This window comes from Ornithodoros turicata, chromosome 1 (assembly GCF_037126465.1).
Source record: "Ornithodoros turicata isolate Travis chromosome 1, ASM3712646v1, whole genome shotgun sequence".
NCBI lineage: Eukaryota > Metazoa > Arthropoda > Arachnida > Ixodida > Argasidae > Ornithodoros > Ornithodoros turicata.
In genome coordinates this window covers 218435196-218507284 of record NC_088201.1, presented here as the reverse complement: position 1 = coordinate 218507284, position 72089 = coordinate 218435196, and the positions used below count along the sequence as shown (strand labels likewise).

Genomic DNA, 72089 nt, shown 5'->3' with positions numbered 1-72089 from the left:
CTACTCACTGGTCAGTGCTGGATCAGATCCCGATGGAAAACAGCTTTTCTGAGCCTCAGTGATAGATTGCCTTGATTGCACTGACTGTGAGGCACATCTCATTGGCTTGGTGGCAAGTGGGCTTGCGTCTGATAGTAAGATTTGGAAGAAAGGGAGCAAGGAACATCTCTCTACGGTCTTAAGAAGGATATCAACGTTACCTGTCAAGGTACAGCATTTCATGTTGCTTTCAGTAAGTGCAACACTCCTCATAGCAGTTACCATTTGTGTTGGGAAAGCGTGCTGAAGTTAGCTCAGGCAGTGCATCCAGAACTGTGAATCGGGTTCATAGAGAGCACCTGGTGAGAGGGACAGCAACAGTGTCCAGTAAAGACTCCCCAGGAATTTTGTGCAGGTTTGGGGGTCACACCTTTTAATAGTGTTGATGGAAAGCAGGGTGTGTGAAACACTGACTTCCGGTAGATGAATTCTTGTTATTTATAACCAGGTACCCATGTTCTAGTAATCTAGAAAAAGCCTTGGCTCTCTTGGAGGAAATTGCTAATGAATCCGAGTGTCTTTTGTGAAAACAGGTTGTAACTGCCTTTCTATCCACCCTTCTTAGTTGCCCTAGCAAAAGCAAATATGTAATGCTGTACACCATATCTGATGCTAGCACACTAATTGCTTTGGGTGTTCTCAGGCTTCTGAAATGGAGCTACCTCGTACATACGCTGTGCCATGTCGGCAAGAACATAAATCAGACTGCCTTTACTTTTTAAATTGGCCCTTCAGTGCTTCATGTGACTGCAAGAATGGCACCCCCAAAACAATAGACAACAAGAATGATTTCTGCAATGTATTGAGCTTTGTAAAACAACAATTTTATTTGAAAATATATTCCAAAAGCCAGGTGACAACCTCATAATGTAGCGTCCTTTACTGCAAACACCGCTCAACACAACGAATAAAAACAGAGCGTAAACGTTTTGTCGCCTATCCGGGTGGCATCATCAGTACAACAGAGGCCAAAGATGAGCACATCAGCCTATCTAAGAGGGAATCTTACACATCCGATAGGGGGCCACGGTATGTATTACAGGCTGAAGCATCACGCCTGATAAAGCAGGATTCTAAGAATTTTCTAGGGCCCCATCGCTAGTCATGAGCAAAGGTTACTGCACCATCAAAATATATGTCCCTTAGGACAGCAGTGGTAGACTGATTCGGTCCTGTTTAGTTAAGCTAAGCATTAGTAGCCCTGGCAACTGGCTCTTTTAGTCTTGTCCCACGTCTTTTGTCTATCTCGCCAATGTAGGTTGCATCACATTCTATGCACTCAACTTGATATGCACAGTCAAAATGCCTGATGGGCACAGTGCCCTCCAAATAGCGTATGAAATACATTGGATGAAAGGAATGCGGACCACCGATTTGACTCCTTTGATGTTGTTTTTGATTGTTCTCTGTTGGAGGGATGATGCCACCTGGATAGGCAATGAAACGTTTACTCTCTTTATTCTTAATTGTTGTGTTAAGCCAGTGTTCTGAGTAAAGCATTTTACATTATGAACTTTGTTTGAATGATGATTAGTGGCGAGCTTCATACCCTGGGCCACTACTCTAACAATTGCTTGTGGTAGTGTGGCGAAATGGAATAACAAGCCTTGTAGACAATTTACTTGGCAATATGTTTATTTATCTCTCATAGGTTGAAGAACCCAGTGTGGTGTTACATAACGGAGGGGCACGTAATTATACAAGACCGATCACCAAAAGGCCTTGCTTTTGACTAGATTAAAACGTGAAGTGATTGTAATATAACAAATGCTGCATGGTGGCGATATGATAGGTTCTCCTCACGAGTTGTCGCCACAGTTACGGTTAGTTGAGAAACTGCATATCCAGGTAGCAGGATCAAATTTTAATTAGGCTACTTTGGCCAACACACGAGCGTAGAGCACAGTGTCAAAAGCCCTTACAAAATAAAAAGAATACTACATCTATGTGGACCCAGAAATCAAGACAGTTTGAAATGCTGTGAACGAATTCCACTACGTTAGTTTTGCCTGAATACCCTTTTCTAAAGCCATGCTGGAATTTAAAAAAAGAAATTGACAGAGTCAACTTGGTTGACAACGTGGTAGTACATGATGTGCTCCATTAGTTTACAGGGAACCCTAAAAAGTGGAGCTGGTTAATAGATAGAAGGAGCATAGTTGTCACCTCTTCTGAAGACAGGAATAAGCTTGGGACCTATGTCCTCGACTCGCACACATACACTCTAAATTCGACACCCGATATGTACCGCATGAAAGAGGACCCGCACCTGGGCTAGGCGGTACACATGAGGTGCAGTCCTCAACCAGCAGGTACAGTCCGCGACCACTGCGAAATTCAAACGGTACAAGGGCTCCGAGACCCATCCGTACCTGCTAGGTACCTTTTAAGCGCGATCTATAGCAGCTGTACCTCATGTGTACCGCGTGTTTCCGGCGCATGAGTACGAACGCCTTCTCACGATATCCATGCGCTGCAAAAATATTTCGTGTGATTCCGAATACCAGTCTATAAATTCCCTTATGCAGCAGTGCCGTAATGGATGAGCACTATCATTCTGTCAAAGAAGTGCAATAACTAGAACCCATGACCGTGAGGGATCGCATGTTTGGGAAGAATTCGTTTCTTGCAACCGCTGCAAATCAGTTTGTTTTGAAACGTCGGGGAGCGAGGACGAGTCTGCTCGGTCTTCGAAGAAATTCGTTCGACGCGTTCAAGATTGAAGTCATTTAAGGTGCGTATTATATCTCTGAAGTAATTATTCGTCTTCACGACGCATTTTCGTTCATCTTCGCTCTGATTCCCAGTGGTCCTGATCACCGGCAGGCTGGACACAACGACTGAGGGACGGAGACAACGAACTTTGTGCTTCATGCACGAACGTTGATGCGTGAATTAGAGGAGCCGAGAGTGCATTTTACACCTGGATTACACAAGCAAGTAGGCATGCTTTTCAGGCAAGCTATTTCGGTTGTAGGAGTCTTTTTACATTGTATTTTCTCCTAGGTTACGTCAAGCGATGTCGTAAATGGGTGAGTCAATCGTCTACTGTGGTTGGTGTTACGTTCTGCGGAAGAAACGGAAGTTGAGGAAGAACAGCTATCCAAAGGTGTGGAAGAGATAAAGAAGCGTGACCACAGAGCAGCTGCAGTGGTGAAGGAGAGACGCAGTGGTCATCGTTCATCCATATACGTTGTGCCCCGTGGGTTCGGCGTTTGTGCATCATGACAATGCACGCTCGCGATGGACAAGCATCAATCCTGAAATGGATATAATTTTCGAATAAAGGTATTTGTTTGTTATATTTATCGTGCAGCGTAGCTTCTTGGGGCTGTTAATATATCGTGGAGGAGGGGAACCACCCCGACGGGTAGGCCTAAATCGCTGCGCGCTATCCGTTACATGTACCGCATGTGAGGGCGCATGTACCTCTTAATTTTAAGAGGTACATTTTTTAAAAAATGTACCTCTTGGCCAAGCGGTACTTAACCGTTACATATGCGTTACCTGATTTAGATTGTACTAAGAACCTTTGACACAGATTAGCGTATCTTCATTCCAGCTCTTTCACTTTCAGATGTTCATCTCTGTTGAGTGGTCTGTCATTCTTGTAATACAGATTGGAATTGAAATGCAGGTGCATAAGGGATGCTCTGAAAGAAAAGTGTTTGGTTTTAGTCCTCTTAATGTTTCTGAAAACGAAAACAAACTTCACGGTGACTATTCTTCTGAAATGAGCAATTCCAGGATGACAGCAAAGAAATATATCTTGCCATATCATTATATCCACCTGGCACTTCAATTGAATAATGGCAGTTGAAGATGACGATGGTTCAATTTAATTGAGAGCACATTGAGTACATTGAGATATAGACAAAAACATGATATGATAAAAATAAGCAATTGAAGAAAAGGCAATTGTTGGCTTTGTGTGACTGATGTCGAGTTTGCCACACTACGTGTTGAATAATAACGTACGCTGATACACTGTAGCATATAAAGTACAATCATACAGACGCTCAATATGTGGTGGATATGTGAAACCAATATACACATACTTACATTTCAAACTTTCTTGAAAAAGGCAGTCCAAGTCTGTCGGATTTGCCAGACTCTATACAAAGCCAGTAAGCACAGTGTGGAATGACTGATTCATCTTTCGAAGGCAGAGGTGCAGCTACCACGACGCTTCGTCATCTCAATGCTTCGGAGCATAGTCATGCATAGCCTAGTAAGAAGCCATCAGAAGGATCTCATAACGATAACTTGGTCGAAAAAGTGGAGGGTTCTGTGGGATATGTAAGAAAGCATACGCGTTACACAACAGCTACGAGAATGATCGCCTGCACCTGCATGGTTTTCAGTACGTAGACTTGGAACTGAAAAATAAATGTGCTAACCTTGTTGATACTACTTTTCCGTGAGGACCACACGAGAGCACATTTGGTTTTTTTAGTTGAAGGTATCATCAGGTCCCCATGCTCCTTTGAGATGCAGCAGACAAAATTTCGCTGAGGCGAGTGACTGCCGTTGCGGTTCGTCGCTTCGCAGCAGATCAAGAACAGTACACCGCAACGATAGGTGAAACGTTCAGAATATGGTGACCAACTCCAACACCAACCCAATGACCCGAACAAAGAGGATGAACCGGGAGTCACACAAGTTCGCAGTTCGCAAGCTCGGCATACGGCATCCATTACAGCTGACCGGATACGGAAGCATATATGCCGTGTACAGATTGAAAAGAAAATCGTAGAAACTGTTGCAGGTGATAAATGCAGGGTATATTTTTCTTTTTGAGGCTCTGTAACAAAAACATATTAACGTAGAAATGCCATTTCATGAAGGAAATTGACAGATATTGCGTGACCACGTGACGCGTTTGAGCCAATTGTGGGTGTTGCGAGTGGCCCCCGTGTTGACGTCATCTTGATGGTGGGCCGGGATGGATATTCTATATAAACGTATGTTTTCTCGGTTTGACGCTAGGCGTGCTGCACTCGGATGAAGTCGAATGTTTAAAATTCCAGTTTGGAGAAACCGTGGGGTTTTAATGCGTGAATTTTCGCATGGAGAGTCCTTGTTGGGTGCTTTATCGACTACAAGTACGAAAGAGCTCCCACAGTTTCTGGTCAGAGTCCCTTTAACTATTTGGAAGAAACTGCATCAAACACGTACAAAATATTATTTTTTCGTTGATACGATGTTGTTTAAACGATTAAAAAGCGTTTCAACTTCTTAACCTGTACGCTTAACGCTCACAAGCAGTTGAAAACAATTTTTGGTGAGCATGTCAAAACCGCAATACGTCGACTTGATTACACATACACATATTTCCAATGTGTATGTTAGTTGCTCCAGACTCACTTCCAAGAGAACGTCGATGAAATGATGACCTCGGCGCAGCAAATTGCTACGTAATGAGAGGAATGTCGTAAAGATGGAGAAGAAATTCAATGGAGAGTGCACAGACGTATAGACCATGTCAAATGAAGTAATCAATTCTGCTATACGTCGTTGCTGAAGACGCCATGATATATTACAACAAACACGAGTGCAAAAGTTGCGACACAAATTATGCATTGTGCTGTCGAGGTGAAGCTTGAGCAGAGCTTCATAATAACCTCGAGACACGACCGTTTTCCCGGAATCGTTAAACATAATACGATTCGCAAATGCTGTTGTACATATTGCCATCTAGTAACAACTTTTTTGTGTTATTTTTCTGCATGTTATGACTATAGCAGAAAGTCAATAACGTAGTACAATAAGTAAAAGTCATGCTTCTATAGTACAAGGTTTCGCAACATGCAACTACTGCAATTCTATGCTCTGTAAATTACAGCACTAGTGCGACATACATCAAAATTTTATCACCGAATTTTCTTAATTTCGCAAGGAGATGTAAGTAAGCATGCAAAGAGATTTAAAGTTTAAACTTTCTTTCAACAAATCAATACAAACGGCTCTTCATTAAACGATAGATACAGGGTGTTCAAAATTAAGCTTTCACGAGGGCTACGCAAACACAGCGGTGACAGGAAACCGGATGATAACTTCACGCTACTTGTGTAACGAACAGGTGCTGCTAATTATGTAGCACCTGTTTCTTACTCAAGGAACAGAAAAAAGTAGCACCAGTTTTCTTGTGTTCGCCTATTTATAAACTGCTAGGGAAAGCTTAATTTTGAACACCCTGTATACCACGTTTTCTCGAGATATATGAATATCACTGTTGGTTCCGAATTAACTGTTTGACGCCTATCTGTCAGATAATGTTGTCGAGGGCTGGCATAACGGCCTTTCGCGACCAGCTACCCAACCAGCACCCACGTCTCGCGGAGGTAATCTCTTTCCTCCAGAAACTACAACACACAGCGAAATACCCCCTGCGACTTCTGCTCTATGATCCAGCAGCAACGCCACGGCCACAGGTACCACGAATTCGCCACAGGAACGCATGCCTCGCTGAGGAGATGGTACTGTTCCGACGGTACTTCATATACAACGCCATACGTTATGACGACGTTGTTCGGTATCTTCGACATATTGTCGGCGTCGGTGTTCTGCCATGTTCCTAACTATATGTACATATATGACGAATAAAGAACTGGATGCTTGAGATACATAAAGCTTACTGAATGCTTCGATATTCTGAGATGTGGGGTTTCAAATCCAGCAACGATCTCGCGATTTACAATAGCTGCCGCAGTTTTGTTGTATGGACACAGCCGGAGACATTTTCCTCGCGACGCCTCAGAGGAGGACACTTTTGCGTGGTAACAATTTGAAGCTTCTTGTGTGACAGAGCTGAAGGTTTTTGCCGCCCAACAAGCATGAGTGTACCTAATTATTTAGGCTCATTAGCTTAACTGAATTCAAAATTTTGCCTAGGAGAGATAACTTTCTTGCGTTAATTAGAAAGTCCGTGGCCGCAACACGCTATCGTGATCGTAATTTAAAGTTTCTTCAACTATTCCCCAATTATTTGCCGTCTCCTCCAGAAAAGCTGTAACGACTTTTCGTTGGCTGCTCTCCTTGCATCCCAACCAGTGGGCTGTCGCTGCCGCTAAACTCGGTTTTCTCCGAGTCTCAGGACTCGTGAACTGCATTTGAGCTGCGTGTGACATTGTTCTTGTGTCTCTTTTCTTCTTTCTTTCAATCCTTTTCCTTCTTTATCTTTTCTATTTGTTTCCCCTTTTTCTTATTTTGAAATAGCCAGCCGGCTCTTTGACTGTCTAACTTTTCCTTCCTTTTCATTTTTCTTAATAAACATATACCCCACCCCACACACTCAGACTAACAGAAATATCCAACGAGTATTTACATGTGGAGGGTGCTGTTAGCGATTCGGCTGCATGCATTCTAGGCATCGAAACGTAATTTCGCATTTGAAATATTGTGTCTACTACTGAGGCAATGTTTTGTCTGTTTCCAATCTAGCGCACATTCGTATAGACCATCTTTGGCAAACATGTCACCGCACACCGCATGGAAGTGCATAAAGCGTACGAAATATAAAATCTCTTTTGTTGATTTCTTGTTGTTTAAAGGGTTAAAAGCGTTTAAAATTCTTAACTTGTATGCTTAACGTTCACAGGAAGTTGAAAACATTTTTTGTCGAACGTGTCAAAACCGCAATACATCGACTTGATTACACATACACTTTGCGCAATGTATATGACACTTGCTCCAGACTCACTTCCAAGAGAAGGTTTATGCAATAATGACCTCGTGGCGGCAAATTGGTACGTAACGATAGGTATGTCGCTAATACACACAAGAAATTCAATTAAGAGTGCACAGACGTGTAGACCATGTGCAATGAAGGAAATCCATTTTGTTGTACGTAATTCCTGAGGGTGTGATGAGAGACTACAGCTTACACTCGAGCAAAAATTATGGCACAAATTGCAGATTGTGTTGTCAAGATTAAGCGCGAGCACGGGTTCGTAATGACCTCGAGACGCGACCAGCTTCCCGGAATCGTTAAACACACAACTGCTGTTACGCACATTGCCATCTAGTAACAGCTTTTTTTTTTTGTATTGCGACTGTAGCAGAAAGTCAGTAACGTAGTTGAGTATGTAAAAGGGATGGCTAAATAATACAAGATTTCACAGCATGCACTACTCTATTTCTATACTTTGTAAAGTATAGCACTAATGCGACAGACATCAAGACGTAATTTTATTAACTTAACAAGGGGATGATGTGGCGTGTCCCTTTAAATGACGTACCCTTGGAAGGCGTTAGGGAGGTGTGTTAGATTATCTCTGTTGGTAGGGCCCTGGAACGTCAATTCAGAAGATGTTGGTTTCGAGTCCGACAGCTGACTAGTCTTTTCAGCGATTTCGATTCTTTTCAGCGGTCTTTCATGATTTTTATGCCCATTCAAGGATTGTAATCTTGCAGTCTGGTTTCACTAATAGCAGCAAACGTAAAAAAAAAAAAAAAAAAAAAAAAAACGCGAATCTTATCTTATTTCTAAATTGTGCACGCTTAAACCACCCATGCAGGTCCGTCACAATTATTAACCGAAATATAATTATGCCTTGCCACCATGTAACTCCTCATCCTCACTTCCTCTTAATTTCCCGTCTGCACTTAGCCACAATGCCTTTTCCCCGGCCACAGAGCGCGACAGAGACCACGTCTCCCATGTCTCGAGGTTAGCTGCCATTTTACCCGTGAAACTCATATCCAGTACTGTCACAGTCATTTCAATGGCGCTCATACTTTCTTTTCGGCTTTTACCCCTTAGACCTTGCGTTGTTTGCATTCAGAGCTGTGACTCTCTCCTTTTTTTGGTTCTCTATATTTGTTGTTTGACTTGCCGCCTTTGACTTTTTACGCTTGGGAATTATTTAGACTTTTCTGCATGTTTGTTCTTGGGCTGGCCGTATTAATATATTCCTATCTGTATGCTATATGTATTATGACTCTATCAATTTTTTAACCTGGTAGACTACAACACGAAAGTCTCGTTGAAATAAATTTCTTTGATGTTTCTAACCGTTCCTTCTAATTCAACACCTCGCTTCACATTGTTTTTATTACTGTTGCAGCTTACAGTATTTAAGTTGCGTATCTTAAAAATTTAATACGTTTAATTTCTGAATAATTTTGCGAGCAACTTGGTATCACGCAGATACTTTCAAAAGTCAGTTTAGTAATCTTACGTAAATAATTTTCAATAACTTCTATGTACTCACCAAGTCACTTTAGTGTTGCATACAGAGGCTATATTATAGTATCGCCGCTACCGTACTCGCCACTTTATTTTCAGTAGCGGAGTAGCAATTGTCCTACATTTTAAATTGGTTACTGGGAAAGTATTTCCGCTACAAATGCCGTTAGCGGCGGGCTCCTTCTCCGCTACCGCTACTTCTCATAACATAAAACACGTGGAACACAGAGAAGAAAAAGCAAGGTAACAGGGAGAATCTTTTTTTTTCTTATTCCTTTTTGTTACGCGCTACTTCGGCAGACTAACGTGACGATCTCCCCCAGTTTCACTAGCCCTTACTTGACTAATGAATCCACTTGTTCATTCAGACGTGAAAGTGAACGTGTGACACTGTGTAAAGGTGCCTCATCATGAATCGACGCAAGAACGGCAAGGACGGACAGAGGACACCCTGTCCGCTGCCCTCACAGCGGAACGCCGTCATCTGTTCCTCAGTGTAGTGCTTACGTTGATTCATCGTGTTAGCAAATCAACACGTTCATCTACGTGTACTGCTGTTGTAAAACTGTGTACGTTGCTGCATACATACAGGTTGTGTAACGAAGTGGCTTTCTCTTACTCCTGATAATAGGCCGCACCATATGAAAATTTGAGACCGCCTTGCTAACAGTGTCCATCTTTTTCTCTTTTTTTCCCCACACATTACGCTCGTTTGCATAATGTCGTGTAACATTTAACTCAAAAGGTGGCCCACCGAAGGCAGTATTTTTTCTTAAAGCTTTCAGTAGCCCCTGATTATAACGCATTATTTTAGCCTAAGAAGCAACGACGTGCGACACGGAGGTACAACACAAGGAGCTCTCACTGACTATGTGCGGACAATGTAAACTCTACAACGTTCCTTAGGGCACGTAAGTTATTAGACAGAAAAACTAGATTTGTTTCTCACTTCCATTTCTACTCTGATTGTATAGCACAGAATGTTGTACCCAAAGGTTTAATGGTTGACGTTCACCCAACATTCAATTTCCACTCACCGCGTAGTTCCAAGAGATGGCGTAACATATTAACGCATGCTTCTATAGAACTGATCAGAATTCTGCGAACAGAAAGTTCTTACATAATCAAAGACATAGACAACCAGCTCCGTCAACTAGCTCACGCTCTAACGCCAGAAGAATTGCTCACACTCAATCGTTTTTCTTCCGATAAGCTCGCCCAATTACAGCGCACGAAGTGTAAGAAAGCTTGTCGCGATAATATCCACCTTACAGACATCACCAGCCTTAATCTTTGTACTGTTTTATTAGACCACCCACAGACTTCTGTAGGTCCACCACTAAGTGTTGTTTTTAACCTATCAGGCGTTACGTTAGGGAAAGCTGAAACCAGCGTTTTATCCAAAGGACTGAGCTTTGTCCCCACTCCCCATGGTGTTGATGAATTTGAAATTCTAAATGATCTCCAAAATTTAGGTAGACGAATGCACTTGCAAACATTTTTTCACGGCAGTGCACGCACTGAAGTAACGCCATTTAAGAAACCTTCCGTCTGGACCCCTGACCCATCAAAAACTAGCCCTATGATCGACAATTATATTAAGGCAGTATCCAATGACATCAAAGGCCTTCTTAACATTTTTGACAACCGGGGATCATTTAATTTATCTAAGCAAGAAAGGATAGCACTACGGAATCTCAAGTCTCGTGATGATATCATAATCAGGCCCGCTGATAAAGGCGGAGGAATTGTCGTGATGAATACTTCAGACTACGTCAGCAAAGCAAATGAGCACCTCAGTGATGCTAGGTTCTACAAGCCTCTTGACTCTGACCCCACCCCACTATTTTGTCGCACAATTAACCAAAAGATCAGCGCGCTAACCGCTAACGATTCTATTCCACGTAACATTGCGGAGTTCATTAGACCCAAAAATGCTACTCCAGGTTCATTTTACCTATTGATTAAGGTACACAAGGAAAATAACCCCGGCAGGCCTATAATATCAGGAATAAACACACCCACCGAAAACATTTCTCTCCTTTTAGACCATTGTATCAAACACGTTCCTCCGCTTCTGCCCTCTTACGTAAAAGACACCAATGACTTTCTCCTCAAAGTCGATTCGATTAATAAGCAGAACAGCGATTTGAGCAACGTCATCTTGGCTACTATGGATGTTACATCCCTTTATACAAACATACCACACGATGAGGGTCTCGATGCGGTGAAAGTTTTTCTTGAATCTTTCCCGTCTGAATTTCTCCAGACATCAGCTGTCCTCTCGCTCCTTGAGCTTGTGCTCATGCACAACAACTTTATATTTAACGAAAAACATTTTGTCCAAATTCAAGGTGCAGCAATGGGGTCACGCGTGTCTCCCAACTATGCGAATCTTTTCATGGGGCAATTCGAAGAAAAAACATTAGCATCCTTCCCGATCAAACCTTTAGTCTTCTTAAGGTACATTGACGACATTTTCATCGTATGGTCGGGTGATGAACCATCCTTAATTGCGTTTTTCGAGCATTTTAACTCCGTACATCAGGCCATCAAGTTCACGTGTAATCTTTCCCACGCATCAGTGAATTTTCTAGACGTGACTGTCTCTATACAGTCTGGTAAGCTGGTCACGAATCTATACAAGAAACCCACTGACAAACGCCAGTACCTTCATTTTAACAGCTACCATCCTAATACTCAGAAGAGGAACATCCCCTTTGGTCAATTTACACGTCTAAAACGCATATGCTCTAACCCAGAAGATTTTGAGGCATGCGCCGAAGAAATGTCCAACGATTTTAGAAAACGAAACTACCCTCCCAACCTTATAAACAATGCTCTCTCCGCGTGCAAATCTCTAGATCGGGATAAATTACTTTCACATGAACCGCGGCAGCAACAAAACCCCTTATCCTTCGTTACCGCCTATAACAAAGCACTGAGTGGCGCAGGGTCCATCTTCACCCGCCATCTCAACATACTTCACAGCGACGAAAAACTTAAAATAATTTTTCCTGCTCCCCCCAATATCACATTCCGTCGATCACGTAACATTCGTAACTTACTAGTCTCATCCCGTCTATCCCGACCAAATCCTGGGTGTTCCCCTTGTGGTAACAAACGCTGCCAAACATGTCATTTCATTAGCCCATGTACATTTATCTCGAGCACCTCAAACTCTTTTATTTTCGAAATCCGACAGGGATTGCACTGCAACTCTTTTAACGTATGTTACCTCATTATGTGCACGAAATGTTGTATTCAGTATATTGGAGAAACCTCGAACACCATGAGGGAAAGGTTTTACGGCCATAAATCCGATATTGTTAATAACCATCCTACACCCGTTTCTACACATTTTAACCTTCCTGGACACGATTTAGGTACAGACCTCAAAATCGTTATCCTTGAATCGGGTTATAACAGTGACATGAAGCGCAAAAATCGCGAATCCTTTTTAATTGCAAAATTCCAGTCTCTGAAGCCTCATGGTTTGAACATCCACGCAGGCCCACTACAATTATTGAACCCGTAAATATAATTTTTCAAATAAAAGAAGATAATGATAAACACACACACACTACTCTCCAACTTCCACATTTTTCTTCGTTTGTCTCTATCCTGAGACCACCTCCGTCTTCACTTTCTCACGGTCCACTGGTCACCTTTGTACTCCGCACCCGTGTCCTCATTCCGTCGCCATAACCCCCCCTTTTTATCCTTAATTCCTCGAACGTCACCAACAAGTGTTCTCGTTTCCTGTGTATAAGCCCTTGGGCTCGCGTTGTTTCGCTTCTGATACCCCTGCTTTTGTATTTATGTTCTTGTGATTTTTATCTGTTGTTTGCATCCTTTCCATCAACCTGTTACCCTCTCATGCCAGAACTCCCCCTTCAACTGTATATATGTGCCTGTACCATGTTTACATTTTTGTAACCTGAAGAAGTGCAGTCTCGTGCACGAAAGTCTTGTTTACCATGTGTAAATAAATAAGTTGTTCCTACCGTTTAATATCACTCTTTGATTTACTCACCACCGGCAACTTGACATCGCCTATTTTTTCTGCCTTCGTATTTTCATTATTTTAGACTAAAATCCAGTATGTGTACACTCTCTAATATATGTAATTAAATTATACTCCATAAGTATCCTCTGGAAGAACGCGTAATCAAGACTGTCGTCATGCGTGGTTCCATAATCTATGTCCACGTACAGATAAAATAAAAAAGAAATGACAGTGAAACCACACATGAACAAAAAAGAAAAACAAACGAACAGACAGTGTGTGTGCGTAGCACCGACAACCGCGTAGCTTACGCCATTTCACGGTAGTTCCCTCCCAAACACCTTTTCTCTTTGGCTCGGCCCATTTCTCCAATAGCATTGCACGGTTCAGATATGCGGCACTTGCGGTCGTTTCTGGGAATCCAATCTGATTCGTGCACACTGGATACATTGTTTCCCCTCGCTTGTAGGTCCTGTCACGATGCCATCACCGTAAGTACAACAGTCAGTCTCTCGTGAGTGTCGTACACGACGTGAGTGGCTGGTAGATCTGGTAAGCATGATTTATTACATTTTCATCTGTTATCACACCATCTCACCTCATCGTGGCTACAGTCTTGACGCAGCCCACATACGTGAGGTCAACAACGGGAAGCCGGTTTCCGTCACCAGCGCCGTCACCACCACTACCACCACCATTATATTTTCATAATATGATATTTTCACATATATATACAAAGGGCGTTTCAGTTAAATCTCTCGGCTAAATAATTCGCCAATAATTCGCTCCAATCGAAGAACTTTATTCTTAAATAGTACCTGTCCGGTGCCACCTAGAAGTTGCGCACTGTGTGAATGAGCTGGAGGCGCTGATTATTTAAACAAAAATTCAAATGAGTTTGGTGAAAAGACATACGTTATTCTAAACTTAACTTCAAGCCTCTAAACTTTTAAAGCTGGGCCCCTTTGGCATTTAAATGAGTTCTAGCCCTTTTGGACGTTCAGTGAGCACCGTTTAGAGAAAAATTTGTGACTGTAGCGCGTCATTTGTTGCAGTAATTAATTGGTTTCCATTTACATATTTCTCTCGCGACTGGTCGCGGCGACGCGCAAGAAAACGTAATTGATTGGTGTAAGGATGTAATTCATTGGTGGCTACGGCAGCGGAAGAGCGTTCTTTTCAGCCGCGACATGAATATGTAAACCGAAACTAACTGATTACTGCAACAAATGACCATGCGGACGTGGCGGCACCTATGATCGAGAGAAATAATTGAACGGGTCGCTGTGGCATTCCGTCCGCTTAACTGCGTTGTTTAACTACTGTGCCATCTTGTTATTTCTTTCTTTCTGCTGTCAAGTCCCTTACGAACGAGGAATAAATCATCCTCCACTGTTAAAGGGTTGGCGACACTTCGTCTCAAGCTATTCCGTATATGAACAAAATGCAATTCCGCAAAATACAATTATTTGCATCGGCGTGAACCTGTATTCCAAGGCTGACAGCAAAGGGGGTAATAGACGAGTAGGGAATCGGCAGCGGGAATGCCAAACTGATGCGGCTCAGATGTCACGGCAGGCGTCTGCGCAGGTGAGGAACAGCGTGAGAGATCACGTGCTTACGACTACCAATGGGAATGGCCGCAGCTCTGATGTCAGAACTTGAGGAATATGTATGTTCAACGGATAAAATCTCGCCAAATACGCGGCACATAGGAAAGGAATTCTTGTTTTCCTCAATACTCTAGTGTGCAATACAATGTGTGTACGATGCAATGAACCACATCTATCAAAGTGTCCAATGAGTTATTTGCCGCAGGGGCACGGTGTGAGTGACAGACCGTATGAAGCGTGCCGTAACACCGAAAACACTGTAGTGATTTTGTGTGAATATTAAGTTTAGCGTGACAACGCCTGTTTGTATAATTCGATAAAATAATCACAACGGATGAATGGTATCACCACATCTCAAGTATTTTCGTTGTATATCATCCTTAAATCGAAAGGAAGAGTGCACGAAATATTGTTCGCGTTGGCTTGGAAGCTGTTGGATGGACAGTGATCTTGCTTTCACAGCCGAAAATGAAAGCTTGGGGTAGTTGGACGACAAACATCGCCTCGCAAGCACAAATCGCAAGCACCGGCGGACTTCAAAACTAACACATCTGAATGAACGCAATAGCGGCGAGGGGGAAATAGGAAATGCCACGTGCACTTGGGTTGCAGGTTTCTTTTGTTCAATGTCGACTTCGACTTTGTTAGGCAACGCAGCTGAAACCGCCGTGTAAATTGTAGTTCCGATCCCTCACAACGCACATTACGTACTAACCGTTTTGCGAACCGGTAACGGCCTAAATTGTTTCGGTTCAATTCAGGTTCGATTTAACGCGAGAAAAAATATTTTCAATCATATATTGGGTTCAGTTCAGTTCTGGTTCAGCGAAAAACACGGGTTTTTCGCGGTTCTCGGTTCGGGTTCAGTTTGGGTTGCGATCCCTAGTTGAGACAACTATAGGCGTGTTATGCCCGATGGGAGCCCTTGGTAGTCGAACATGTGTGTTCTGTCAATTTCCCCTGAATAGCCCCTCACATGTGTTCTGGTTTTCAAACATTACCGGGCGCAGCAGGAGATGGCGCGACGGCCGATGATAATTACCCATTGTTACGAACGGACAAATGTCCAATTCTGCACCCTCGTATTCTTTCAGCCACAGGGACAGATTTCGACGTCAGTAGCTAATGAAGATCTGACCAGACACATTATGAAGCTTACTAATCGCTGATTAAGTCAAAAACAACACCAAAATAAGCACGCACCGAATAATCCGTGCCGTTCATAGACGTGAAAGCGAATATACCTGCTGTTCTCAATAAAAGTCGTCTCCGAACACCTTGCTATGCGATCAGTTCCTTGATGACGTGAGTTCGGCACAAAGTATATTTTTTTCTTTCAGCCGCCGATCCAGACTTCTTTACCTCCTCAGACTAAACCTGTCTTGAAACTTTCGCGCATTGAAAGTCTTAGTCGAGAGACGCGTACGCTTGTTGAATAAATATCTAGCTATCTGATGCCCATGCTCATGAAGATGGAGGCATTGACACTTCCCTAATTCTCTATACGACTACGCTTCCCATACGAATACGTAAAATTACATGAAGTGGTTAATTCCAGACGTCTCAGTGTCAATGGTGCGGCAGCACGCGGAGACTTTTAATGGCATTTGTCTAATGACAGTTTCTCCATAATGAGGTGCCATACCTCATTCGCCGGAGAAATGCTTACTGTCGCTTCCATGGTCTGTGCGGGGTAAGAGTTGTGCTCCTGCATAAAATCACCTTGTACCCTGCAGCACAAGATTTCGTGATTTCAGGTTACACGACAATTGCTCGATGCAACAGATGTAATACTTTTTTTTATTGCGTGGTAGTTGGCAAATAGCATTTACGTGACAACGACATTAAGGTTTAAGCTCATCCACGTATAAATAATTGTTGAATTTCATGATATCACGTGCGTTTGCGACCTGTTTAATAACTTAAACGGGCATAAATTTTAGTCGAATACCGTGCAGGAGGCACCGACATCACGAAGCTTAACATCATTCAAACAACTAATTCAAACAACTGAGGGAAAAGAGTTTGTTCAACTTTTTAAACCTTTTTGAAGAGTTTCTCTTTGTTTAACGTCATTGCAACCTGACGTGGTGCTCGACCATCGCGGATAATGCCAATTGGGACCCGAATGGCGACGATGTCATTTTTTTTTTGATTGGGTGTTAGCGTCGCGAAGCAACTGCGGCTATGAGCGACGGAGAGAGGATAGCAGGAAGGAGTGGGGGACAGGGGGGTTAGTATGCGTCCTGGGCCGACTTTAGGGGGAACTGTGCCGACATGCGTCTGGAAAGTCTTTGGAAAACCCAGGGAAAACCTCAGACAGCACAGCCTGGGTCTCACTGTAGAAACGAACGAAGAGCGAACAGAACGCCCACTGAAAAGCGACTCAAGCCGTACAGTAGCACTTGCTGTTGTTCAACATGCATGTTGTTCAATATGCCGCTTGCGTCGCCACGTCGCATGAATGTGTGCGCCAGTTAGAAAAACATGTAAGCGCGAAAGTGGAATGAGTGAGTGAGTAGATGTGATCGTCCCATCAAAAACGACGCACCCTTGGAAGTCACTGAAGAGGCGTGTTAGCTTACATCGATTGGTAAGAGCCCTGGACCGCAATCCTGAAGATGTGGGTTCGAGTCCTACAGCTGGCTAACCTTTTCCGTGACTTCCATCTTTCTTCTTTCATCCTACTTTCAGCACATTCAAGCCAGTGTAAGATTTTCTGTGCTGCCACCAGGAGTGGAATTCGCCGTATATAACGAACCGTGCACAGAGCTACTGAGCAGATGGTCCGCCTTATCCGATCTTCATACTGCGAATCTCCAGCTCTCCTCTAAAACCTATCTCTTGAACCTCCTTGCAGGAGCTCATCAGTACACTCTACACGCAGTCATGGAGATCGCCTTTCCCATTCTGTTGCTGACTGTCGCATGTGAGTGTCTCTTTCACTGTTTCCATGTAGCTACGGTGGTTATACAGGGTGCTTTTTTTATCCTGTACAAGTGCTTTTGTAAAGCTTTGAGAACGGCAGTGATGGCATTTTTTGCAGGCAGGTTATGCCGGTCGGATATCTTGTAGGAGCGCATAATACTCTAATTAATGGCATAATTATCTAAAATTCACTGATAAACCTTTCAATTAAATGTTTTCGGGAAAATACGAGACAGGAAAATTGGAGGCAATTGTTTTTTGAGTCCACTCTCCTGTTTGAAAATCCTGACATGGGTACGTTCTTTTAGATATATGTCGCCAAATGTGGAAATGCAAATGAGCCGAAACCAGAACTACGCACTTCCTGAGCAACATAAACTACATAAATTTCGGCTTATCTGCGTCGGTAAGCGGTCTATCTGGCAAACACATCAGCGTTTATTCCAGAGACGTAGCCCCTCCGACGCGTACGCCCTTTCCCTCTTCTTGCGCTCGCGTGGTTTCAGTTTCGGATCATTTGCACTGTAACATTTAGCGCTTTAGATTTCAAAATATCTGCTCGTCTAAGAATATAAAAAAGCGGGTGTATTTAAATGATGACTGGCTCCAATTCTGCTCTCTCACATTTTCCCGAAGAGATTTAATTGAATAGTGAATTGATGAATTATAGGTAATTAATCGTCCAGTTGTTACAAACATTTTTCCACAGGGTATCCGCGAGGCCACATAACCCACCAGCGAAAATCGCGTCTAGGTAGCCCGCATATACCTTGTCGCGTTACTCCCAAACCACCTGTTTCCGTGCGCTCCTTAGCCTCGTTCCCAGCGACGGCACAATTGAGGTGGTCTGCAAAAATCGCCCTGCTTCCGTCGGGATGAATGGCGGTGACCCCCGCCTTTAATGAGTATGACTGACGAGACCATCAATATTCCATATGGCCAGTCATCCAGGCAGCGTATGAATGTCTTTAATATCCAGGAAGAAGGACATTGCTTGCTTCCTTTTGCGATATGCACAGTTTTCCATGTGAAGAGTACTGCAATTGCGATGTTGTTTCCATACCGGTTCCCGCGTGGGGGAAAATGAACCAACACGAAATGAACACTAACAACACGAAAATCATCGTGCACACACAATAAAATGAAGGAACTCGGCAGCCAACACGCGCACAGTCCCTGTGACTGCCGCGAGGTGGCAGCACTAATTACGGTGCCATTCCTTGTTTCGTGTTTTTGTGCATGGTAATATTATAAATATTTTGTCTTTAAATAATCAAAAACGTCTTATACAACGTGTACGTCAACAAGTTGCTGTTATATCGTGCAGGTGCACTCCTTGGTGCTTTGGCCTATCCTAAAGTGGCTGAAGGAGGAGGAGGTATGTATACTTACAGAGATATATTTTGCAAGATTTGTTTATGTGCGCATATCTTGCCCGTTGCTTCACTATATGCGCAAGATATACCATAAGAATGTGCGTAAAAGAAGGGCTTTCGCACTTGAAATTTGCATTTTTGCAAGACGTCCTCCGGGTGCATGTGTTTTCGAGCTCACATTGCACGGCAAAACGTGAACAATTACAGCTACTTTCACCAGGCGTAAAGTAATAAGTAAACCTCCACCGTGTATTTTCAGGTACTTCAGGTATTATATATAATTTATTATTATTATTTATTGAAATGAAGTACATATATATGACGTATGAAGACGAGGAGAATTAGGTCGTTGATTGTCCATGCTTTACATGCTTTCATATATCACATATTTCTTTTTATAAGCAAGCCATGCCAGCAGCATGGATGTCGTTTTTGCAGTTGAGTCACACGACTAGGTGGACGTCCTGTAGAAGAGAATGTTACTATTTGGATAATTACCCAAAAACCATTAATGAACAGTTTAATTAAGCGCTTTCGTGCAAACGTGAGACTGCAGAATGGGAGAGGATCATCGTAGAAAGCAATTCTTTTTGTTTATGATCCTGAAAGAGCACGTGCGTTGAAAAGTTTTTCTGAGCGAAATGAACAAAAAAAAAAAAAAAAGGGAGGTCCCCAGGAACCCACGACCTTCGCCACCACCGGCTTATACCCCACTAACTAGGGGTAGAAGGTATCACATTGGTTTTCCGCACGGAAACCGCTGTTCGGTGTCCGCGACTGGGCAGATCGTGTCACGTGGTTTTTCATTCCAACAGCTCTCGGTGTGCGCCGTCCACGTTGAGTCCCCTCAATCCAAAACCGATTACCTGGGTACCAGCTGGCTTGACTGTAGGCTGTTGTTCTCCAGGAGAGAAGGGCGTCGCTTTATTGCTAGGCGTTCCAGCCGCACAGGAATCAAGATGGCTGGCGCGATCGACTTGGCTCAGGGTCGCTGCTCTGCTCCCTATTTAGTAGTTCTAATCTGTGCCAGAAAGCACTTGGTCTGAACCAACAGATCAGCACCCACTCCAATCATCTCCATCGCTCCAAAGCACTTAGCCCTCTGATGCCCTTTTTGCGTAGTTCTGGTTCGGCTCATTTGTATAGCAACATTTTGCAGTTTATATTTTAAACTACGTGCTCGTCAAAAGATGATGGCACTATGGTAATAATGACAGGCTCTAATCCCTCGTTTTCAATTTGCCAGAAAACAACTCATTAATAAGATAAATAATAAATTTTGGCTAATTAGTCGTCCAGTGCTTACATGCGCTTTCCGACAGGACTTCCACTTGGCCGCACAACCCACCTGCATAAACGACATCTTTCATAACTCCTGTATAAAAAACCTATAGAAGATCAGTAAAATTAATGCCCTGCAATAAAAATAAAAATAATTACGTACTTTGGGCAGGACGCAACTGTAATCATGAACTGGGTGAGAAAGTAGACGCGACAAAAATAAGAGGATCCTTCCGATACACCATCTTCGCGGCATTCTTTGAGAGCAGAACACGCTTCCGCAAAACAGGGAAAAATATAAAAAGCACTCCGGCAAATCGCAACGCCGTTTTTGACGACGCATTTTTATCATCCGCCTGAAACATCCCCAAGTTGTTTCAACGCCTCATCGCTTTTGATATGATTACCTGAAATATATTACGTACGACTGGTGCCAGATTAGATGGGTGTTGGAGTTTGTGACGCAATTCCAAAACCCCCGTCAAACAGAACTCCTGGACAGTTGCGTGTTTAGCCGGGATACAACACCCTAGTACCCCACAAAATATCAGGCTGTACCATCATGTCTCCCCTGTTCCCAGCAGTCATAAACACGGGTATTCATAACATTGTACGCAATGCACTTGCATGACACTCTTTCTTGTCTGCAGTACACAAAAGTATAGTCGGAGTAACATTCCCCCACGAAGTCGTTCGATTCCTAGAGAAACACTAACATTCGTGACGGATGAATGCCCGAAAGAAGGAACGAAGAAGGCGACATCACACAAGCTTATCAAACATATCAAACTGTTTTAGTCAAATTCCGAGATTTTTTTCAAGCTCAGTAAACTCAGAACAGAGGCAGTTTCCCCAGTTTTTTGGTGTGATTGAAACATTTTGCTGTGCCTGAGAACGTCTCCGGCGGCGTCGTCTTCTTCAATCCGTGTAGCAGGGTATTCCTCCATAGCCTTGCGTCACCAGTGGAGGGCTGGAAGGCTTCATATGTGTGGAACGCCTTTCCTCTAAAGTGTTTTTTGAGCAGCATGAAGAAATGGTAATCGCTTGGGGCTAAATCTCGGCTGTAAGAGGCGTGGGGCAAAATATTTCATCGCATTTCGGCCAGGGCTGCTACTGTCAAAACCGCCGTGTAAGGCCGGATAATTGTCATCAACAAGAAGGACCTTTCCGGAACAACATTCCAGACTTTTTCTCGCGAATCGCGTTTCGCACGGCATCCTTTATGAACGTGGTGTAGTGCTGCAGATTAGTCATCACGCCTGCCTTCAAGAAGTTCACATGAATGACACCCCCCATGTCCAAGAAGACAGTTCCGATGGACTTCCCAGTCGACAGCTGCATCTTGATTTTCTTTGACGACGGAGAAAGCTTATATCGCCATGCCTTGCTGCTTCTTTTTGTCTCTGCGTTGAAATGATGCATCCAGGTTTCATTACATGATAAGACGATTGATTGCAAAAATTCGTCCCCTTCGGATTGAAACTGGTTCAGCAGCTGCTCAGAGACTGCCATACGTGCTCGCTTCTAGTCACAAGTGAAGTGTCGGGGAACCCTTCTTGCATAGACCTTGCGTAACAGTTTGCGCTTGTGAACGATTGTCTCCATATTGCCGGCAGTATTTTTGCGCAAGGCTGCAATGTCCCGAAGTGTTACTGGCCTGTTCTCGAGGATGACATGCTCAACGCCTGCGATGTTTACTGGCGTGATCGCAGTGCGACGGTCGTGTCCATGCGGTTCATTCGTCACCCTATCTCGTCCTTCGCCAAACTCTCTGCACCATTCATACATTCTTGCGCTTGACATCGTTTGTTCCCCATACTGTACCTGCAAACTTTAGGATATGTCAGCTGGTTTAACCAGGCGCCCACAGCTCCCCATAGAGCCCATAGTTTGAGATAATTCAGGCAACACTGGACATACGACCAATGAAAATGCGTCGTGATGCCTAGCAGCCAACCAATCAGCAACCTCTCAGTTTGGCTCGGCTTTCGGCCGGCCCTGGCTGCCATTGACTTCTACTTGTTTTCATACCTGGCGCCCGTTATTCCAAAATAACTAAGACATTTTTGATAGGCGAAATACATATTTATTGGTGCAACGTATAAACTCAAATGTTTGACTCATATATTCACCGTGCGTACAGGACGTTTCGTTCCTTGAATAGACAGCAACCAAACCAAGTTCTAAGTTGCAAAACACACATACAGTCTACTTCTGGAGGCGAGCGAAGTCCACGACTGCGTGCGTTTCACAGATGAGCATCATCTTCTCATTCTGGCGATGCACCGTAGCTCACACAGTCACGGGAAATACTTTTGTCGTTACGGACACTCTCTTCTTAGTCACTGTATTTGAAAATGCGACAGCGCTCGAAAGTGTTCCTCAGGCGTCAGCTCACCAAGCATTCCAGTTCCGACCCGGCAAGAATGTCGGTAGGTTGACACATTATAGGAGATCAGTACATGGCCAGAGTCACTATAGCTCACGAACAAACCCACGCGTACACTTCCTCTTTGGTCGTTGTGGTCAACCGACATCGGCGAGCCGCGGAGACGCAGCGACCTTGCTTGGAGCTGCCCGCCTGGCCGACTGCCCAGACTGCCCGCGAAAAGTGAGAAGTCAGATATTTCGAAACTTTATCAACCAATCCCGAAGCGCGCATCCTCCTTTGGCCAATGGGCATCCGTCATGATGCCTGACGATGTAATACCACGTGACTGTGACGTGTTTTATTTTTCTACTGCCGCAAATGCTGGGAGCTGTGGAGGCCTGGTTTAACGTTGTCCTTAACAAGGAACTTGATTGTGAATTGCTGTTCCACAGCTACTTACACACTGTTCGCCGCCATGATAGCTGCATCTGCTGCATGTGCCGCTTGCCTGGGAAGGATTGCACTTCGTGCTCTTGCAGTTCTATTCAATTACACGTACTGAGTGATTTTTTCTCGAGCCAATGCCACGGTCAACCTCGAGCAATTATTGTATCATCAAATCATCAAAATATATGTATCACCAACAAACACAGACCGGCTAAGAGTTGCTTCAACAGTTGCAGCATAGGTCTTCCTGTATTCGAAATTATTCTTTGCATGACACTTAGCAAGCCGAGATTTGCATAAAGAAGCTGCGCCCTGCTAGCTTCAGATGTACTGTTGATCTCCATGTCAACTTCTTCTTCTTCCTTTTTGTTTTGTTCATGAGGCCGAGACTGTGAACACTCGTGTGTGCCTCTTGATTTCATGTAAAACAGCTGTACGAGTTTACATCTCCCGTTAAACCTATCCGCACGACCGCGTGGCCCGTACAAATGCCGACACAGTCAAGCGTTGGCCGACCTCACGTGCAACCGATATCGGTTGAGCACTCGTGATAGAAATAGCAAAGCGCCATGAAAACAAAGACGCAGACAGGGCGAGATGGGACAACCAAGTGCTATTCACATTTTTGTAATAAATAGAGAAGAAAAGAAAGCACTACATTGGGCAAAGAAAGCACTACAAGCACGCATGCACATCCTCCACAAAATAACCCACAAAAACCGCGCACCGATAAGGTACCATTACCCGTGACATATCTGGATCTTTTCGGTCTTCGATCTCATCTTTATTTATTGAAAGATCTGAGTAGCGCTTGGTTGTCGTCTCACTCTGTCTGTGTATCAGTTTTCGTGGCTCTTTAGTTATCTCGATCGTGAACTGTCACCAGCCCAAGCAGCACATTGTACTGAAAGTCGGGTGCCATATGCGTGGACGGGTAGGTGGAAGGCCTTGAAGAGACTCGTAACACTAAAGAACATTGTCGAAAAGGGGAAAAAAATAAAACACTGTCAAGGAGCCCGCGAAGAGGGAATCACACACGTAACATGAAAAACGGTTAGGAGCAACTAATATTTATTCGAACAAGAACTTTCGTGCAAGAGACTGCACTTCTTCAGGTTACACAACTAAGTGTGACACGAGTATATATACCAAGTGAACAGATACAATAAAACAGGTTTCCAGAACTAAGTAAACACAGCTCAGATGCACTCCCGGAGAACTGCAGTACGAGTTCATTGCAACCAACCGATACACACAAAACACAAAACAACCAGACAGTAATACAATGCATCACGTGAGCAACCGTCACATAAGAATCAGGAAAGATATGGTGTACGGGTAAATGAGACATTCGGAGAATTGGGGTTCAAAAGATTTGGTGGTGAAAAAACGGGGGCACAGGTGGATGTCTAGCCGTGTACAAGGGGAACACAGCTTTTGTTGAACTGCGTGGGAAGGTACGGGTGACCTTATGGGCTGAAGGGAAAATGGAGCTAAGAATGCTAAGAACAGAAGGTGAATGGAGTAGCTTAGCTGGATGATGGGTTGAACAACTGCAGAGGACCGCCATGAACGTTTAGTCCCCGTGGTTTTAAAGAAGAAAATTTTGAAATGAAGAAGGACTCGCGATTTTTGCGTTTGCAATCGGTGGTGTAGCCAGATTCCAGAATTGCAATGGATAGGTGTGTATCCATGTCGTGCCCGGGAAGATTAAAATGTATAGCAACGGGAGTGGGGCGATTATTGACAATGTCGGATTTATGACCGTAAAACCTCTGACGCATGGTGTTGGAGGTTTTACCAATGTACTGAACATTGCATTTCATACATGTTATTAGATAACAAATGTTGAAGGAGTTACAGTGCAAAGATTGTTTAATTTGAAAGGTGTAGTTGTTTATGGTACCGGAGACCGAGGTGCAGGTAGAAATAAGACTACAAATTTGGCAGCGTGTGCCGTTGCAGGGACCCGAACCAGGTGTTGTAGTACGGCGCAAACGCGAAGAAGTAAGGATATTCCGGATATTCCTTGACCTGCGGAATGTAACAATGGGGGCAGAAGGAAATAGTTCTTTCAATTTTTCGTCACTGTGTAGAATGTTAAGATGGCGCTGGAAAATAGTTTTCGTGTTACGAAGGGCTTTGTTGTAGGTGGTCACGAAAGTAATATTTCTGTGTTCCTCGTTAGGTTGGCTGGAAAGAAGTGACTCTCTGTCCAGCGAACATGATTTGGTGAAATCATTTTCAATTAGATTGCTGGGATAGTTACGCTTCCTGAAATCAGCAGACATTTCGTGAGCGCGTCTGTGGAAATCGTCGGTATTGGAACATATGCGCTTGAGTCATGTGAACTGCCCAAAAGGAATATTTCTTTTCTGGACATTGGGGTGATAACTACTAAAATGAAGATACTGGCGTCTATCGGTTGGTTTCTTATAAAGGTCGGTGACTAGTTTTCCAGACCGAATGGAGACAGTGACATCAAGAAAATTGATTGAAACATTGGAATAGTTGCAGGTGAATTGGATAGTGCTATGCAAGGAGTTGAAGTGTTCAAAGAAAGACAGTAAGGAAGAATTGTCACCTGGCCACACAACAAAAATGTCGTCGATGTATCTCAAGAAAATGAGCGGCTGTACGGGGAAGGATTCAAGGGCCCTCTTTTTAAATTGACCCATGAAGAGGTTTGCATAGTTAGGTGACACGCGGGATCCCATCGCTGCGCCATGTACTTGGACAAAATGTCTGCCATTAAACTCAAAGTTATTATACTTTAGGACCAATTCAAGTAGTGGGATGACCGCAGAAGTGTGGAGGATGTCGGAGGGAAAAGAAAGGAGAAAGCATTCCACTGCATTCAGGCCCTCATCGTGGGGGATGTTAGTATACAGTGATTTTACGTCCATGGTTACCAGTGTCATATTGGTCAGATCTGAGACGTGTTTGGGAATTCTTAGTCTATTGCTGAATTACATGTGTCTTAAATGCAGATATTTTGTCAAAGTGTACTGCTGACATCAGTGCCCATCTGCTCAAATTCTCACATTAAGGTAAAAAGGACGACAACGTTTGCCAGCTGCCGCCTACGAATAATCAAGGTGGTACCGAGTGTTTGGCCACCAAGCCAGGGTTCACCTTCAACTTTACCCAGCAGAAATGCGTCTCGTATGATTCTGGTGGCTGTGGTGAAACAGGGAACTTCTTTGTCTCGGAACAGGAATGCAACAAGAAATGTTCAGGTGAGTCATGTTGACGTGGACTCATTTACGTATGTTCACGTTCCTTAGTTTCATCTTATGTGAGTTGTATTTCCTCATTCAAGGAATGCTATATTCGAACGCGATCTAATTGGCGCGTTGTAGTTAGTGCAGTCATGAACAAGCAAGCCGTCGCTGGGAACGTTCTAGCCGTTTACCGTACGTGAAAACTTCTGGGTGCGCCCCCTCCTGACCGTAAAAAGTGATCAATTAAAGAATAAAGGAAACAATTATGCACACAAAGTCCTATTAAAGGCTGATAGCCGTGGTTGTCACGCAGTGCTAATACAAACGAAAGCGAACTGCCTTCCTCGGGTAGCACACTTGAAACACAAGTTCCAAACGAGAGGATAGAGAGGTAGCAAGCGAGCTGGTGGTATAGATCCATAACTTAAAAACCCGAAACTAGGGGACAAAAAAAAAATTGAAACGACAACACAGACAAGTCTGTGACCTTGACTGTGCTGTTGTTGTTGTTTTTTGTCCCCTAGTCTCGGGTTTTCAAGTTATGGACAAGTTGCAAATTACGGAAAAAGATTATATAAAGATAATAAGATTACATTAGATAATTAGAAAAAGATACAGAAAAATATTTTCACGGGTCTATTTTCAACGGTTCATCTTATCTTTTTTTTTTTTACGATATGCGACGGCTAGATAACTTGATTCGTCATTTTATCTAGGATGCCTTCACGATTACGTTGATGTATTCACTTCTCTTTTTCTATATGTGTTTACGAAGGGTGCTTTCCGCCGTAATGCTGAATGCTGGTTGAGGCGGGAAGGGGTCACGCGCGGTAGGTCTGCCTAACAGGGAACTATGCCAGCATTTCTCTTGAAGGTGACCTGGGTAAACCAATGGAACACTACAAGGGAGTGCAGTTGATGCACCCTGCCGGTGCTGACGAAGAACGCGCATGCCTTAACCAGTCAATGGTTTTCAACTACACACGAGGTTTAACCCAAAAGCGCTCTACTCATTTGTTCTGTTTTCACTGTCACTTTGGCTATTGATTGCTTTACAATATCGAACACGTATGCCAAAGCGACTTTTTATAACACCGGAACAACCATTCCCCAAATTATTAGTCCCAATGTGTCCACTTGAGCATGAGACGTAATCGTTTACGACTTTCCGTGCGAATAAACCGTGTAGCACTGAAAAATGATTTGCACAATATAAGAAAAATAAGTCAAGTAAGTTAAAACTAGGTGGAGAAAGGACACTTTTCCACATGGTACAGCTCGCCTCAAAGTTAACTTGAACACCATCGCAGCCTGCTTAATGAGGAAGGATAGTTCCATCTCAAATCGAACAGGGCGTGAAATCTTGTGTTTAGGATGACCTTGAAAAAAATATATGTTACAGTTACGGGTCAGTCATGAAAAGTAAACGGTTTTTGAAAATTATGCGTCACACGGTTCGAGAGCCAGGAGAGGAGGAAGAAAATGCCTCTCAGAGGTCAGCGTTGTCATGTACTAGTTTCAAGGCCAGTTGCAGCGGTGTTTCTTGGCGCAGGGTACTGATATTTTTTCTTACCACAGTAGACATGGTATTTAATGGACCACTGCATTTTCTACGTTGCAGTGGTATTCGTTTATCCGGGAAAAAATTCCAAAGCTAAGCCGTACCATCAAAAGGCACAAAATTCATGACAACATTTTAGGTGATCTACACAAGCGATGAAGTTGAGCCTTATACTGCTAGATTGTTGGTTTATAGGGCTATCGAATGGTAGTCAACTCGTCGTTGCATATTGCTTGCAACACCGATAACTCTGGCTCGAATGAGACAACATCTCGGAAAATGTCAAATTTCCGAATGCTTTACATCAAAAACGCCATTTAACTACAAATTTGACCCAAAAATGGATATATTGTAGGTGAGTCCATTGACTGTACACAGAGAAGAAAATGAAAATTAATATTTTATCGGTATTACCGTGGCGATTTTTTTTGAGGAATCGACGTCACCGAGGGAGAACGAGCGTGGACGCCGCGCCGTTAATGACGCGGAAATCGAACCTTCCGACTGGAGTTCCGAGTTGAACGTTTTCCTGTCAACAAATTCCTCTTTTTTGTGTCATCCTCGCTTTCTGCATCGAAAACATTGTTTCAAACAGCAGATAAGTAGTGGACTGTAGAGTAAGCAGAGGCACCTCAGAGATGGATAACACATTCTTCCACATTTCCACATACATTTTTTTCCCCACATGTTAATACATAATGCACTTGGGGTTGCTTATATGGTCATGTTGGTGATATACACAGTCAGTTTTCTTCAAAGTTGCGTTCGACGTATCTTGCATGTCTCCCATACAAATGACGAGCGAACATCTGGAACAGGGCGCACACAATCCCACACCATTTCTTTCGATTGCCTCAAATCTTGCACGATAAAGAAAGCTATAAGATCAAGTTTAACAATATGATGTCACCCGCTTCAAAGAAATAATGCTATTGGATGCTTATGTTTCCGTGACTATTATCCTGAACTGCTTCTACGAAAGTTGCTAATACATATGGAGAAATGGAGGTTCAGAAGACGCGAGACAAATGTTTACCTGGCGGCGACGAACACACATGGTCACACTCAAGATCGCATTTATTTTCGTTGATTCGATGGTTTGCATGAATTCGCAGCTCGTCGTTGAAAACAAACAGCATTTTGAGAATGAATTCATTTACATGGTCGCACCAAATACACACACAAACGGACAAAAGCTCCCCGCGTGGTATAGCTGTTGTACTGGGAGCCCCACGACACCAAACGAGCCCGTCCGCGAGCACACCGATTGGCCGGATGAAAAGCGTTCGCGTTTCTGCCCTCCGATGCTGCAGCACGGAGCGGTTCTCGAAAAGCGGGTGGAAACGCTCCGCGGCTCGCGTTTCGCGGCGCCGCGAACGCGAAACGCGCCGCGAAATGCGAATCCAGCTTATGTGTGAATGTGTGAATCCAGCTTAAATGAAGAAGGCATACGCTTCAGAGCTTTTCCAACAATAGATGCACACATTCGGCTGTATTTTGTACGACATGTATCGCTGTGAAAGGGCTCATTTCATTCCCCACATCCCCACCAGCAATGGGGTAGCGTATCGCCTCTGGCGATGAACCTCCCCACTCTCCGCCTCAAAATAAAGTTGTTGTTGTTGTTGTGTCGCTGGTGTGCGCAGACTATCATGAGTTGTTGAATGCTTAACTACGCTTCCAGTAAAATCGCATGCGTTCTTTCCATGCCCTGCAGTCGAAAAGACCGATTTCTTCCGTGCAGTGTTTATCTGCATTTGATTAAGCTGAAAGCGATTATTGAAGTGGTCACCAGCTCCATCTGTTCCAGCTCCACTGCAATTGTCAATCCTGTGCATACCTGTCGTGATGCAGACTCCAAGTGTAATAAAGATGTTAACACGTGAAAGAAGGTACTCACAGTACTCACTCAGGTACTCACGGGCTCACAGCAAATGAGGGCGTGTACTGAGTCCCACGAACAACGCGAACGCTACAGCACAATGCACTATCCTATTATTCTAGTTTGAAACAATGTTTTGGATGCAGAAAGCGAGGATTTTGATTTGATTTGATTTGGTTTTATTGTGCCCATTAATAGCCCATTATAGCGCCTTGTGAATGGTGCACATACATGGAAAAATGGATCAAGGAAAAGAAAAAAGAATAGGGAGCACATACAGGGAAAAAAGCAGAACACTGTTAGGCAAAAACACTTCGAACAGTATGATAAAAATTCGTACTCATGAACATATCAATCTCATTAGATTCTAGACTATTAAACATTAATTCACTCCTGGTCACAGGTGAAGACAATAACACACGAGCAACGTAAAACAAATTATCATTTCTCCGTTGGCGAGAAGGTACGCAAAACGATACAGACGAGACTAAGTCTGGACAATCAATGGAACTGTTTAAAATTTTGTGCAAAAACAACACATCATGAATATCTCTGCGAACACTTAAAGAACACAAGTCAAGTTTCTTCAGAATCCAGTAATAATCATAAAAATGTCTTCTGTCGAAAAATCTATCAAAAAACGTTCTGATAAATCGTTTCTGTACTGATTCAATCCTAGCCGATAATTTACTGTTTAGGAAATTCCACGCAGCGGACGCGAATTCTAATTTTGACCTTACTAGACTCCTGTAAAGCGCCAGTAGGCTTTCCTTGTTACGAAAATCTCTAGTTATACGAAAAATTGCACCTAGCGAGCGTGTTGCCAATGTCACTATACTAGTGACGTGTTCCTCCATATTTAAAGCCGAATCCCAAATTACGCCAAGGTCACGTACGGCCTTTACTCTTTTCATATCTACGCCACCGACCTTATAAACATGCAAAAGATCATCCTTTTTTCGTGTCAAAGATATTACTTTCGTTTTCTCTGTGTTCAAGCGCAAACCATTGACCCGACACCGGCATTCTATGGCATCAACATCACACTGCAACTTTATGGCGTCACCTGCGTCATTAACTCGCCTATACACTTTTAAATCATCAGCATATTGCAAACAATTTGAATACTTAATATTTTGAATGATATCATTCACAAATACAACAAAGAGCAGAGGTCCAAGATTTGAGCCTTGCGGCACCCCAGAAAAAGATTCATATGATTCAGATAGAGAGCCACCAACGCGCACAACATTTTTCCGACAAGTGAGATAACTCCTAAACCATGCCACTAAACGGTCACTAAGACCGTACGCAGCCAGTTTCATTAGTAACAGCTCGTGACTCAACATGTCGAAAGCCTTCGACATATCGAAATAAACTACATCCAACTGGCCGCGATTCTCTACAATGGACGTAGGAGTCGTGTCATGGAGGATGACACGAAAGGGAGGAATTTGTTGACAGCAAAAAGTTGATCTCGGAAATCCATTCGGAAGGCTCGACTTCCGCGACATTCACGGCGGGACGTCCACGTTCCTTCTCCCTCGGTGACGTCGGTTCGGAAAAAAAGTCGCCACGCCAATACCGATAAAATACGAATTTCCATCTTTGTCTATGTGAAGTCAATAGACACAGCTACAATATATCCAAGTTTGGGGCAAATGTTTAGTGGGGTTTTTGACGTAAGGCGTTCGGAAATTTGCCATTTTCCGAGATGTTGTCTCATTCACCCAGCGTTGCCAGCAATATGCAACGACGAGGTGAGTACCATTCGATAGCCCTAAACACAAGCAATGTAGTGGTTAAGGGTCAACTTCATCGATTGTGTAGATCACCCACAATGTCGTCATGAAGTCCGTGCTTTTGGATGCTACGACTCAACCTTGGAATTTTTTTCCCGGATAAACGAAAATCACTGCAAAGTGGAAATTGCAGCGGCCCATTACATACCACGTCTACTGTGGTGAGAAAAAATATCAGTGCCCTGCGGCGAAAAACGCCGCTGCAGGAGGCCTTCAAACTAGTACATGGCCTTCAAACTAGTACATACGTGACCTCTGAGAGGCATGACCCGTAACCATAACTTTTTTTTTCAAGTTTATCCGAGACGCAAGATTTCACTCCTTGTTCAATTTGAGATGGAACTAGCCGGAAGAGAGCCTCCACGAAGCGCCAGCCGAATGCAACGCCTTCATAACAAGGCTCACTCCTCTAACTGTAACTGTAAATACATCACCAAAAACACAATCCGCCATTATTTCTATTAGGCACCACCAGGGTCCGCAGGCTGGAATGCCGTTGAAGTTAGCTCTGATGCGAGCTGTACATCTATATAACCTAGTGAGGAATAACACCAATAGACAACACGTGAGTCGACTCTTGAGCCGTGTTGAAATGCCGATTTCTCGGAGCATACAGCCTGCGGTACCCGAAATACACCATGAAGAATAAACTGCTTCAAAATAAAACAGTTAAAAATAAATCGGGAAGAACAAACCGGTTAAAATATCCGGTTAAATGAAGGATCCGCCATTAAAAATAAACTGTTTCAAATTCCCCCCCCCCCCCCCCCATTATCCAGCTCGGAGGCATATTAATTGTATCCTGCGTGGGGTTAGATAAGGTTATGTTCTGTTAGTGTCGTTTGGTCTCGGTTAGTTTGGGTTAGTTTAGGCTAGCTTGGCCTTGTGAGGTTAGTTCAAGTCCCTTGCTTACAGTTTACATGACAGACAGACTCAGAGGACAGAGGTCAGAAAAAATATAGTGGGATAGGAATTCAAAAAAAGAAAAGGAAAAAGGAAACGAGTGCATATGAATGAACACGGTGTCCTGTCACTGCCGTTCAAAAGGCGCATTGTTGGTAAAGCCTAACTGTTGCAAGACTTCGCTTTTCGGCTAAATTACTAGGCTGTACTAGGCTCTCCTCGTTAAAGGGACAATGGCATTATTAAAAAAAAACTCTATTTAACCGAGACCACTTTGATTGGCACCGGCCAACAATCTACACGACTATTTCTTTTCGTCTCAAAAGTGCGTAGATATTAAATACGTGAATTTTAAAGGTCAGTGCCACTCCTCAAGCCCTAGAAGGTCCGGGGGCGTGACGTCATCACTAAGGGGAGGAGTGAGAGCGCGGCGCTCAGAGAAGACGCCGTCCATACGCACCGTAACCCTATAGGAGATGCCCGCACTCCCGCGGTATTCCTTTCGTCAAGGTCGCGCCCCCTTTGGTTCTTCGCGACTGACGTTTTCTGGTTTTTCCAGAGAGGGAGTTCCATAATCCTCTCAACATCCGGCGTTTGCTATTGTCGTGTATGCCGTCGAATAACAGTCCAACAGCGCCACTATTTTGTGTGGGGTGTTTCGTTTGAAGAAAATCCTGATCAGTTCGTTATGATGTAGGGAGGTTGTCGATTATGCCCACCGAAGCCCATCGAGATGCGGAGATGAGACCAGACAGGTACCGAGATGGGTAGAAATCCAGCGAACCGGTAGAATGAAGAACCCAGAAGAAGAACAGTCTCTGTTCGAAATATCGGCGGCTTCTGTCGTGAGGCAACTCCCTTCCAGACAGGTACCAAGAACCCTTGATTTTAATGCCACGTCTTGACACGTTAAAGGTGAATGCGAAAATAATAAACCTAAAACCCTAACAAAACAAAGCACGCGACCCCGTGCTATCAGTCCTTCGTCGTCGTCTTCCTTGTTTTTGTACAATTTTACACATCCTCCCCCGCCGAATGAGTGGTAGCTCATTCCGTCGATGCCTCGAGAGGATATAACAGCTGTACCGGACGCCTCCTCTCGCTGCCTGACGCTGACGGAAGTTTGATAGTGCAGGACCGAATTTTATTGTCACGGCCAGTGTGAAGAGTCAAAATTCGTACGGTCTTCCAGACGTGGCTTCCGGTCTTATCGTCATGAAGTAGGACCAAGTCCCCCGGCTTCAAAGCGTGGTACGCAGTGGGACTGGACATATGAGCTGACCTTAACTGGAGTAAGTACTCGGTCCGCCATCTCTTCCAGAAATGGTCTGCGATTCTTTGCCGGTGCTGCCAGCGGCGAGTCAGGTCTGCTGGCGTTGATGTTGGCGGTCCTTTATGCTGGCTGCTTGGTACTGCCGTCAGCTGTCGTCCTATTAGTCACGGTGGGCCGGTGTCAGTGCCGCCGGTTCATCCGGTAATGCGTGCAAGTAAGTCAATGGACGCGAATTTATACAGGCTTCAGCATCGTGGAGTACGATCATCAGTTCCTCGACCGTCAAGAACTGTCTTCCTAGAACTCTTCGTAGAGAATCCTTTATTGTGCGTACGAGACGTTCCCACCAGCCGCCCCACCATGCTGCTTTCTCAACTATAAATTTCCATTTGACACGGTCGACGGCGACGAAATCTTGTACGTCACGACGTGAGATGTTCTTGTGTAGCTCTTCAATATCCCTCGACTCTTTTTTGAAGGTCAGCGCGTTATCCGAGTACACAGTCTTTGGCAGTCCTCTACGCGTTGCAAATCGCCGGAATGCCATGAGAAACGATCTGGCGGTGAGGTCGGAGACCAATTCAAAATGCACTGCCCGCGTTACCGCGCACATGAACAACGCGATATACGCCTTTACAAGTTCTCTGCCATCCCGCACCATCAATGGTCCGGCGAAGTCCACTCCCACAGTTTCAAAGGGTGCACTGGGCGTGACTCGGTCACCGGGTAGCGGAGCGGTCGGTGCAGAGGCAGCCTTCAGACGGAAGCGGGCACAGACACGGTATTTGAAAATGACCTTTTTTGCCATCCGACGGCCTTGCGGAACCCACCACTTTTCCCGTATTTCATTGAACGTGGCTTGCAGCCCACCATGTAGTGTCCGCGTATGGGCTGAATCTCCAACCAACTGCGTGAAGTGATGTTCACGGGGTAGTAGTACTGGACACTTCACAGTGTATGCTTCAGGCCCAAACTGAAGCCTAGTCTTTAGGCGTACGTATGACGTCTTAATCGTCGAGGTAGGGTCGCAGTGAGGCGATTTTTGATTGAAGTGAGACCGGCCGTCGCTCTTTCAGCCGGGATTGCTCCTCTGCGTAACTCTCACTTCGTGCCTGCTTCTCCCAGTAGAGCTGGGCTCTTCGTAGCTCTTCGGCGGTCAGCCAGGAGTAGCTCAGACTCGTTGACCTTCGTGTGTTACCGACAAACCGGAGAACCCATGCCGTGACTCTTAGCAGCCGCCTACAAGTACTGAAACTCTCGACGTTAAGAAGGGGTGATGGGCTTGATGAAATCTGCAAGACTGTTGCTTTCAAGCTTCGTTCTTCGTCTGCCTTCATGTCCCATTCAATATCGTTCGCTGGCCAGGTCGTAGGATCGTTGATTAGCCAATGTTGTCCGCACCACCATGTGGACTTTTCTGAAAGTGTTCGTGCTGGTATCCCTCTGGTGAGACAGTCTTCAGGGTTAGTCGCTCCTGGGCAATGCTTCCACCGTTTTGTGTCCGTATTCTGCTGAACTCCTTGAACACGACTGCTGACGAATTGCTTACATTCGCTAGGGGGCTTCCGGAACCACCACAGGACGATCGTCGAGTCTGTCCACAAGTAGTATTCAAATGCAAGACCAGATCAGATCCGCTTTAGGTAGCTTAGCATCCTGGACCCAATTAACGCACCCATAAGTTCTAAACGCGGCAGTGTCATCTGCTTGATAGGAGCCACACGGGACTTCGAGAAGATGAGCGTGAACGTCACGGATCCGCTCTTTTCAGCCCGCAAGTATGCCACGGCACCATAGCACTTCGGGCTGCCGTCGAAGAAGATATGGACTTGCAGGTCCTCGGCGCCACACGGGCGTAAACAACGGTCTACAGTGACGTTGCTCAGCTCGGAAACCTCTTCACACCAATCTTGCCAGAGTCGCTGTTTGTCGGGTGGCATCTCCTCGTCCCAACCGATCTGTTCAACCCATAGTGACTGAAACAGCATCTTTGCCCGAACAGTAAACGGGTTCAGGAGGCCAAGAGGATTGTAGATTCTAGCCGATGTCTGCAGGACGTTACGTTTAGATCCAGGTGAATGTGCCGAGGAACTAATTATTCCATCGAAGCTGCAGGCGAGCTGGTCGTCTTTCGTATTCCATATGATGCCTAGCACCTTTGTAGTGAGGCGATCGTTTTGGTTCGCTGCACCTCGTTTATCCGTAGAGAATATTTCTTGAAGCCACAAGAGTTGGATGACCACTTCCGTAGGCACATGGTAGCTCGGTCCATGATGACGTTTGAGTCTTCATAGAGCTCCAACGCAGACTCAAAGGTAGCAGCGCCCGTTAACAAGTCGTCGACATAGAACGATGTCGAAAGTGTGTTCGCGGCACTTCTTAGTTCCCCATCTATAGTCATAAAGTGATGGTGAAGCGTAGCTGTCAGTAAAAAGGGACTGGCCGTCGTTCCGAACGGCACATATGTCATGCGCCATTCAACCATTCTGGCACCTTGACTGTCCATTCGTGATGGCACTTCTTCAAACCATAAAAAACGGAGTGCATCTCTGTCTTCTTCGTGAACGCTGATTTGAAGAAATGCTTTTTCAATATCCGCTGCAATTCCGATCGGATGTGTCCTAAAACGCAGTAGAATGTCCAGCAGATCCGGTTGTACTTTTGGGCCATTCTCAAGGTGGTCGTTCAAGGACGTGTCTTTGTCGGAGTGCGATGACGCGTCGAACACGATGCGCATTTTCGTTGAAGTAGAGCCTGGCCTAAGAACTTAACGATGAGGCATGTAGTAGGTTCGATAACCCGTCTTAGGATCGACTGCTGGAACAGCTTCAGCGTGCCCCTGGACCAGATACTCGCGGATGTTCCTGTCATATTCATGTAGCAGCTGTCTATTGCCGACGAGTCGGTTCACCAGCCTAGAAAGTCTGCTTGTAGCTACTGCTTTGTTATCGTGAAGTGGGACGTCCAGGTCCTTCCACGGAAGGCGTACCTCGTACCGCCCGTTTCTCATTTTAACAGTCCGACGGAACTCCGCCATTACATTGTCTTCTGTAGGAACGGGCGCGATCTTTTCGCAGATTCCAGTGCCTTCCACTTCCCACATTCTTCTGATCACCTCATCCTCTATAGTGATGTCGCTCACACTAGTTTTGAGCACAGAGATGAGGCTGTTGACTTGTCGTGCTTGCAAGTCTTTTACGGTGCTCGGCCCTTGAAAGGTCCACCCAAATATAGACTTCATGGCGGCGAGCTGTTGGTGTCGCCCGCAACGACGGACGTCTCCGGAAATGAGCTTCCAAACTTGATCGCAGCCTATGAGCAGGCTGATCCCGCTCACTTGTCGCAGTCAAGGAAACGCAACCATGTCGGCTACTTGTTCGCCGCGGTCCTGAAGCTCCAGCACATGTTCGTCGTCAACGGCCGATTCCATAATGTCTCTGCAGAGCTCCTGCATAACGATGGCGTTTAGTGTGACATCGTGATGTCCGTACTGACTCCTCACGGTCAGTTCCACCACGGTTCTCTCAGTAGGCCGGGACTGTGCTGTCGATGAAAACGTGTTGATCCTGATCACAACTTTTGCTACCTTCTTCAAGTGCAGCATTTGCGCTAAATCTTCACGAATGAAGGTACGGGAACTCCCACTGTCGAATATTCCCCTGATATACTCGCACTTCGTTCCTGATGTGGGCCATGCTCTGAACGCCTGCAGAAGGACAGCGCTCGACGACGACGTATGGGTCACAAGACCTGGTGCGTCTTCTGTAGCCGTGGCAGGCGTTTCCTGCAGGTTACCTTCCTTTCTGGAGGCACAGTTAGGGTCGCACATTGATTCTACATATCGTCCTGAGCACTTTGGGCATTTTCCTTTGAAGCGGGATTCTCTCGAAGTGTGCGACCGTCTTGTGCACCGGAAACAGTGTCGCTGCTTGGCCAGTACCTTCTTCTTGTCTTCCATAGAAATAACCGCGTTGCACGTTTCAGTACGATGTTGTTTGCTGTTGCAGAAGAGGCAGGCTTGAGCAGCCGCTGTCCGGCTAAGTAGGGCAAAGGCAGCAGCGTTGACGGCTTGAGCTTTAGCGGTACTATGTGGAGTGCCGTAGTTTCGTGTAGCGTTGTCGAAAATCCCGCTCTTCTCTCTGCTTTCGACCTCCGTCTTGAGGAATTCCAATACTTTGTTAAGTTCTTCTGACCCAGAGCTTCCAGCAACAGGGGTCGTCTCGGCACCAGGGTTAACGTTCGGGTCTGGTGTGACTAGGGTCGACGTTCCAATTCCATTCGCAGAGTTCCGAGAGCTGGATCTGTGGTACTCGAGGACGATGTCACGCGGAATGGAGGACAGCAGGATTTGAGTCATCATCGCTGAATATGTCGCCGGTGACGTACCCAGGGACCGTAGGCCGCAGATATTTCTTTGAACGTGGTCGTACAGCTTACGTAGACCGACAGTACCTGCTGACGACTTCACTGAAGGGAGATTCCGTAGTTTCTCCATGTATCCTTTCTCCAGCTCTCCTCTGTCACCGAATCGTTGGGTAAGAATAGCAACGGCATCGTCGTAAGTAGCCTCCGTTGCTTGTAACCATGCAATGGAAACAGACGCAGTTCCTAACAGAAGCGAGCGTAGATAATGAAACTTGTCTGACTTGCTGAGGGGTTCGTTGTCGTGAACGTTGGCCTTGTACTGCTCCCAGAATGGTTGCCATTTTGGGAGGTTCCCAGAGAATTTCATCAGCTGAAGTCGTTGTAGCTGAACGCCGGACTGTTGACCAGACGTTGTGGATGGAGCTGACGCGCGAGACGTACATGCTGTCGCTTGAAGTCGCCCTAATTTTAGGTGCAAATTTGCCATAGCCTCGGTTACCTTCTCTTCGTATCGCAGCACCGATTCGTACTCCGCTTCAAAGTTCTCTGCCGTGGTTACCTCTTCAACTTCTCCATCCAGACAACCAAGTTCCTTACTGCAGTGCACTAATTTTCCCAGGAGAACGTTGACGGTTTCCACGGTACAGTTCGCATCTCCCATAGCAGCAGTGGCATCGTTGATAATTCTGGTAGCTTGTGCCCTTCGTGCACCACGTTTGGCCTTAAGCCTATCCACGACGTCTCTAGGCATGATAAAAACGTTCGAATCTGTAACGCAGGATAACTTCGGCGTTCCTTCTGTCCCGGGGTTTCGGGACCAAATGTTTCGTTTGACAGTTCGTTACGATGTAGGAAGGTTGTCAATTATGCCCACCGAAGCCCATCGAGATGCGGAGGTGAGACCAGACAGGTACCAAGAACCCTTGATTTTAATGCCACGTCTTCACACCTTAAAGGGTCTCTGACCAGAAGCTGGAGAGCCTTTTCCGCAGTGGCTACCGATAGAATACACAAAAGCAACTTCACATACGAAAATGCATGCCTCAACACCTCGTAGTTTTCGTGAACTCGAATTTTGAACATCGCGGTTCACGCCGACGCTGGCACACCTAGCGTCAAACCAAGAAAACGTACGCATATATAGAAAACTCATCTGGTCATCCCACTGGGATGACGTCAATCGCCCATGCAATCAGCGCGCAGAATGCCGTCACGTGATCGAGCACTACAACAACAACTTTCAGCAAGAACCAACATTTTTACGCCGATATACTGTTGTCACAATGTCTGGAAATAAAAAGTATGTATATACTTCGAAATCTACTACCTGTTTTATAACTGCGATAATCCAATTAGCGACTTCCGTGGAAAGAGGAGCTACGAGCTACGACGACTTTCGGGATCCAGCGCGCTATCTCACTGCGTTAGCGTAGTGTGCGTATTTCCAAGTTTTCTTTATTTATATCTTTTGGAACAACGACCAATTTATCGAGGTACAGCCCTTACTTCATTTGACGTGCCTCGGTTGTGTCGTCGAAGCGAGATTTCTCGGCGGGCATTCAGTTCCGTACGATACTGCGCGTTCAACCGCAGCGGCAGGATAATACCGCGGCGGATTTTGCCAATCGTATTTGAAGAATGCAGACTATGAGACGGACCCCTCAGTTGAGTACAAAGAACCTCCGCCTACAGCAGTCCGCAGTGCTTTCCTTGAATCTATCTTCGAAGACTGTTGCATCTGGACGTGACGAGGTTAGTGTCTTCTGTATAATTTATGCAGTGATTACTCGCCTTGTGAGAATTACGGTGTGGCATGCAGATGTTAGGAGACCATTTACGCAACAAAGAAAAATACGGATTCAAGAAAATTGAAGTTTACGCACTAAATCAAAAGATTACTGTACAATTCCGAGTGTTGTTGAATGCAGCCATGCCAGTGCAGTAAGCAACATTCACAGTACGTAAAATGAAGCTGTGTATTCCGCATCTAGATGTAACATTATAATTGTCACAGCAGTGTGCACCAATGTAGTTCATGACTTCCTTGGACAAGGTGTGGAACCAAATGTTGGAAATACAAGGCAGGGATCAGGTACAAGTTTTCTTCTATTTGTTTTCCAAATAATATGCAGCATACTGCACATATTAAAGAAGGGTTCTGGATTCTAAACCAATGCAGTTGAAATCCTTAGTTTACCCCAAGCTGTACTATTGTTGTCTAATCTGGGGAAACACCACAGAGGGCAACTACGATAAAATTGCAGTGCACAAAAAAAAGAAAGAAAGAATGCCTGGTATACGACAACCATGTCTACAGGTTGTCTACAGGTGCAATGTGCTGGACCCTCGTTGCAAAGAGGCCCAGCAGGGGTGCCACTACAATCCATCCATCCAGCCCCTCAGCTCCTTCAAGACATGCAAAATACAGTAGACAAAGCGTTCACTTGGAGATCAGACATTTACACAAAATTGCCTTGCAAATTCGGGATCTTTTAGCGCCATACTAAACACTTGCCATTACGGTATGAAATCTATCACTGTACCACCTTACAAGGTTCCACTGCTACGGACCAACTACAGAAATCAGCAGAAACTGTTCCTCTTCCGAACAATTTTTTTCAGCTGATTGGAAATGGCCTTCCTGTGTCCAGTTTCAAAACAGAGTTACACTAACTTGTTGAAGTGTTATAAGAGACAGTCCACTCTGTTATGTATTTTTGTGTGTGTGTGAAAATGTGGACAGCTCGGTGCAGTTGTGTATTTTATTTATGTGGTTGTGATTTGCTGTATGCTCGTAGTGGTAATATCTCAGTTATCGCATTTATATGGCTTTTTTCAACAATGTTAGGGTGATGACTTCATGGAAGTGGAAGGAACAGGAGAGGAAGACATCTGGCAATGGTCATGACAGTTGTCCGTCAGGTACGGGACCAATTTCTTTTATAAATGTGGTATATAGCGTGAAGTTGTTACTAACCAAAAGTTTTTGTTCCCTTTAAAGGAATCTACAGGTGGTGAGCACGCGTAAGGAATTGACATATCTCAATACAACTTAGACCTGCCTGTTGCACATGAGATGTGTGACTCTACTTACACACACAAGCTTCTGCAGGTTCGATGCATGTATATTTTGAAACATGAAAGATAGAGTGCTAAAAATATATCTGAGGTGAAAAATTGAGCAGTTCACTGCAGTAATTCTATCGATTTATTTTCAGCATTTTGGGAAAAATATAGTGATGGCAAGATTACCTGTGTTGTACTGCCAGACTATCTGCTATTGGAGTTCCATGTCCCAGTTATTATATATAATAGCTGTTTGAGGTCATTACATATTTATTATGCAAGTTTTGTGCCTGTGAGTTCCTGTAAATGTGCTCTGCTGTGATCATACTGGACAGATAGCTATGCCTGTATAATAGCAGTGACTAATGTTCTCCTGCCCATAAACCTATTCCTAGGGTACATCTGCACCCTTGGAAGTCACTGGAGAGGTGTGTTAGCTTAGCTCAATTGGTAAGGGCCCTGGATCGGTAATACAGAAGATGTGGGTTCAAGTCCTACTACTGGCTAACCTTTCCAGTGACTGCCTTCTTTCATCATTCATTTCTTAGGCACTTGATGCTTTGTATGTACTTGCCTTTTCTATGTGTTCCAGTCTCAGAACATCAACTGCCATGTTCAAAAGAAGTGGAATATGCCTCTGCAATCTGGAACCCATCCCAACATCTCTTAATCGACAAAGTAGAATTTGTACAGAACCACATGGTTTGTTGCTCGTGATTATCATCCTTTTTCCAGCGTTTCAGCCATTAAAGCCAAACTCTTTCTTACTCCTTTGATTACCAGATGAAAGGTATCAGGCCTGGCGTTCTTTCATAAGTTATATTACAGTCACACTCCTCCCCACCCCACTTACTGTCAATCCCCTCACAAGTTACTTCCAAGACTTGATGACTCGCACAAAGTACTTGCTCCACCTACACAAACAAAAAAATTCCTCTACTCTCCGCACCAGCCTGATGGTGTCAAGCTGGAATGACGTTTCTGCCCACATAGCATCAGAACAAAATGTATCGTCATTTATTTCCAAGTGCTATGATCGTTTTCAGATCGAATGAATTTCTTTGTGGTGAGTGAACGAATTTTGTTTGCATCATTTTGGTATTTGTCTTTTTTGGATAAAAAAACCTCCCACATTTATGTAAATCCCTTCACAAGGGTCTTTAAGTAAACAAATGAAATGAAGAACTTCGTGATACTTTCATAGTTGGAGCATTTTTAATGCATATTTTAAAACAGTGGCTGCTAAAAATGTGTCGGACACCGTTACAAAGGCTGCCGTCTGTATCAGGTGAATCATGATTTTTCCCAGAAGCCCAATAATGTATAATGTTGCATCACATATGCTATTTTGGAGCAATCTCTGCTGACATATTATGAAGATATTATCTGAGTGCCACAATAAACTATATGAACCACGTTTCACGTTACATCATCTTCGACTAAAACATGCCTATTTGAGTATTAGAGCAGCCCAAGATACAAAGCTTGGTTCCTCAAGGTCCACATCCTACTCGAACTGGGTGTGCACTTTGCACACAAACGGAAAATTGAGAATGAAAAAATGGCTAGGAAGCAAGTGAACTGGAGGTTTTACATCATGCATGGAAGATTGAGGTTTTCAATAGTCAACTTGTGTAGTGAGCACTTCTGGAGGACTGAGAGCAGGAACCGAGGCCACACACAGGGTAACCTGCATAACAGTCTGATTTACTTCCACATAACGATCATTAAAATACTTGAGGTGCTTAAACAATACTATTTGGGTGCTATCAGACAGAGTTCGAACAACACTTACGACATATTGACTGAATGGGTGGACAAAAGGATGCGTCAGAACAGGATTGGATTTGTGTCTGTGGTGGAATTGAGAGCCCAATGTAATTCATACCAGGCGGAGCAGGCTGATGAGATGGTGCTTTGTGTCAGGGGTCAGCACAGTAGTTTATCCAGAATCCCAAGCATGCAGGAGTGTTGAAAAAAGTTCGGGGGGAGGGGGGTCATTATTATAGTTGTATCATTACCAACATGTGTTTACAGCTGAAATTGCAAGGGCACCCCCTGTAGGGGGTACTTCCACCTAGTATCTTGGGTATTTAAAGCATGTAGTAGTTACTATGGGAAAGGCTTTGCGTATCCTGTTCACCGCGCAGACTGGTATAACGATTCTCTTGTTTTTTTCGAGTCTGTGCAACATCCATCTCGCGAACTGTTGGTATGTAGTGTACGTATCTATTTCCTGTATGAGACACGCAAGCTTTGAACAAAGCTAAAGCTAGTAGGACGCCGAGTATTAATTCAGCTGCACTCTTTCTGAATAAGTGACGAACAATAACGAAAAGTTCAGAAAAACTATTTTGTATTGAAACCAACCAGCATGATTGTGCACGAGACACGTACGCTTCTTACTTGTGAATATGAGCGCTAGGTTCGTGCTGCCCTCGAAGTTCTAAATATGCTACTTTAAGAGCAGCTCCTTGCAACATAAGCACTCGACTTCTTTCGGCATTATTATGCAATGAACCACTCCGGCCCCTTTACACGGCGCCGTCAAACATGAAATTTACACAAACTGTTCATGTGCTTCATCGTGATGGATGCTGAAAGCTCATCTAACAGTCTGTCGTTGGAACTTCCTCTTCATGCTGAAGTCGATTCGCGGCTCAACATTTCAAAAGCAAGGCCTCCAAACTCTGCTGCACGTAGCAGGTGCCTCTCAGCTGCTGAAAGGTAGCTGAAAAGCTGACTTGTCGACTCCGCTGTGCTTCCGCGTCCATATTGAAAAAGCACCCAGCAATACGGAAGTTGCGGAAACCACCCGAACTTCCGGTGTGGACTTTCCACCAATAAACATCGCGGGCGTTTGACGTCATACACATGAGAAAACCACTGCATAATAGCTAGAGTTTTGCGCTGATCGCACGAGTTGAGGGCAGAAATCGAAACCGCTTTTCGGCTTCTTGTTTGGAATAGTTGGCGGCTCCGCAGAGACGAAACGTTTCAGTTGTAACTTGGAGGCACCATGTAGGTTCGTTATCCATACAAACAAAGACATTGACCAGGTTCTGGTCAGAGACCCTTTAAAGATGAATGCGAGAATAATAAAAATAAAACCCGAACAAAACAAAGCACGCGGCCCCGTGCTATGAGTCCTTCGTCGTCTTCTTCCTTATTTTTGTACAATTTTACACATGCGGTGCTCCAGGAGCAATAAAATGACACTATACTTTGGTAATCAACTAGGACGGACGCGACCGCCCCTTTAAACACAGCCGTAGAGCCTGCGGAAAGTGCGCTCCGCGAGAGTGAAGAAAGCCCCTTACCGTGTCAGACTGCATGGAAACTGATGCGACGCGGCTTCACAGACACTTCAAAAGTGTGTAAAACAAATGTTATTGCATTTAAAAAAGAAGGAAGGACACACAGACGGCAGAAGACGTTATCGGATTTGATATTGTGTCATCTCAAGGCTGGTCACGGAAGAGCTCTTTCCGCATCACACCATCCCTCCCACCTGTAATGGACGCGAAATTATTATTATGGATGTTTCCTCCGGCTGTGGTTTCGTTAGCCCCCTCCTCTTCCTTCATATACTCACTCCCCCATTCTCTCTTCTGTCATTATTTTATTTCTTCCAGAATTCAGTCCCTGTTATACCTCGTTTGGCACGGGGACTAATTCTTTATACTTCTGCCTCTTTCCTATACATTTATTTAAATCCTTCAGGCAGTCCTGCCTCCCACTACACCTATTATTCTTATTCATATACTTATTTGGTGTCAGGTCGTCGTTGTGAGACACATTAGTTCTGCAAAGCCGGATCTCTTTCCATAAAACGAGATGATACGAGTGGGAATATAAATGCGGAATATCTTTCAGTCTGGCAAGGATCCGGTGATGTCAAACACAACATGTCATGCCGTCCGGTTTGGTTGGTTGGTCAAATGTACGCGCTGATCCACAGTTAAGGCGGGGTCCCATACCCTCGATTTGAGAGCAGCAGCAGAGCAACAGCAGCGGAGCAGCAGAGCTGCAGCGACACGAGCGGTCTCATAGCACTGGGCGAGAGCAGCAGCGCTGCCGAGCTGCAGAAATTCCCTGCTGCTCTCGTATCCGAATTTTTGGTTGCTGTGCTGCCCTGTTGTTCTGCAGCCTGAGCAGCCGGTCTCGAAAGCCAATCAGGAGGCTGGTTGGTATTGTTTTCGTTCGACGGTGTTTAGGGTTAGCAGGGCGGTGAGTGACGGCAGAAGGTTTGTTTCTGGTTGTTCTGTGATTTGATTCCGAAGACCTGGATACGCTTGTGATTGCCAGTACTTTGGAGCGAGTGTTCAATCATCGGGGCTGCGTGAAGTGCGCTTTCAGGACATAATTTGGTTCATAAAGTTCAATAAAGTGTTCGACCGAACCTACGTGATACATATGTTGTGTACCAGTTGTAGCTACATGTTCGCTTGTTTTCTGGAAAGTACTTCAAAACCCGTGACCTTATACGTACAAGCACTTTCACGTCCATGCCGTGTGAAAACCAAACCGAACAAATTTCTTGTGGTCGGTATTCGAAGACCTTGCTAGGTGGTTGTAAATGAAACTGACCCTTGAAAGGGGTTAGATGGAGATAGACAACGTTCAGACGTTCGTTCAGACGGTTCGATAGAGATAGATAATGAACCTATTCCTTGTGAAAACAGGCAGAAAGCAGTGAGTACTAGCAGAAGGGGCCTTTGCTTTCGTTAGACAATTTTATTTCACTAAGAGCAACGTACGCATTTGACAGTCACCGTAAATCAAAATATCGAATACTATAGTAACGAGGCAATATTTATACGACAAAATCGCGTAGAAGAATCTCCACACAACACAGCAAGGACTGTTCTGCACAGCAGTAGGACGAACCTACGTTGAATGTGATGACACTGACTACACATCAGCGAAGAGTCAGTCAGGTAATACGAGACTCAGACCACCACCACACTCATCTCAAAGTTCACTTATGAGCTCCAAATCCACAATATACCTCTCCCACAAACGCCTTTCACCTAGGATTGCGTTCCTGGGTGTGTGCACTAAAAGGCTTAGCACCTGCGTACGCCTTCGGAATGTGCGAAATGTAAACAACGACACAGTTGCCAACACGTTTTGTGTTTCCTAAGCCGCTGCTGCCGGTAATTCAAAACGAAGCAATGGGACGCCTCCAGCAGCAGACCAGCGGCAGCAGAGAGCTGCTCTGCTGCCATGTTGCCGTGTTGCTGCTGCCGCACCGTTGCCGCTTTGCTGCTGCTGCTCGCATAAAGCAATGGGACCCGGCCCCTACCCTCTCTGTCCTATCGCTCATGAGCTACCTTATTTGTCCTTACCCCGAGTAAAGGAGCGACGCACAGGCAGAAGCGCATGTGGTCTCCTCTATGGCAGTGGTTCCCAAAGTGTGGTCCGCGGACCCCTGGGGGTCCGCGAGAGTGTCCATGGGGGTCCGCGACCGTCTCTCACGTTTCAGCAGTGTTGTACCCGTTACCGAAATATGCTATCGCGATACCGATACTCGTTACTTGAGTAAAAGGTATCGAAATACCGATATCGATACTTCTTTTTTAAAGTAACGGAGTACCGCTACCGATACTAAAAAAAGTAACGCGATACTTTGGGCGATACTTTTGTTTGAAATACGGAGATGACGCAACATAGAAATATATCGCTTACGTGAACAGTTTTGCAGTGAAAAGACAGCATATTTCATATGCAGCTCGGAAACGTTATGCTTGACTTTTATCAATAGCTGGTTCTTCAAATCGTCTTCTGCCATCCTTGCAAGCCGTGGTCTCTACGGCGGCTGATAGAGGCCAGTGTGACAATTACGTTAGTGTCAGGCCCATACATGCCATAGAGTCCAATGACCAAGGAATCCTATCCGAAGTTAACAATGCCACAGCATATGTGAGCGTGACTCAGTGTGACACGGCAGCTTAGCAGTGGAATCCAGAGCGCACTGTCAAAGTCTTGACATCTGATCGTTGACCTCAACTCTTTTGTTGAACACAGCGTGGTTTCGTTTCCTTCGGTTTCAAAGAAAAACGGTGGACACGTGTTTGGTATAATTCCATAATTCCGGTGACGGAGCACGTAGGCGTGTCCACAAGCTTCTTGTCGAGGGCTAGGCGGACCATTGACAATGAATAAGAGTGAGAAATATGGTCGGTGCAGAAAGGGCGGGGAACTAAAAAGTATCGGTATCGGTAACGATACAGAGATCGCGTTACCATAAATTTGTAACGGAAATACTTTTCCGATACCGACTTAAGAAAGTATCGCGATACGCACTCCGATACCGAAAAAGTATCGATTACTGTAACGGCGTTACTTGTAACGGCGATACGTACAACACTGCGTTTCAGTGAGGATTTTCGTCCCCACAAACACGCGCTCGTACATGCTGCCCAAATTTCCAAACACCTAGAACTTCCAAAATTCCTACAAGCATGCTTCAACGGCTAGCTTCTAATTTCTGATAGAAAAGTCCTGCAATGCACGTTCGTCCGCGTGATACACATACAAACAAGAAGAAGAAACCAGTCCGGAATCGTTTCTGAAGCTGTATCGAAAGCACGCAGTAGCTGACGAGGTTGCTGGTTATGTACTGGCTAGCATGGGAAATACAGTGCATCATATCGTTTTGCTTCCAGTTCGAACTGACTGAGAGTGTTCCTGTGTTTAGCGCATTTTATATTTGGCAGTCTGCGGACCTCTTGCAGCGATGGTGGCTCTACCGATGATACCTCGCACTGAACGCGGCGTTAGAAGTCAACTTCGCTTCTGTCTACTTGACCATGTTGATGCTTGCACAAATGTAATTTCGTTCCTGGTTATACCCTGTCGCACATATTAAACGAGGTCTGCAAGGCAGTGTGCACAGCGTGTATCCCGGTACATTTGTGTGTGTGTGTGTGGGGGGGGGGTCCGTGAATTGGTTCTCATCGCTTCCGGGGGTCCGTCACCGCCAAAAGTTTGGGAAACGCTGCTCTATGGATCCTCCTCCTCATGCCGTAGCGTATTGTTGAACGGCCTGCCTGCCGGCGGAGCGGGACGTTAGTTCGCCGACGCTGCATCATGGGCCGCCTTCACGGGGAACTTCTCTGGGGTGTTTACGTTGCAGCGTTTCTGCAGCTTTTTCCGCCGTTATTAATCCTCTCTCTTGTCGTACATTTTAATCCTTATATCATGATATTTTATCCATTTGCCATCCGAATTAATATTCCTTTCATTATTTTGAATCCTCATTTCACATCATTTAATCCATATCTCATGCGATTTAATTCAAGTGATTATGTGCGGGCTGCGTGACTTTTTTAGGACAGTTCCCATCTATTTTGGGACAATTCCCATGTCTACGGGTATTGCACATCTTTTTCATTACTAATAACTGCGCTGCAACTGTCAACAGTACGTACAGCTTAGGACAAAAGTTTACGGAACACGGCACTGGCACATTTCTTCATCGGAGCGGCCCCCTGTTAGATATTAGGAAGAGATCGAACAAGAAACGGGTGACCGGCTATTCTGTTAATCTTTCAGTATGTGTGTCTGCTCCTTTTCGCTTCTAGTGTGTCGTCCCAACAGCGAAATGCGACACCCCGGTGTTCCGTAAACTTTTGTCCCAAGCTGTTCCAACCTGCCCGGTCCTTGTTACAATAATGCGGGTTTCTGCGCCATAATGAGATACTGTGGGACTGTCAATCTGTATAACGGTATTGTGGCACTACTCCCATGTCTACGGATTTTACCCATGGTTTTCATTAAAAACGTGGGTTTCTGAACTGTACTGGAATGCTGTGGGACTGCCAGTCTTGATTACAATATTGTGGGGCTATTCCCACGTCTACGGGTTTTACCCATGGCTTCTATTAAAAACGCGGGTTTCTGCACTGTAATGGGATACTGCGGGACTGTCTACCTGGATTACGACATTGCGGGACTATTTCCATGGCTACGGGTATTAAATATGCGGGATTCTGCACCGTAATGGGATACTGCCGGACTGTCGATCTTGATTACGATATTGTGGGACCATCTCGATGTCTATGGGTATTACCCATGCTTTTCATTCAAAATGCGGGTTTCAGCAGTATAACGGGATGCGACTGTGTATCTGGAATACAATATTGTGGTACTATTTCCATGTATGCTGGTACTACCCATGCTATTCATTAAAATGTTGGTTTATGCACTGTAATGGGATCCTATGGGACTGTCTATCTTGATTATGATGTCCTGGGAACTATAAGCATGTCTATGAGTTTTACCCATGGTTTTCATTAAAAACGCATTCGTTAAAAACGCGGGTTTCTGCACTGCGATGGAATACTGTGGGACTGTAAGCCTTGATTACTATATTGCGGGGCTATTCCCACGTCTACGGATATTACTCGTACTTTTACTAAACACGTGGGCTTTTGCATTGTAATGGGATACTGTGGGACTGTGTATATCGACTACCATAATGTGGGACTATTCCCATGTGTACGGGTATTACCCATGAGTTTCATTAGATGCGGGTTTCTGCACTTTAACGGGATAGTGTGGGACCGTTGATCTTGATTACGATATCCTGGAACTATAAGCAAGTGTATGGGTATTCCCCGTGCTTTTCATTAAAAACACGGGTTTTTGCACTAATGGGAAACTGCGGGACTGTAAATATTGATTACCGTATTTTCGTACAATTCCCGTGTCTACGGGTATTGCGCATACGTTTAATTAATAATGCGGTTTTCTACACCATAATGGGATACTGTTTGACTGCCAGTCTCGATGATGATACTGTGAGGCTATTCCCACGTCTACGGGTTTTACTCATGGTTTTCATTAAAAACGTGGGTTTAAGCACTGTAATGGGATAATGTGGAACTGGCTATCTGAATTACGATATTGCGGGACTATTTTCATGTCTACGGGCATTACCCGTGCTTTTCATGCAAAATGCGCGTTTCTGCTCTATAATGGGGTACTTTGGGACTGTCAACCTGCATAACGGTATCGTAGGACTATTCCCATGTCTACGTATTTTACCCATGGTTTCATAAAAACGCGGGAATCTGTACTGTAATGGGATGCTGTGAGACTGTCAGTCTTGATTACTGTATTGTGGGGCTATTCCCACGTCTCCGGGTATTTCCCGTGATTTTATTTAAAACGCTGATTTGTGCGCTGTAATATGATACACTGGGTCTGTCAATATGGATTACAATAGTGTGGGACTATTTCTATGTCTACGGGTATTACCCATGCTTTTCATTCAAAACGAGGGCTTCTGCACTCTGGGACTCTATATGGATCACAATATCCAATCACAGTGCAGAAACCCGCATATTTAATAAAAATCATGGGTAAAACCCGCACACATGGGAATAGTCCCGCAACATCCTAAACCAGATAGACAGCCCCACAGCACACCGTTATACTGCAGAAACCAGCATTTTGAATGAGAAGCATGCGTAATACCCACAGACACGGAAATAGCCCCGCAATATCGTAATCCAGATAGACATTCCCGCAGTATCCCATTATGGTGCAGAAACCCGCATTTTGAAAGAAAAGCATGGGTAATACCCGTAAACATGGAAATAGTCCCGCAATATAGTAATCCAGATAGACAGTCCTGCAGTATCCCATTATAGTGAAGAAACCTGTTGTTTTAATGGAAACTATGGGTAAAACCCGTAAACGTGCGAATAGCCCCACAACATCGTAATCAAGAATGACAGAACCACACTATCCCATTAGAGTGCAGAACCCCACATATTTAATTAAAAGCATGGGTAATACCCACACACATGGCAACAGTCCCACAATATCCTAAACCTTATAGAAAATCCCACAGTATCCCGTTATACTGCAGAAACCTGCATTTTGATTGAAAACCATGGGTTATACCCATAGACATGGAAATAGCCCCACAATAACGTAATCCAGATTGACGGTCCCACAGTATCCCATTACAGTGCGAAAACTTTAACCGAAAGCACGGGGAATACCCGTAGGCTTACTTATAGTCCCAGGATATAGTAATAAAGATCGACAGTCCCACGGTATCCCATTACAGTGCAGAAACCCGCATACCTAATGAAGAGCATGAGTAATATCCGTTGACAGAAATACTCCCGCAATATCGAAATCCAGATTGGGAGTGCCACAGTATCCCATTACAGTGCAGAAACCCACGTTTTTAATGAAAACCATGGGTAAAATCCGTAGACATGGGAATAGTCCCACAATATCGTAATCCAGGTTGACAGTCCCACAGTATCCCATTATGGTGCAGAAACCCACGTTATTAATTAAAACCATGTGCAATACCCGTACACATGGGAATTGTCCCAAATTTAAAAAAAAAGTCGCTTAGCCCACACATAGTCACTTGGATTAAATTGCATGAGAAATTGATTAAATTATGTGAAATGAGGATTAAAAATAATGAAAGGGGGATTAATGCGGATGGCAAATAGTTTAAATGTCATGGTATAAGGATTAAAATGTACGACAAAAGGATTAATAACGTTGGAAAAAGCTGTGAAGATCCAGAAGGGGATACCGATGACATAGGTGGATCACACACTCTTGTCGGCCACATATCACCATCGTCTGAATGAAGTTGCTGATATTTGCATTATGTATGCTCCTGGAATGATATCATATCCTCCGTTTACGTGGAAAAACGTGTGGAAGGTTGTCGTTAATTGGAGATATTTGGTCACAACGAACTCAATTCCTGTTGCAGGGAAAGGTAAAAGCGGAAAAGGGAAAGGAAAGAAAAAAGACAAGAATGGTGAGTGTACACGGAAGTTGGTAATGACTGTCAAGACGTCCATGCACATGCAGCGGAGCCTGTGAGCTCGTGTTGCGTTGCTACGTCACGTCCTTGTTGGCTTCGTTGTCATTGAGCATGTCTACCAGCTTCCCAGCGTATATGTGATCTTATCATATGCAAATCAGGTAGTTTTGTGTTCTGACTGTCGCTAAACTCTGCACTGATTTCCCCCTATTCATGTATAGCCGCATTCAATGTAGTGCAGATGTACACATCGCATAATTGTACACGAAATACTAATCTATTTAGTCATTGAGTTCTGCTAATGGGTACCCAGCGTGAAGCTGTTGCAATTCATTACTCATCTGTCACCAGCGTCACTACTAGATGGTGAGGGATACTGGTCAAAAGTCTATTACGAGCCGTGAGTTCTCATACAACTATTCAATATTATCCGGTGAACGAAGCCTTAAAAGGTAAGCAAGCCAGTGTAATGATGTTGATGGTATCGTTCCTTTGAGCTTGAGATGATGGCAAGGACAGGAACAAACACAAGTAGACAGGGCTAGACTCAGTCTAGGAGTTTAGCTCTCGCGTTTAGCTGTACGCGGAGTTCCCCAGTTTCCCTTTCTGCCTGTCTCCCATGGAGCTACCTTATTTGTCCTTTCCCCAGGTAAGGGAGGGATACCTCAGGCCGATGCGCGCGTGGTCTCCCCTGTGCACGGATGCGGAGAGCAATGCCGGTCTACGACCCCCTAATTGTTGCCTTATGAGTGGACACACACTTCGTTACGTGGTGTCTCTATAGATTACCCTCTCTCCTGCGGACTCTCTCCTGCGGAGCTGTCGTAGCGTGTTGCTGAGTGGTCTTCCTGCCCTCGGGGCGGGACGTTACTTGGGGACACTTTATCATGAACCGATTTCACAGGGACCTGTCTGAAGTGTTTATGTTGGAGCATTTACAGAAAATTCACAAAGGGATTCTGAGGCAATAGATGGATTGCGCATTATTGTCGGCCACATTTCACTGTCGTGTGTATGGCTGCTGATATTTGCATTTTTGCGCTCTTGGAATGATATCATAGCCGCTGCTTAGGGGTGGAAAAAGAGTAGGAGGTCATCGTTCATTGGAGATATTTGGTCACAACCAATCCAATTCCTGTTGCAGAGGGTGGAGGAAAAAAGAAAATGGGAAAGAAAGAAGAACAGAAGGTTGAATGTCCATGGAAGTTGGTGTTAAATATCCGTACACAGGTTAGAAACAGGGCAGAGACTTCTGAGTGGTACTAACGACACCGGCGCTGCCTCGACGACACCGCTACACCGCAGTTTTGCCCACAGTTTGACGGCTGAACTTGACCAAGGCTGGCCCCGTCCAAGGGAAGTTATGGGCCGCGACCGACTTCACACTAATCGAGCTAAAGGCAGCGTTGAAGCTTGGGACCGCCGGCTCGTCTCCGGGACACGATAAAATCACATTTGCCGCACTGCGAAACGTTGACGGGGGGTCACTCCAAGCTATCCTTCATGTGTATAATACGTCTTGGCAACAAGGATCCTTACCACCTACCTTGAAGGAGGCATTGGTTGTTCCCATCTTGAAACCAGGCCCTATTCTCTTTTCGCCCTGTGAGCCTGACAACCTGTATGGGAAAACTGATGGAGAGAATGGTTTTGCATCGCCTCGACTGGTGGTTCGAAAAACAACGTGCGTCCCCTCAACAAATGGCTGGATTTCGTCGCCACCGAAACTCCGTGGATCCAGGTGTCGACCTAGTCTCTACAGTCCAACATGCTCGTGCCCATCGGCGGATCGTCCTATCGGTTTTCCTCGACATCAAGCGCGCATATGATCCCGTCTCGCACATTTGAGTGCTGCACGCTTTGCGCTCGGTTGGGGTATCCGGTCGGCTCTTCGTCTGGCTGCAAGAATTCCTTACGAACCGAACTGTCACTGTCCGTACATCCCAAGGCCAAAGCCCTCAGCATCCTGTTCATCAAGGAGTCCCCCAACGAAGTATTCTCAGTCCGACACTCACTGTGGTGATCCTCGAAAGTGTCGTTTTCCGTGGATGCAGACGACGTCGCCCTTTGGAAAGTACGAAAATCACGCCCAGCCATACAGCGCCGCCTGCAGCTCGCGTTAAATATTGTACATATGTACCTCACGCACCTTGGGGTGGACCTTTCACCCGAAAAGTGCGTCGAGCTCCCTTTCACGCGCGAAGCTATGACCGATTCCTCTCTTTGGGTTGGTGCCAAGAAGCTTGAGCCGGTACGCTTCCATCGCTTCCTTGGCGTGGTAATAGACTCGGACTTGCGCTGGGCTCGGCACATTAAACACTTTCAAACTAAAGTGCAGCGATGGCTCCCCGCAATTCAACATCTTTCTGGCTCAGGATGGGGATGTGATCAGCGTTCCCTGCTCGCAGTTCCCGCGGCGTTGGTGAGGGCGACTGTGCTTTACAGCCTTGCTATCCTGCACAGGATATCAATAACATCATTAAATACCCTTCGGTCCCTGTTTGCTGGAAGCCTTCGTCGCTGCCTCGGAGTTCCAAGGATGGTGAAACACGGCAAGTACTGGCTGAAGTGGGGAACTCCCGGCTGAGGTTCTACGTGAACGTGGAACAGCTAGGCACTTCCAACGTCTGCGTGCTCACATTCCCCGTCACCCGCTCCCGAGGAAAATTCGATACCGCCCTGAAAGCGACTTCTATCGCGTAGCGCAGAGGACACGCCAGACTCTCACGGGCTTCATAGCTAAGGACATTATACCGCCGGAAGCCCCTTGATCTCTTCCGGTACCGCCGACATTCGTAAGCCTTCCGAACCTTCTGGAAAGAAGAGATCAGGTGCCTCCTTAATGTCCCCGAGCCCAGTTTTCTACGTTCACAGCAGCATATACAGATGGCGCATCCCGAAACAACCAGTCCGCCTCAGCATTCGTCATACTGTCTGCAAGCGTAGTGCAAGTACGACGTCTTTACATCCATCCTCCTCAACAGCTGCGGAACTCTATGCGATCCTTTTCTATCTACAACACATCGCTGATTTTACCCCGCGAGAATGGGCAGTCTTCACAGACTCAAAATCTGCACATCAAGCCATTGAGAATTCCAGCATACGAGGCCCATCCGCACCCCTAGTCACATATGTGTTAATGGCTTACCACACTGTCTATGCAGCTGGCCACAGGCTAGTTCTCCAGTGTGTTCCAGCCCATTGTGGTGGCGTGGGGAATGAGCAGGCCGACAGCGCCGCAGAAGCAGCACTCTCGTATCGGAAGCGGACCAGTATTGTTCTGCTGAGAGGACACCGCCGTTCCATTCTACAACGCCTGGTGACCACCCCTGGCTTCCCGCAAATGGAAAACCGACATTCTCCCTCCATTTATGTTGAGCAGAGTTGATCCCACGCTCGCTTTCCGCAAGCCACGAAACACCTCTCGTCAAGATGCTGCATTCATCCACCGAATGCGACTCGATGTGGCCTTTACAGCTCAGTGGCGTTACCGCTTGAGACATGTTGACTCTCCCACCTGCTGCCACTGTGGTGCTCTAGAGGATCTGGAGCACATTCTTCGTCATTGCCCCCACTACCAACCTTCCCGAACCACACTCTCTGACTCCCTTAGTCAGCTGGACTCTCGCCACTTCTCCCTATCGAAATTGCTTGGTCCCTGGCCCAATCCAGCCCAGCAACGACCTGCACTCAAATCCCTTTTGACATTTCTGGACACCATCGGACTTTGGTCGTTATTGTGAAGGGGCTCATTATCTCATTCCCCACTTCGTCACCAGTAATGGGGTAGAGTATCGCCTCCGGCGATGAACCTCCCCACTCTCTATCTCAAAATAAAGGTGTTGTTGTTATCTATCGTTCATCAGCATGCAACGTTTCACGGCGATAGGCGTATCAGAAAATTTTACAAAATTTGGAAAGCATTACTAAAGATCAAGTGTCAGTGCAAATCTTGCTTTCATTATGTCTCGGATATCGTAGGTACGAGCTAATGCATTTATGCATCGCTATCGATAATCGAGCACGCGCAAGTGTCTACAATACTGTTGAACAATGTTTAGATGTTGCAAGACTGAATTTTTGAAGGACACACAACACTCGAGTAAAGAACATTTGTGCGAAACCGTGCTCCATTATGATGGTACCAAAATTACACCTAAAAAGGCGTCCGCCATGCACGTTATTACACCTTTAAAGGTGTGAAAAGATTTAGAGTGTACCTCACTGTATCGATCGGGACCAGCTTGTCGGAAATATCGGGGAGATCATCAGTTCTCATACAGTGCGAAGTATTCTCCGTCGCTCGCAACTCCTTGTGGCTGTACCACGAGATGGCAGAACCGAACCTGAGTCCAGTGCCCAGTGGAGACCAGTGAGAATTCTGTTGCGCATCGTTGACGCGTTAGTTACTGCGTTAGTAGCGCTTGTTTCCTTGTTTTTGCCCACGCTGAAGGCACATGCTGGACTATGTCGATGATTGTCCATCAAACTCGCTATGCCTAACCAGTCCTGTCTTGCCTCCCACCTGCCATGCCATTCACATTTGGATCGGTCAACCTCTCGGACAAAGTCGACACCCCTGTCATCACGGCAACTATCCCTGCCCTCGGGTGCAACCGAATGACACTTGCCTCGCCATTGTTCTTCCGCCGCCATTTTCGCCTCCTTGCTGGCCGCTCCCGTCTGCCACATTGGTTCTCTGTTTGCAGTCCGCCGTATTAGCCATGGACGATGCCCGCATTCAATTGCAGCGAGTTGGATGCCCAAACTATTGTTTGCTTCATTTCGAATCTGCTACAAAATACGTTAGCTCGTCGTGGCCTGGACACCACAGGTTCCAAAGAAAAACTGCTTCAACGTCTTACTTAGTGTAGACGTGTACAACGTAGTGTAGTGTACAAGGTAGCACCATTTCTGCGCGACTGCAGGGCTCCCACAGAATCTCCCAGCCACTTCAGCCCATCTGGACCGCACAATTTTGCAGCAATTTATTGCGTCGATAAACAGCCTGGGCCTGTTTCTGCAGCAACCCCCAACTGTTGTGCCGCTTCATCTCACCTCGGGGGCTCCTTCGGCATCGTCATTCTCGTTATGCGCCCAAAAGCCATCCTGGGGGCACCCCACAAGTACCCACCATGACACACGCATAACGTTTCGATCAATCCACACCGCAACCAGCCCAGCCCGTCGCACTGCAACCTTCGCTCCCTACATTACAGTCGTGTTGTCGCTGCGCCAAAAAAACTCCCAATCATCATCAACATTACAGTCGTGCCAAGCTCAGCGGACAGCGCCCGTTAGCATCACCGCCATGCCGGTTGTCTCGTCGAACACACCTTGTTTTGAGGATTGTAAAAAAGAAAATGCTCGATCTAGATACGAGACACCGAGATAATTCAACGTTTGATTTTATGGTCACCGGAGACGACGCGTCTTATCGCCGCCAGCGATGTTCCGGGAACAGCCAGAAATTGACACCTGACGTCCGGAGGGACGCACCCAACATGGGAAACTTGCTTTAAAGCTTTCACGGACTCGTCCGAACATAACTTGACACTGATTCAGTCGTAACATCAAGTAATCGCTAAAGTGCAATCCCCTTGTCAAAGTCTTTATGACTACGCCTACGCAAAGTTACGGATTGTCGATAAATTCCCGGCGATGCTGTCAACGGATCCTGTCTCCGACAACAGCAGCTGGCTCCGTTTGCGTGACAATTCAGTTCCATAGCCACAGAGTCAATCTTAACAGCCTCCGCAGTGGTTCCCGCGTGAGCAGCAAGCGCGTGCTCGGTACACTTCCAAGGCTATTGAGATTGAGTCTCGGACTCGTTCTGAACTTTTACGCAAAAGGGCCCTCTTCCGTACGTATTTCACGACAGGAGGGCTATTCTGCGCTGCTTTCAATGTGATTCCCATCAGGCGGTGCACTGAAGTAATAGGGTACCACACTGGCATATTTCTCTCGAAAATCTGTCACGTGAGGGAGTATATCGGACGTTACGCTATTGATACAGTGTGTTTTTTGTCTGTTACAGGTTTTATCGAAAGGAGTTGTGAGATGTGTATATCGTGATGCCATTTTTGCCGGCGAATTACGCGGCAGGGCGGACGACCTGTGGCATAGAGCACGTAACTGCTGGGCTACTAATACCTTTTTATCATTATCTTTTACGTTTTTCCATAAAACTACACGTTGTCGCAAAAGTGCGAAATAGCTAAATTAGAGGGGACCATTATTTCAATCCACCCACTCTTTCAAACATTCTGAAATGAACGCGTACACTGAGATATAAATCGCGAATCTTTGGTATGCAAATGATCCGAAACCAGACCTACGCACTTCTCGAGCGCAGAAAGGACATCGCTTCGGCTTATCTGTGCCGGAAAGCGGTCTATCTGGCCAACAAATCAGCCTTATTCCAATCAAATTATTCGGTACAAGAAAAGTGGCCCTCCGACTCGAACACCCTTTCCCTCTTTTTTTGCGTTCGAGAAGTGCGTAATTCCGTTTGTATTATTTTTGTATAGTTCTGGTTATCTCAAAGCGCGTACGTGCTAATTCCATGAATTTTGGGAAACATGGTGGATTCAAGTGACGGCTGCCTCCAATTATGTTGTCCCGCATTTTCGCAAAAACATCTAATTGCAAAGTTAACGAATGAAGTTTAGGTAATTCATCGTCCAGTAGTTGCATGCTGTTTCTCACATGACGTCCGTGCGGCTGCGAAAGCCGCTCGCCAAACAGCTATCAACGCTCCTATCCCAGCTTAAAAAATATATCTGTCCACTCTACTTGATATGCAGTGACTTGAATATCGTTTTCTATGCAGAGACAACCCCGTACACTACGTAGAACCTGACAAGGCTCGTGGCATGCAGTACACCACTGGGGACCTGGAGAGGAATAATACTGTTCAGCTAGTGACTCACATTGATATTGCAATAAAAATGCAGCCATTGTCGTTCTTCAATCTCTGTTTTGTCCTCTATGCATATGGTAAGGGTTTAAGGCACAGCGAGCTGCTACGTATTTTAGACGGTAAAAACCGAGACAGAGAAAGAAGGACAAAGACGAACATGTCCTGTAACGTGTAGTCTTTGTCCTTCATTCGCTGTCACAATAATAATGCTGTCGTCATGTTACACGTAAGGTTGGTCTTGCTATAGTATGACGACATGTCATGTAATAAGAGATTCCTTTTCTTCATTCGTTATATTGCTTGATGCACCTTCTGTAACAAGATTTGACGTTCTTGTGACGAAATGCATACGTTTCACGAGGAACTACTTGTAATTTTTTAAACACTTTTTTCCCCTAAAGAAAGTTCATCATACGATCCTGAAAATACAGAACACGCACATTTCAACATACATAAACTATATCCATGTAGCAATCTCCGTGTCACAAAGAAGTGTTCGAGGGGATCCCCCACAGTTTCCTACCCGTCAACCCCATTTGATTTGAACGTTATGAGGAAGCTTTTCTTCCAAGTCTTCCGGGTATCTTCTGTGTGACTTAAGATTTTTAAGATTTTTAATTGGCACCAGGGTTTTGTTATTTTTCTATGGAAAGCCTGAGCTTCTCGGATTCATCGTCATCCGCACTCCAGCCGCTCCTTCCGCAAGTATAGTCGTATAAGTTGAAGAGAGTAAGCACCTGGGCTTGGTGGTAGGACATTCTAAAATTTAAAAAAAACAGAAAGGGATCCCAGATGAATCTGGGATGAATTTCAATTTCAATTTACTTATTTTTGAGGCGCCCGTACACAGCCGGTAAAGGCCTGGGTGACACTGGTAACACGAAGACGGAATGACGATAAAACCTGAGACACGGAACAGAAAAAACAGACAACTTTATTTTCAGAAGGAGAGTGGGGAGGTTCATCGCCAGAGGCGATACTCTACCCCATTGCTGGTGGGGATGTGGGGTATGAAATACTGAGCCCCTTCACAATAACGATCGGAGCCCGATGGTGTCCAGAAATATCAAAAGCGCATTGAGCGCTGACCGTTGCTGGGCTGGATTGGGCCAGGGAACAAGCAATTTCGAGAGGGAGAAAGGGCGAGAGTCCAGCTGACGAAGAGACTCGGAGAGTGCGGTTCGGGAAGGTTGACAGTGAGGGCAATGCAGAAGAATGTGCTCCGTGTTCTCTAGAGCACCACAGTGGCAGCAGGTGGGGGAGTCAACTTGTCTCAAGCGGTAACGCCACTGAGCTGTAAAGGCATCGAGTCGCATTCGGTGGATTAATGCACGAGAGGTGTTTCGTGACATGCGGAAAGACAGCGTTGGATCAACTCTGCTCAACATAGATGGGGGAGAATGTCGGTTGTCCATTGGCGGGAAGTCAGGGGTGTCACGAGGCGTCGCAGAATGGAACAACAGTCTCCTTTCAGCAGAACAACACTGGTCCGTTTCCGATACGAGAGTGCTGCTTCTGCGGTGCTGTCGGCCTGCTCATTTCCCACGACACCACAATAGGCTGGAACCCACTGGAGAACTAGCTTGTGGCCTGGTGCGTAGACAGTGTGGTAAGCCATTAACACATCTGTGACCAGGTGTGCGGATGGGCCAGTGAGAGTCTGGCGTGTCCTCTGCGCTACTCGATAGAAGTCGCTTTCAAGGCCGTATCGAATTTTCCTGAGAAGCGGGTGACGGGGAATGTGAGCTCGCAAACGTAGGAAGTGCCGAGCCATTTCACGTTCACGTAGACCTCAACCGGTAGTTCACCAGCTTCAGCCAGGACTTGCCGTGTTTCAGCCATTCCAATACCGTTCCGCTAGCTTGAACTCATCTGCAGAGAGAGGACCGCGCTGTCTATCTTGCGGACATATCAGATTACGAATGTAGCGAAGAATCCAGGCGGTGTCCCTAGTAAGTCTAGTGGCTCCACTAAAATGCTCCGGGGAAATGACACTCTCAGGAACAATGACCAGCGACACTTGCGCTTCAACACACAGCGCTTCCAACGCTTAGTCGTTGTGATGAGCACGCTTTGTGTGAACCGCTTGGGACCATGCTTCCGGAGTACTGAGCCATCCTGGTCCCTTCCACCAGAGGTTAGAATTCTTCAGCTGATGGGCTGCAATCCCTCTCGCAAAAAGATACGCCGGGTTGGCTCCGGCGCAATGACACCACCTGTTCTTGCCAGTGATTTCGTTGATCTCTTTGACACGGTTAGCAACGAACGGCTTCCATTTGGTGCCAGATCCCGTTATCCAATGCAAGGCTATGGAGGAGTCAGTCCAGCAAACACAGTCTAGCTGCATCTCTAGGGCATCGCAGACGAACTGATATAGGCGCGCCGCAAGTAGGGCAGCCATGAGCCCAAGCCTTGGTAGGGTTTGACGTTTGATGGGAGCGACTCTGCTGTTGCTCAGCAGGAATTCCGCGCAGGAACCACAGTCTTCCGACGTCGTCTCGATATAGGCTAGCACGCTGTATGCGACCGGACTGGCATCGGCGAAGAGATGAACCATAGTAGTGCACTAGACGGCAGACCCTTTATGAACCGAGGAACGGCAAGCTCTGTAAACTCCTGTAAACTCCTCCAAGTGTCGTCTGTGTGTTCTTGTCCGTGTTCCGTGCTCCGGTTTTAATTCAGTCATGTACCAACAGGTCCATTCTGCCATTTTGATCGTATATCTTCGAAACGGACTGTAGGACTTGTCTCTTAGTAACTTCGTTTTCCAAAGAGGAGCTCACTGCTGATGCAAGAGAACACCGCAGTTGGTCCTGTTGCAGATCCCATCTTATCCCTAACACCTTCTTTGTCTGGCCCGTGACTGACTCGATTAAGGCATTGGAGTATAGAAAAATCCGTCGGAGTAAGGTGTCATCATTCGTGACTCATTTCTATACCTTCATGCCGGCGTTAGAGAAAATCTGGCAAGTCTCCTCGTATAGCATTTCTATATCTGCCGTTGTGTCCACGCTGATAACTAGGTCGTCCACGTAGAAACTACGCAAGAGGAGAGCGGCTGTTTGCGGGTGATCTTCCTCAGACTTCTGTAAATGATGATGAAAAGTCGCCGGGAGAAGAAAGGGACTTGATCTCGTTCCGGAAGGCACCCTGGTCATCCGCCAGGTCTCAACCGGGGCCAAGGGTTTTCCTACCAGAGGTGTTGAGCTGTACCACAGAAAATGTAATGCATCTGTGTCGGGGCCGTGAAGATATATTTGGAGAAAGGCCTTCTCGATGACCGCAACCAAAGCAGCGCGCCGTATGCGGAACCTCAGCAACAACGACAGAATGTCTGAGTTCAGATTGGGTCCGGAGTGGAGCAGATCATTCAAGGACAGAAATCCTGGCGAACTTGAGGAGGCATCGAACACAATACGGACCTTTGTGATCTCTCTCTCAGGCCTTATCATGGCGTGATGCAGCAAATAGTAAACTGGTCCCTTCACAGCTTTCTCCGGGTTGACACGTACTGCATGATTGTTGTCAAAATACTGACGGATGACCTGGTCATACTGGTTCATGACTTCCTGGTCTCTTAACAGAATACGAGTTGCACTTCGTAAGCGTAGCTCAGCAGTCGTTTGATTGGTTCTACGGCAGCCAAACTTCATATCGCCCATCGACGAGCTTAACAGAGTCCTCGAATTTCTGTAATACAGCGTCACTGTCGGGTGACTGTTCGTTGTCTGCGGTCATTCCTAGGTGCTCTAAATTCCAGAAGGACTGCAGCACCGTAGACATATCGTTAGAAGGGTCGGAGACCATGATGTGGAAGATGGCGGTGTGGTCTCCGGCTTGCACTCCGGACGGTCCTTGTACCGTCCAGCCGAAAATAGTTTCCCAAGCAACAAAATTGCCATGAAATCGATGCTGCCTACCACTGACAACAGATGCGAAGAAGTCTACGCCGAGTAGGACACCTACGTCTGTCGTAGCGTTGCAGACTGCGGGCACATCAGCTACGCTCATACCAGCCTTACTATGGTCATCAACGGTCTTGGGATCAACCTCGGGGAGATTGCTAATGCATATTTCCGGGATCTCTAAGGCTTCAATGGTCACCTCTTGTGAAGAGTACTGTGAACGAAGATTAACTCTAACCCTTTGATGTGCAGCAGCCTTGCCAGAGTTCCCCACGGTGATGATGACAAGATGCTCCTTGCCGACGACCTGTAACTGAATCTTCCTGAACAGACTCTTTTTGATGAAGCTTCTCTGGCTTCCTCCATAGATCAGAACTCGAACTTGCTTTTTTGTACTTTTGGGGGAGTGGATAAAGGCATACGCAGTTTGCAGCAAGATGCATTCTTGAGAAGAGGATCACCTTTGCCAAGTGCCACTGGTATTTACTGTTTCCTGTGATGTCTTCGTCCGTTCTTGCCTATATAGGACAGTCAGATGACGGCCGCTGCATCGCAAGCACTTAAGACTACTGATGGTTCAACAAAACCTGGCAGTCTGGTTCAGCTTCGCGCAACGAAAGCATCTATGGCTGTCTCGCAGCCTTTCCTGAAGTTGAGTCACATCCGCTTCAAGTCGGCGTTTGCGTACATCGTGATCTTTCCCGCAGAAGAAGCAAGGCTCAGTCTTCTTCTTTATCTTCTTACCCGAGCTCGGAGGTGGCTTCTGGGACCCTGCACCCAAGGCCCCAGCGGAGGGAACAGGGCTAAGTGATTTTCTGCTCAGATTCTTGTACCTCGGCGCCGAAGGTTTCGAAGGAACTCTTGCTCCTTCTATCGTTACACTCTCCCTACACTCCGTTTCGAGCTTGATGACATTGAGCAGTCTTTCCAAGATCTTCGCAATGGTGGCTTCATCCTGCGGCAATTTTGAGTTGACGTCGGTTTCCTTTTGTTGATGCAGCTGCCTTTGAAAAGTTAGCATCAGATCATCAGGAAGTGCCTGTTGAAGTACCGGGTACAACAAGGAACAATATGAACGCTGCTTTGTACCCAATCCGTCCAAACTTCTAATGTGAGCCTGAACGGAATCATGTGGACGACGTAGATCGGAAACATTCCGAGATGAATGGACGGTCTGGACGCTGAGAAGACGCTTCAGGTGGAACTGGATCAAGGAGTCGCGATTTTCACACATCTGCTTGAGTATTTGAACAGCGGTGTCATACATATCGCCCGTGAGTTCGAGACCCTTTATCGAATCTGCAGCCGCCCCGTGAAGCACGGCCCTTAGGTAGGACATCTTATCCGTATTGCTCAATGAACAATTGCTGTGGACAAGGGAGTCGAACCTCATCCAGAACTCTTGACAATGCTCCTGACCTCCACTATACTTCAGAAGTTCAATCCTGGGTAATTATTATCGTCGTCGGAGGCCGGTTCCGCTTGGTGTATTTTGTGGAGACAATGCGTTCCCAGGTGAGGTAAGGAGCGTTGAACGTTCTACAACAGAAGCCAGCGGATGCGCAAGAGACTGGGAACTTGCTGTTGGGACAGCTGAAGGATCAGGCAAGGAAGGTCGAGATATCACCCTCTTCAACAGGCAGGTCAGAGATGCTATCCTGTCTTGATAGCCGATAACCTTATCGAACTCGGCGTCGGCTTGGTCAACTGTAAATAGGGGCTTCAATTTGGCGTCCACATCGTCGAGACCTGCCGAAAATTTAGCGATGCGCTCCAGACGCACGCTGATCTTACTAACGTTCTCAGGGGAAGATTCGAAGTAGTTGACAAGTTGCTGAGCTTCATTCAGCACAGTCGTCACTCTTTGACGAAGTGACTTTCGCTTCTGCAGCAGTAAATATTTCGTGGCTGAGTCCTGTGCTTCCTGCATGCCGAGAGCCAAAGGAATCATCAGTCGTTGGTCCCGAGCCTTCCTCCCGGATTTCGGCGCCAGAATAATGAGGAATGCGGAGGAAGTAGCAGTAGGACAGTCTTTACTGTTGCGATTGACGAACTGAAGTGAGAGAACAAGGCAGCACACTCAAGGTGCACACTCTCACAACACCATCGGGTGCGCACGAGCGCAGTAAACCAAAACCAAAACCATAACAGATGCACATACAGAATTGTAAAATATGTGATAGGCATTTGGGCCACGCACTGAGAGACTGGCTTGTTAGCCCCAAATAACGAAAAGTACTCACAGTTTTACGCCGTCTAGGCGGATGTTCTTTCCTCCCTGTGGGCAGGTATTGGATGGCACTACATCTTGTTTCAAACGACACCGAGCTCGGTATCCAGTGCGTCCCCTTGGCGATCCCAAGTACGGAAATGTCCACTACAAACACCAGCATCGATGGCACCGCACCGTCTTTCCATTCAGGACGTCCGATTGCTTCGTGCCATCTAAAGTTGTCCGTATTGTCACTGGGAAGCATATGACATTGGAGGTCCCGCGAATATTGATGTGGATAGGGCAACCAACAATTCAACATCGTCTCGGTATGTCGTTGAAATCCACACGATGTGACCACCGCGCGGAAGCTCGCGTCATGGAGACTTTCGCTCTCGACGAACTCATACGCGCGATCCTACGGCGCCTGTTTCAGGGGTTCCACGACAAGTTACGATGACGTGTCCTGGACTCAGACCTGGTTCCGTCAATTTGCTCACTGTTTCTCCGTGCGGCATCTCGCCACAGCGCCCCGCCATCTGAACTCTCTTCGCCGCTACCTGTAAATTCGCTCCCGAAAATACGCCTCTCATGACGAAGGTAACATTTTGGTTCTAGACTCAGAAAAATGTTGTCAGTATTTTCTGATGAAAACCAGAAAAAAAAATCCTTAAATAGTCCATTTAACAGTTTGGTGAAGCACCCTTTTTTGATGTCTTCAACTTGGCCCTTGCGTGGGGCAGTTCGAGGAAAATGTGTTGTTTTATGCTTTTGTTTAGTATGCAATAATTATTTTACCATCAAAAGGAACCAGGGTACATTTCTTACAATGTTTTGGTAATCTCTGAAGAAAGTACTGCAAGAGTTGTCTAATGATTCTCAAACTAAAAGGGAGGTAGCTAAAACTGTCGTCAAAATAGTCTCTACTGCTCTGCGGTCTCACGAAGAATGTGCGACTTTGTGACCCGTTGAGCTCTGTACCAGGGACGTATCGCAGTGTTGAAAGTGTAAAAATACTTGCAGGACAATACAGGAGAATAAAAAACTACATACTCATAGTAAATAAAAACTCACCATTTGCCAACACCAATGTAGTGCTAATACTAGCGCTGAAAAAGTTGACACGTGCTCAACTCCGACAAGCGCAATTTTTTTCCTGCTTGGAGCAATGCGAGGATGAAAATATCGCGCTATTTGCTAGAGCTATATAGCAAATCCTTATAAGTCGGAACAGGTCTTTACGCGGCGTCTTCAGATACAGCTTCAGTTCAGTCAAAGAAAGAAATAAAGATAAAAAATTTCCTCGTACTCGCCGTAACATACAGGCTACTGTGACGCTTCCTGGTTTATCATATTCACTGCTAATGTTTTAAGTTAGATAGCAAGCTCAACACATATACAGATTCGCCAAACACGTGGTGGTATCAGATCGATTACAATGCTGACAAAGGCTCTAGGTAATGGCACTTGTATTACTTGTTTTTGGGTCTACGTCGCACACATTGTAAGGAGCTCCAAGACCCGTACTGGAAGCCAATAAGAGGCACAAGTAGAATACACAGAACTTGTTCTCCAACATTTCGATGAAGAGCAACGAGGAAATGTGGCGAAAGCTGCAGCCTTCGCGCTATTGCCTCTTGAGATTTCCATATTGATACACCTGCATAATGTCCGAGCAGTAGGAAGGCCAAACAGAAGCATACGCGTAGCAGGTATGCTCCGTAATGATAGCGCGGTGAATGTCTTTGACTGTCGCTTTTATTTCCGCAGAATTATTGATGGTATTCAATAGATTCAATAGAGGCCATGGTTACTTCTTCTCCTATTTCAGTTTGTGTCGTGTCATGGTCATTCAGCTCATCGGTTGCCGGATCTCCAGTGAAACCCAGTCTCATTAAGGGAACAGTGCGTCAAGTAACGTAGGAATGACGTAGAGTTGAGGCAGAAGTAAAGAACAACCTTGTTCTTTGCCACCACGTCAAGGAACGGTGGGCTTGTGCTGGAGAGAAAAACAGATGGAAGAAGACAGCAATAATGGAAATCGGTACGCAGTAGTGGGTATATATGCGCCTGAACTCGTGGTCTTTCTGGGTTGAGACTGGTCGATAAAAGTAAAAGACGAGCCCTTGTGCTGGTGTGAACCTGCATCGAAAGTTTCACAGTGAAGAGGATAATAGAAGCCAGGGAGGGGATCGGACTTGCTGAAAAGAGCGTGACCATGCGGGAGCTGCCATCCGTTGGACATGGAAGGCGTTGCCTTCCGTTGGCCGCGTCATTCCGCTAAACTTGACGTGCTCGTTTCCCTAAATTCATCACTTGCTATGTAAAGTCGGCGTACTATGTGCGTATCTCATATATGTATTCGCTAAACAAATAAGCAGTGAATATTTTCCCACTATAACACTTGCTTGTGTGCTGCCGTTCGTTCATCACTTTATTATCACGAAACTCGATAAACCGGAGCATGGAATGGCGGGTGGTTTCGTTTTTGCCATTTCCGGTTGCCGTTGGTTCGCAGAGCAGCATGAAAATGGCGCTTTACAGTGTGTATTCATCTTTGGAATTCTGTCGCCTTCGGAAATGCATGTCTACATTTATTACGATGGATAAAGGTTTATTAATTTCGCTCGCAAAGCATACAAACGCCACTTCAACACGTCATAGACGATAAACATCTTCATCCGTGTCTGTGGAAAGCAAATGGTTGGCGCTGTTGCAGGTAATCTCATAGATATGATATATGATTCACGTTTGATATGGCAACGTTTACCTTGTGATTCCGATAGCACTACTCAATTATGCACGTATCCCGAAGATTCATGCGTACTCAACGCAGTTACACGGCTGGCCTCGCTTCCTACTGTGGACGCCGTTGCCTCCATCGGCTCGTTCCCCCGTTTGTCATCTCACGTGACTGCAGAGGGTCGACAACAAACAGAGCAGCTCCGCTGTAGTTAGGGGGCAGAAATTCGTCCACTAACAGTGTTCATGACCAACGGATGGCTGCACCCGGGCAGTCGCACTCGGGGATAGGAGAATCCCATTGACGGCGCGTCAAGTACGTTTTATAGAGTCTTCCTATATTAACTCTATAATAGAAGCGGAGAAAATGGGCACAGCGAATAGCGAAACTTATGTGATTCTATCGTCACGGCCCTCGCCGTCGCCAGTTTGGAAGGGCACGGGAAGTCACCTGCTCACAGCTGCCAGTGCGAATGGACGCATCTGTGATCTCTGTGCTTTGCTCGGGAGTGTTTACCCAGTAAACCATAAATGTCCCTGGGATGACAGCAAGACATCTTTACCAGGACATATGGACTACCTATGGACGTCCACAATCCTCCCGATGATGTCACAATGGACATCTCATGGATGCTGAAACAAGCACCCATATCATGTCACTGGGATGTCTTCTAAAAACATGATCTGGTACCTTATTGGGACATTTTTTTAATGTTATGCTAGGTATATGTACTAGGTACACCTACTAGGTATATCTACTAGGTAAAAGAAATATTATGATGCAAATATCTGGTTCAGCTTAAAAATTTATTGGTGTGCTGAGTACAGTAGGACAGCTTTTTGTAACATTCTGTTGACTAAAATGAATTAAAAGTAAGATATAAAACTCTAATACTATCACAGCAGAGCTTATATAAATGCTGGGGTCATAAGCGCTCTGACTAGAATGGAGACAGACATACATGTTGTGCAGAGAAAAAGTCACATTTTATCACATAGCATGTAATGAGCACAGGCACTGCCACGGTAAGACACATTTGTGTGCTGACTGAGTAAGTGAGAGTCTTCACCAAAACAGTCTTGATTAGAATGAGTTACATCATGGTAAGGTTAAACTAGAACAGTATCAAAGCAGCTAGGAGCCGATATAAATGTTGCGCTTATAAGCATAATGGAGACAAAAATAGAGGGTGTGCAGAGCAAAAGGTTAAGTCACATTCTATCACATGGCATGTAATCAAAGTAGCAGAGGCACTGTCGCAGTAACACACATTTATTGGTGTGCTGAGTGAGTAAAGTAGCTTTTCATAAAAATAGTCTTGACAAGATATCACAGTAAGGTAAAAAAGGATGACGATGAACCAGTTAGAAGCCTGACTAAGTTTATTACCAGGCTTTCTTGCAGTAATTTGCACTTCTTCAGGTAACAAAATACATGGTACAGGGAGACTTTATAAATGTTCAACTCATGAAAGAAGAGACAGGGACAAAGTGGTGAAGGGTTATACAAAAACCTCAGATCGCAGACGTTAAACTGCTTCCCCAAACTGTTGTGCCCATTTTAAGCCGTCTCCCATCTAAGGTTTTTGTATAGCCCTTTCCCACTTCCTCCCTCTCTCTATTTTCAAGAGTTGAACATGTATAAAGTTTCACTGTACCATGTTCTTTGTTACCTAAACAAGTGCAAATTACTGCATGAAAGTCTCGTAATTAACTTAATCAGGCTTCTAACCGGTTCATCGTCATTGTTTTTACCTTATCTCGCGGGCTTGTCATTCTACGCGTATCACAGTAAGGTAAAACTATAATGGTATCACAGAAGGGTTTATAAAAATGCTGGGTTTATAAACATTCTGACTAGAATGGTGACAAAAACATACAGGATGTACACAGAAAACGTAAGTCTCATATAGATACACAGCATGTAACCAGGGCAGCAGAACCGTCACAGTAATGTATCTACATGCCCCCATAAAAACAGAAGCTTTCAAGCACTGCATATCAGAGGATGCATTTTTCTTTGTATTTCCTGTTGCCTATGGCATTTAAACACATGCAGCTGCTTGCAAAGACTTGCATGACGGAATCTCTGACAAAACTGATTGGACGAGCCATATCTACAGGGTGAATTCAGCAAAGGTTACACATTTTGACTGAGTCGTAAAAATATAAGATAACGTCTCTTGCGCATCAGACTTTGCAGACTGATAGTCATTTGCAAGAAGCTTTATCCAGATTTTTTTTTTTCAAATTATACCACCTTGTAGAAAAGAAAATAGAAGCAAAACGAATTCTCACCCCCATGCATTCCCTATGGCCTATACCATCCGCAAACAGCCATTTTCCCCCTCTGATTTTTCCCCACGGCGATTTTCTGACGGTATGGGCCATAGGAAATGCACAGGGTGTGAATTTGGTTTGCATCACTTTTTTTTTCTACCAAGTGACAGCATTCGAAAAAATGTGGATAAAACTTCAGGCAAATTAATATCAGCCTGTAAAGTTGAAGAGCCAGAAATCTCATCGTACATTTCTACGACACACTTAAAATGTGTAGCCGTTGCTAAATTCACCCTGTACATTTGCATCAGGGTGTCTGCAACATTCACTGGACACAACTCTTCTCAGAAAACAATGTTTGCTTTCATGTAGGCCATAGGAGGACACATGAAGTAATGCCTACACCTGGTGTTACTGTGATCATATGATATTTTCCACAGGTTGCCGTGGTGCAAGTGCAGTGACATGCCGAATCAAAGCTAGCAGGCGCCACCCTGAGACGATGTGCCATCTTGGGACCTGGATTTCTTTTCGCGATCCTTTGCATGACGTAGCCATGATTTTATGGATGCCTCTACATCAACCCTGGTGGTTGCAGGTGTCTTGCGATAAAAACCAAAGAACGATTATCGAACACTGACAAAAGGGATGAACTAGAAGGGTTTCACTACGGCCAGGCTTACGCGGGACAGCGGTGCCTGCCCAACTTACTTTGCTGCTTGAATTTCATACAAGGATGTAACTGTACTACACTGAAGGGTTCATACAGAAGCATCTTTCATGCATTACATAATGTGGGAAGTGTTGCGCCCCTGTGTAATTATCAGGTGGATACGTTCAAAATTCACCAACTTGCACCCAATGTGTCTCTCAATCCCTCGGTGCATATAATCTTGCCTACTTCCACTAACATATTTGCCAAGAAAGGTTCAAGACTGACAAAGATTAGTAAACTGAATACACTGGCATACATGCTAAAAATAATTCCTGGAAGCTTCAGCTTAGCAAATTTCCTATTTCCTTTTTGGCCTACCCAACTGTACTCCTCTGCTATGCCGTCAGTCAGGAGATAGCTCAAAATGTTGCGTGTGGCCTGCCCAGGGTCGTTTCCTTCAAGGTGACAGAGTTCGTCTACCTGTAATTTTACAATATAAGATTGTGCAAAACAGACGAAGTTGAAATATGTAGTTCCAAAAACAATCCATAGAGCATAATCTCTTCCTCCACTGCTGATAATTTGTCTTTTGCCATATTTCAAATCATTTCGACTGCAGATATATGACATTGTTGTTTTCCAAACCAAAACCATGCACCCACATGGTCCCGCGGGGTGTGGTCCCCCTCTTCGTTCATAGTTGGCAGAGAGAACTGGATGGCGATAACGTAAGCCCGCTTCGAAGGCATATATCTAGCGGTCACGCCCTGCTATTTGTCTCTGATAACTGCGCCCCCGTTGTACTGAATACAGTTGAAAGTCGATGTGTGTACTATAGTGGGGGACCATGAGAACAGTTTGCTGCAGAGTACTCGGAATTTCCGAAAATCATTTTATGGTTCCTTTAATTCATTGTTAAGTTTGTAAAGGTATACACAGTCTTCCATTAAAAGCGGCTTGCGGGACAGTTATCGTTATTTGAACGTGAATTTGTAGCACATCACTATAGGACCAGCATTGCAAAATGTGCTCAACGCTACGTTTTCTAGAGTTTGAATTTCTACTGCCTAAATTGTACTGATTTTTTGCACTTCTTATTAGACGTTTACTTCTTCATCTTTTATTTTTCCTTACTTTTTACACAAACAAGAAAGCATAAAAAATGAGGATGCGTACGAGCGCTGACAATGAGCTTCTTTTTGACACCACATGTCGCCAGCTCTGTCA

General features: G+C 45.3%; 3 protein-coding genes and 2 long non-coding RNA genes across 5 annotated transcripts; 2 read left to right on the top strand and 3 right to left on the bottom strand.

The window, feature by feature from the left end:
- Positions 1 to 2429: 2429 nt before the first annotated feature.
- On the top strand, positions 2430 to 3124 carry LOC135376670 (uncharacterized). Its single transcript, XR_010417799.1, has 3 exons — positions 2430 to 2773; positions 2847 to 2979; positions 3046 to 3124. It is a non-coding gene; the product is annotated as an uncharacterized LOC135376670 (long non-coding RNA).
- Positions 3125 to 34059: 30935 nt separating this feature from the next.
- Positions 34060 to 34707, bottom strand: LOC135394678 (uncharacterized). The gene has a single exon (XM_064625539.1). It carries the CDS (start codon positions 34705 to 34707, stop codon positions 34060 to 34062), a length of 648 nt encoding a protein of 215 aa, XP_064481609.1.
- A 199-nt stretch (positions 34708 to 34906) lies between these two features.
- LOC135394669 (uncharacterized) lies at positions 34907 to 36636 on the bottom strand. Its single transcript, XM_064625527.1, has 3 exons — positions 36091 to 36636; positions 35575 to 35947; positions 34907 to 35493 (listed from the first exon to the last, which is right to left on the bottom strand). The coding sequence occupies exons 1-3, from the start codon at positions 36634 to 36636 to the stop codon at positions 34907 to 34909; spliced, it is 1506 nt and encodes a 501-aa protein (XP_064481597.1).
- A 15444-nt stretch (positions 36637 to 52080) lies between these two features.
- Positions 52081 to 59119, top strand: LOC135376665 (uncharacterized). The gene is made up of 2 exons (XR_010417795.1): positions 52081 to 52140; positions 58979 to 59119. It is a non-coding gene; the product is annotated as an uncharacterized LOC135376665 (long non-coding RNA).
- A 2882-nt stretch (positions 59120 to 62001) lies between these two features.
- LOC135394661 (uncharacterized) lies at positions 62002 to 62631 on the bottom strand. The gene has a single exon (XM_064625515.1). It carries the CDS (start codon positions 62629 to 62631, stop codon positions 62002 to 62004), a length of 630 nt encoding a protein of 209 aa, XP_064481585.1.
- Positions 62632 to 72089: the final 9458 nt, after the last annotated feature.

What these genes read in the sequence shown, in the direction of transcription:
- LOC135394678 (XM_064625539.1), bottom strand. Translation starts at nt 34,707, where the DNA reads ATGGCAAAAAAGGTCATTTTCAAATACCGTGTCTGTGCCCGCTTCCGT.
- LOC135394669 (XM_064625527.1), bottom strand. Translation starts at nt 36,636, where the DNA reads ATGCGCATCGTGTTCGACGCGTCATCGCACTCCGACAAAGACACGTCC. An exon ending in ATTCTCTACGGATAAACGAG is followed by an intron (nt 35,948 to 36,090) that starts GTGCAGCGAACC and finishes AACGTCCTGCAG; the next exon opens with ACATCGGCTAGAATCTACAA. An exon ending in GCCGCGTTTAGAACTTATGG is followed by an intron (nt 35,494 to 35,574) that starts GTGCGTTAATTG and finishes ACTTGTGGACAG; the next exon opens with ACTCGACGATCGTCCTGTGG.
- LOC135394661 (XM_064625515.1), bottom strand. Translation starts at nt 62,631, where the DNA reads ATGAACCAGTATGACCAGGTCATCCGTCAGTATTTTGACAACAATCAT.